General features: G+C 33.0%; 1 protein-coding gene across 1 annotated transcript; it reads left to right on the forward strand.

The window, feature by feature from the left end:
* The first annotated feature begins 22,089 nt into the window (after nucleotides 1–22,089).
* Nucleotides 22,090–50,942, forward strand: LOC134254305 (uncharacterized). The gene is made up of 8 exons (XM_062736831.1): nucleotides 22,090–22,947; nucleotides 25,153–25,323; nucleotides 26,078–26,536; nucleotides 26,761–27,009; nucleotides 32,328–32,858; nucleotides 45,676–45,773; nucleotides 46,111–47,268; nucleotides 48,119–50,942. Exons 1-8 carry the CDS (start codon nucleotides 22,104–22,106, stop codon nucleotides 48,806–48,808), a joined length of 4,200 nt encoding a protein of 1,399 aa, XP_062592815.1. The 5' UTR covers nucleotides 22,090–22,103; the 3' UTR covers nucleotides 48,809–50,942.
* The last annotated feature ends 820 nt before the right edge of the window (nucleotides 50,943–51,762 follow it).

Consider the following 51,762-nt stretch of genomic DNA (forward strand, 5'->3'; position numbering starts at 1 on the left):
TACTATGACGTCATAATGTAGCACTGATTTAGTCAAGGTAGAGTATTTTGTATGCTTCCTTATTACCCCTGCGTTGGTATGCACATTTACACTCTATTGGTTTGTAATTTGTACGCTAAAAAGTTACGGAGAAAGCAAGCAGCTATCGAGCTAAAAAGTTTACTAAATCAATGCGATTGTGGATCAGAGGATACACAGACCTCTAAAAAAAAGTCAGAGGTAGGATCAGGTGCCATAGAGGAATAAGATCAAATGATGACCTTGACACATGCTCTGTGTTCCTTGTCATGTCTGTACAAACGGAGAAATGAATTTCAATTAAGAGGAAATAACAACTTTATAAAACGTATGAAAGAAGCCAGAAAAACAAAGATTTACTAAAATTAATTATAGTTTACTATAGTTACATATAACAATAGTAAACACTTTAATAATTTGATTTAACCACTATGACATATTATTCTGATAGCTGCTTTGAGATTTTTAAAAAAGCATAAAACATATAAAACATCTTAAATTCGAAAAAAAACATGCGTGGATATTCAAGTACATGTTTTAGTTCTAAATACAAATGTGTGAACCATAAAAAGTAAGAAACTAGTTTAAGAAAATGAAATTAATAGTTATCAATTTTGATTTAATATAGAAAAAGAAATTTAATTTAGTAAGACGTTTCCTTAGTAACTTTATTTATTTATTTAGTAACTTTATTTAGTGCGCGAATTACTCTTTGGGTTCCTACAAATAGTTTCGAGTTTTATGTTTGAAAAGATGAAGTATGCGTTGAAATAAAAAGAATCTAATCAGAATGTCTTTATGCACATCATAGATGAGAAGCAATATGTCCATTATTGGATGTATCTATTATTTCCATGCTCACATTAAGAATCATTTAAAGACAATTTGTTTCTCTATTCCTTGCCAATATCAACTTGTGAGGTGAATATCATTTCCTTTCTTTTGAGAAATTGACCAGAACATTTTTCTTTTTTTCAAAGTTTTCGAACATGCCAACAACATATATACTTTTCTACCATTCATTTGCTGGTTGGAGAATTGTTTGTTGCAGGATCCCTTGTACAAAAAAATGAAATAGCCATACAAGGATATCAGATGAATAACATCTTTTCATTAAAGTAAACATGACATTTTTTTCTACTTACTTAATTGAGTGACTTTTAAAAAATCAGTCCCTTCTGAGCTTTAATCTTTGCCCTGAATTAAAAGTGATAATTATTAAATATCATACATTTTTTATTACCTCATCCTATTTTTTAAATATATCAATAAGGTTTGGGAACTTTTTTTATGTACATATATTTTTAGAAGTGTCCTGTTTCCACAAATTTTACACATAAAACTATGTCTACATGATAGCATTCAAATTGTCAACCTAGGGCACTTGACTTCAATTTAAATCAAGATAGATTTACAATCGGGTAATAAAGAAACACGAGGTAGAGAAAAACATTTCTATACAAGGAAAATACTCGTATGATGAATACTTGTACCATTTGTAATTTGTCCTTTGATCCTTTCCTGTCACTTGGATGGGAAAAATAGATGCTTTCATTATTAATTAATTAAGAACAAATACTCATGGTAATGAGGATTTTTTTAAAGAGTTCACTTTTTCAGCAAGTATTTCTTAGTTAAAACTAAAATACCATGATTTTAAATTTATGTCTTCATTTATGAAAACAATAAAATCCTTATTGTTAGATTTACTTTTCTAAAAAAAAAAATTTAAGATGGAAAGAGTAATACCTGTCAACAATAATCAGACACAATACATTAAAGTCAGTGCATTTTGATCATTGGTTGGGAAGGAAAGACAGAGAAAAACAGTTAATAATTACTCCCCAAGTTTTAAATGATCACTATTGTACAGTACATTACATTTTATTTTTTTTTTTTAAACAGTAAGGATCCCTCCGCCAACTTATAATAATTATAATTATAAGTATGATAGATATTAATTACAACGTTCTGTAACGTATCATTTGTTGAAAGTAGCTTAGAAGTCTTAAAGACACAAGGTATTATTGTGGGTTCTTTTCTTAAAAGGACAATTTAGAAAAAAAGCGAAGAGCAACCTTTTAAAAAATTAACAAAAGAGATTGGAATTTTGTACACTGTAACAGGTAACAGAAAAAAAAAGACCCCTTTTTTTCATTTTAAATTGATATTGTTGGGTAGGAACCATTGTTGCATATAATTTTCAGCTGAAACTGCTTCGGATCATATTATCATGTTTATGTGTTTTCGCCCGAATAAATAGTAGGTTAGATTACAAATTCCCACGGTGTATAATGCAAAGTTTGACACAGATGTTGAGCTTATCTATGACTTATGATCTAATTGAGTGCATTTGAACTAAACTGAATGACACTAGAAAATTTCATAAGATATCCCAACTGTTAATTAACATTTTTTTTCGTTATTTAACATTACTCTTAGAGAGAATGGGAGCTCAACTGTTTATTTTTTGCAGGTAGTTGTAGTGCTCTGACGATCACATTCTAAAATCGTGTCTAAATGTCACGTAAATGGCACAAAATTTAATCAGAGACACTGCCTTACCTTTTTAATACAGTATTCTCTGAATGAGAAAAAAATCAATTATACTATTCATATGTTGATTATTTCATATCAAACTAAAAGATACGTACATGTATTAGTATCATTGCTTCTAATTAAATTACTAGTCTGTTCTGCAAATTTTATACAAAAAATAGTTTTTAAGGTACATGTACAAAAGAGTAATAGTTTTTTAAGTATATATCGTATATAATAGAAGTGTTTGGAGTACACAGACTAATAATAGTCTATATCATAATTATTATTTTCACAAAAGAGTAGTCACTCCTAAGATCAAATATACACCACTTACATTGTAAATATATGTTCTAGAGAAAAAAATATGCTTTTACTATTATAGGCCTGTGTTAGACATTTGCCACTTATTTGGTTTTTCCAAACAGCCAGGGTTCTCCATGGGCTGTTTTACTATATTTTTCCAGACACAGTAAAAATTTCACCGACACAGTAACGATTCAAATTTTATGCGTGCAGCACAGTAAAATTTTGCCAACACTGTAAGATCTGTGATAATTAGAAAATCCAAAAATATAAATTCTCTCTCACAGAAGCTTTGATCGAACCATTTTATCGTCTTTCAATTCTCAACGGAAGACTTGATTACTAGGGCTTCACCATGCTTCACCATGCTCAATCAATTACGTCTCATACCCTTGTCAGATTTTACATATGAAGAATCAAAGACAAATAATTTATTTTCACACTTCTATGTAACGGTTAATAGAGTTGCTTAAGTTTCTGATTGACAAAATATATGTGGTGTTTGGAGACAATTGCAAGGTCTTTTAACAATCCATTGGAATTCCAAAGAGTACCAATTGCGTTCCGTTATTAACAAACCTCTTTATATACATATGCAGCAGAATTCGTGCAAAACCTTACGTGTGAAAAGAAGAAAACACTTGCTATGGCCTTCAACTCGACATTTAGATATAGCGTATGTATTGTCAATTAACAATGGTAGTTTCTATTCCTAGGTCGATAGGATACAACCTGTTGAGTTTGAAATAAAAGATACCACAGAGTCTGACACATCTGTGTCATACTTAAAAATTTTACGTAAAAAGACATTAAAAGTAATCTAACAACCAAGCTATCTTAACGACATATTTCCCCGTTATTTCCCGATCATTGCAAGGAGCTCACGGCAGTTGTGACCGGTCAGCAGAAGATGCTCACTCCTCTTTGGTACATGATTCCAACTCTGATGTTTCGAGGGTCTATGTTTACTCTGCTCCTAATTTGTATTGTTTTATAGACTTTGATATTGATTAATATTTGTTATCATTATATCCTTCTAATTTTAATCAATCGCTTAAAATTTTCAACATGTTCAAGGAACTCTTAAAAGTATTTTACTAACCTCAATTTACCTTTAATTTTTTTTTTGTATTTAAATCAAGAAAAAACAAATAATCAAGGCAAATTTACTTTCGAAAATGTAAAGTAGTTTGACTGTATCGACCAGAATTTCGTCTGCTTTTCAGAACATGTTTTTTTACTTTTATCAATATGACCGACCACAACAATTGTTTAACGAATAAGCGATATTTTTTTAGTGAGTACATGTCTTCTTTTGTAATTATGTTGAATAGTGATTCAGTTGCGAATTTGTTCACAAAAATACTGCAAAACATTGCACTCGCATAAACTCTGCAACACAGAAAAAATTTTAACGATGGAGAACCTCGCTGTCATGATTGTAACATTACTGAATTAACCTTGAGCGAAGATTCGTTTTATTAATATGGAAAATGCTGCTTAAGCTACTAAATCAAAACTGCATTTTAACACAAAATTTTCAAGACTGAGAGTTAATAAAGGTCAACATAACGCAATTCATCATCTTTAATAATTCCTCCCACTTTTCAAAAACCAGCCAGTATTACAAGTTTTAGACTGATTTATAAATCAGAATGATGTTTTGAAAAGGACAACAATTATATAAATCCATTATAAATATCCTTAACGCTTCAAGTAAAGGTAAAAAAGGTAAGGTTTTGGACAGATATTGTTATAGAAATCATATGGAAGGTTATGTTTTTTTTTTCATAATTTCATAATTTATATCCTTGTACATTGTTAATGTTCTTTGAGAAAAGGCAGTATGGATACATTTTTAAATATATGTAATCGTTTTATATACTCAGGGACTTTAAAAACGCCTATTGAGATTGCTTATATTGTCATTGGTACATTATGTTACATATTGTAGTAAATTTATTAAAAATCGTATATGTCTCCCTTTCCAATACAATCAACAAATTTGATTACCAAGTTTTTTCATGGCAAACAGTTAAAATCACACTGTCAACATTTTTTGTCGTTTTAAGTAGTAACGTGACTGACCACCATTTGCAACATCACATGCTCTCAAGCGGAGCCTCATGGATTGGCATACAGCTCAAATCCGTTTCATAGGAATGTTATTCAACTCTTCCAGAGACCATGAAATAGAATGTTACTCCATCTTCAAATGTACAACCCATGGTGACCTCAGATGACCTTTTTGTTTATCTAATGTGAAAGATCCTTCTTCAATTTATTCTTAACTGTGTATTATAACAACTCACAGTTCACTTTCATGTAAGGAATGCGTTTATTTAAGTCCCTGATCGAAAGCCTTTGATTTTACCATAAAAGATTATGCTTCGATAAAAGTGCATATATAACTTATTCTATCTTTACTAAATTCTTAACAGAAACAGCAATGAGAGAACATTGAAACATATATGTTAGCTAAAATTTTCATCGGTCGGACGGATAGACAATATGCACCCTTTCGACCACAGACTCTTGCAATCTGTTTAAAATTATTAATTATGTATATTTATGGTCTGTATGGCATGAAATTATTAATATAGATTTATTAAATCAATTCAAATTTGATAAAACTTAAATGGTAAAACATTCAGTATCTTTGGGCGTCATTGTAGATTCTTCTAGAAAGGAACACTAAATGAGAAAATTAAGGGTAATCTTATTTTAAAAATCTCCATAAAAGATAGGAATTCTATCGGGTACATGGAACAGACATAAATGTCGCCTTTTTATTCCAGGTTGACTTTATGAGGTAGAATTCATTGCAGCTTTTAAATTAAGACGCCAGCTGAAAGTAACCCGATTCATATTGTCATATCTTGTGCCTACTCAAGAATGAAAGGTCGATTATATTACAATTCCTGCGATGTAACATAAAAGGTGTCACGCATCTTTAGTAATGTATGCAAGAATAACTGATGAAGTCTGTATGGACAGACTACAAGGACACAATAAAAAATCTTTCAGACATCTCAAATGTAAATAATAATAATAATAATCTTTTTAATTTCCTTTCATCTGATGAAGGGGTAAATAAGGGAAAAAAGCTTACCTGTGGATAATTCTTTAATATGTTGTACACTAAAGACGACATTGTACTACTGTGTGTTCCAAAGACAAAAAAACACATTTTTCGAAAACAAATAAAAAAAAATTCAACAAAGTTAGAAGAAAAAAAACACTTTCTTGCCTCAAAAACAGGTATAAAATTAATTTTTAAAAAAATTACGTTAAAAGTAGAGATGAGAATAATAACACATTAGTTTCATTTAAAGGATAGAACTTCTTTGTTAGGTAACAAGGATTGTATGTCTCGTTTTTTGGTTACCGTCATGTAGATTTCACTGATCCGTACTAATTAAAGACGCAATCTGAATCTGCTTCAGATCATACTGGTCCTTTATGACTATAAAAGATATGGCACAGACATGTGAATTAAACTATTTTACCTTATTTATTAGGTAAGAGATAACGAATGAAAAATTTGGCGAATGCGACAATCTGTACCAGTTCTTACTGCAAACACATTGTTTTTCCATAGCTACATGTATGTTTTGTTCATAAGAACAGGTTTTTCATTGTAGATATATTACACATTTCTTTTTTTACCAGCGTATCGGTCGGTAGTGAGCTGTAATTTTTGCAGTAAAGTATGATAAGATGTATTTATTTTTATTAACCCCCTCTCCTTAAGCCACCCGTTTCTGTTGAAAATATGAAAGTCTTTCAGAAAGGTGTGGAAACACATTTTTAACAGGACATGTTTTCAGAAGAAACAGACTATAGCAATTTCTTGTTTACTGCCAATTTTATTTTTAATACCGGTTCTAGACTAAAACCTTTGAATAGGTAAACCTAAGCCATGTGTCTGGAATTTAAATCATAATAACATGAGTAGGGTGATATTGTATTTTCATAGCTACATATAGGAAGACTAAAGAATGTTTTTGCAGTTATTCTTTTATATAATTGGAAGGTTAATCGCGTAAAGATACGTGCTTAGATGTTATTTCAAGCAGTGCAGGCGTGACTGTACATATTGTTATCATGTTAATATTGTCCGGCGTCAAAGTGCACATGTCCTCCTTGCAAAATTTGTATGTGCGTCTGCACATAAAGTCACATACTGAGAAAAAGTACACTGTATACAGCTGCATACTGTCACTGGTAACATTATATACCCACACTTCCTGCACATTTTGTCTCTTCAATGTTCAGTATTCATTATTTGCCATTCGTTTTAACTCCAGAAAAGCAATAGCAAACGTAAGGTAGTTGAATTTAATATACCTTTGTTCAAGCAAATCAATCTGTTCAAAGATGAAAAGAGCAAAGTTCATGATAAAAAATAAATGTATAAGATTTATCTTCAAATATTTCTCTCTTTTACTTTCTCTTTTCAAACACCCATGTTTGTTAAAATGCACTTACAATATTTAAGAATTATGTAACAAAGGGTTTAATTAGACGAATTTAATCACTCCCAATATAATCGAGAAATGTATAGGAATCACAAGAAAATATTATCACGATAATTTTTACTGCTGCAATATAATTATTCTTATCTCCCCGTAAACATAGAACAATAAATCAGAAGTATTGATTATAGGCTCAGAGAGAACAAGAGGAAACGTACAAATAAAAAAATTATCATTGTATTCCCAAATGTAGAACGACAAAGAAGTTTGACAGTACATGGTATTACTTTTTAAAAAAAAACCCTCGGGCTACACGTTACAATTTATATATTAGGAATGTAAATTATTTGAGTGATGTAATTGTTTTTTCATATCAAAGCAGACAATTTCAGAAATCCTCTCTTTAAGTTTTTGTGGGCTTGATATTATTATCGTTTTGTCAAGGAGGTGGACACTGATTAAAATTAGACACTTTTTTTTAAACTCTAACCTTCTAAGAGCAAAAGATCACACGTTCACGTTACAGTGATGCAAGTGCAGATTATTAATGTCTATTGCTTCATAAGTTGACGATAAGAAGGTTAGTCATCATGTTAAGAGGCTGTCCACCGAAAAACCAGGCAATAGGTGGCACATGGCATGTCATGGATATTTATTATTTTTTGCATGTAGACTTCTTTAAGCAAGTGTTCACACATGACAACATCAAAAAAAATTTTAGTGATCCTCTAGTCCTATTTTTGGTAAATGTATAATTTTAAGTGCAAAAAGGTCAACATTAGGGTATAAAAAATACTTCGTTTTCATTTTGTATTATATGTAACAGATACTCAAAAGCCAGATGTGTCAATCAGTATTATTCATAGGAAAGACTCTTATCTTTTATTTTATAATGATTAAGACTCCAAATTTTATTTCTTTTGTAAAAAATAATGTGGTCCAAAATTGAGTTTAGCAAAAGACTTTTTGAATTCAGTATCCGATTTTTGATACGTTATAAAATCCAATACATTATTATGGCAGAATTCTTTCCTCATGTTATTATGAATACAAAGTATAAACTTTTGAGTCACTTCATAAAATTGGTGGGAACAGGAAAATTGAGGGAAATAAAAACACCTATTATCTACGATTTTTCCCTAATTAAACCGATCCCGATCGGAATTATATAAAGAAGAAAATACTGTAATTGTATTGTTAATTTGGCTCTTTTGTTGTTATATACTTCAAAATTTACTAAATCTGTTTTTATACATGTCTTATAGGTGGCAGTTGGCTTTAATTTGATAACTTTAAAAATTTGGAATTATTTTCGATCGGGATCGGTTTTATTTCAATCGGGTGTGGTTTTTAGGAATATTTCCTAAACATGGTTCTTCATTTTAATTTACCAGAGAAATAATATGCATATCTTTTGTTTCTTTTCAGTCAGTAAAATGTTTTAGAAGATTTTGTCATTATATTCAAATGTATACTTATATATTTAAATTCTTCATGTCTTTTACGTACAAGATTACAGTGTGCATGTAAAACATCTTTGATTTCTTGATACTCGCGCGGATCGGTATTTAAAAAAGACATAAGTGTTTGTACGTATGCATTACGCAGCAGCTGAGAAAGAACAGCTTAGCTTCATTAAATATCTTATTTCCAAGTAATTCCTTTTTCTATCATTAATGTTTTCTCCAGAATTAATAAGGAGTTAAATTCTATTAGTGGCGCACGTACCTACAGTGTAAATACAGAAAATATTTTTAAGTGCATAGTCTCGGGTTTATCCAAGTTTTTTCAACCCGTCATCTGTTAAGATTTTCCCCTACATATTCTTCTTTCACAAAATTTTATTTAATGTAAATAAACAAAGTTCTTTAATATACATCATTATTTAAGAGCCCATAAATCGCAAGTCTAAAGCACGGGGGGGGGGGGGGGCATCATGGCATCATATTTTTCCCAAAACTGGTTTCATGAATATAAAAACATTGTAGAATTGGCCAACATAGCCACATATTTTAACTCCATATTAAACGTGAGTATGTAATTATTTCGATCCCCTAATTAAAAAAAAACAGAAACGTTTCACTGAACCATCTTCCGTTTTAGTGTCAAATAAAAGTGGAGAGTTCAGCAGTAATCTTCCGTAATAAATATTATTGTAACTTAAATTATTTATCAGTTTTTTTTTTCTCATATTTTTCGTACCACTGCTTGTTTATTTATTTATTTTTTTTTTGTTGACTGCAAAGATAAATATATTAAAGATTTTACAAAAACATGTATCTTGAAGTAGACATCTCAACTTCGTTAAATTAATTTTGCGTAAATCTTAAATATTCACGATTCCTTGATAATCAGGAAAAAAAACACATCCCAATAACATAAGAAATATTCGGTATAAACACTATAAAAATTAACTAGTTTTGCGCAAATCCTAGTATTTGAACATGTATAAGAAGATATAAAAACATTATCTAACATTTTGGATAATGCACTGTGTAGAGAAATTGAACAGAAAAGGAGAAATTACTTTTTAAAAATTATTTTTCTTTGCACTTTTACGCAAAGAATTTACAAACTTTTCTGGAAGTCTTGTAACTATTTGATTGTGACGCAGTATTAGTCAGGTATATGACGTCACTGATACATCAATGGAAACGTGGATTCAACTTGAATAATACAGCACATTTTATCCAAATATTATTGTTGAAGGCGTAAATGAGTTCTATTTTGAAAATAAAGTAGTTATTTTTTGTTTAATAATTTTCATTAGTGTGTCGATTCTAAATATTTCTCTAGGATTCCGATAGTAAGTTGTGTTTCAGATTTACCGATTTCACGGGAGATAACTCTTGCACTGCAAAATCTCATAAAAACGTCTATATATTTTGCCAAAAAACTAATTCAAAAGTGTTTTTCCCAACGATTTTATTTTTGAAACAGAAAAATGAAATATTTCATGATTTAGTTCAGCATGAATTGTAGTCCTGTTAAAAATGTATTGGAAGTTACAGTTCTTTGTTTCTGACCCAATTCAATAGTTTATATAGGGGAACTCAATAACACGAAAGAAGCGGATATTTTACTAAATAAGTAATTTTCAAACAAATCTTTGATTACATTATTCCATTTGGACTTCATTGATATTGTTTTCAATAAAATATCAAATATTCCTCACATTCGATGTGCCGCCTATCAATACAATACTGCCTGGTTTTCCGGTGGACAGCCTCTTAAGGTAGGTCGCGGGTTTACTGCATAAAAATTCTTACGAGAAAACATATCCTGAAAATTTGATATAATGTTCCTGAGAATTTACTGCGTATTATCTGCAATTTTTATAAAATTTGCCTACGTAGTTTTAATGCTATATAACTATAAACGCGGTATTGTCATTAGTACATTTTTTACGCTTTACTATTGAAATATATGGAAAAATGACGTTTTTAAGCCAATTTTGTGAAAATGGTTTCTGTTAAAAAGGTTGGATAACTATTTAAAGACGTAGACGAATTAGTCAGGAATTTCAAAATGTGAAGATGAGGTAAAATCAAAACTATTGATATAAAAAAATCAATATGTCTTCTCGCTAGATTTTTCGCTAAAAAAATTCAAAGTTCCCTTTTATATTGCTGAAATGTTGCGTTTATGGCGTTATTTGTCTACAACGTCATTTGTTGAACGTTGTAACGTTTATCGTACGAATATAAATATTTTGATAAACGCAAAATTTAATTTTATTCCTCATTTAACTTATTGCAAAAATATATTAGGATGACCAGCAACTTATTTTCACTAGTATTGTGAAATTCATATTCTAATCACAGAGTCAAAATGAAGGGTATAAGCATTCCTCGTGCATGGGAATTAACATGCATCGACAACACCGCGAGTGATAAAATATATAAGTTCCTGTATTTTTAGGAAATTCATGGTGGAAAGGATTTCAGGCAAAACATATAAATTTGATCACTTTATTAAAAAAACGGTAAAGAAAAAACTTCCAGATACTGGGGAAATTAGCCGGGGGGGGGGGGGGCAATTTCCTTTCTATATATATATTAGACGCAAGCTAGTATATGGGCCTTACTCTTTAACATTTGTTAATTTCGAATTCTCTAAATCAAACTTCCATGCACAAAATGTAGAATACATATACTTGAAGTACTTGAATTGAGCTTTTACACTTAGACTACAGCTTTTGTTTAAAACTTTTAATAATAGAAAAAAATACTTGTAAATTGTTTACAGTGTCATATACAGGTCTTACAGTTCAGGTATTTGTATAAATTTGGATTTTGAAAGCATTTCACAATTTATTAGCCAGTAAAACAAGGCGACTAGATGAGATTTAGATACATAATAACCAAATAATACTTAATAATAATGATGATGATGATAAGAAAAAAAGAGAGGAAAATGCATGCATTAAATTTAATGCGTTTTTAGTGTTAAAGATTGACTCCATCCTGAAAATTATACGTATATTTTCGCCCCAGCTTTGAATAGCCGTCATGATGCTATACGCATGTTTCCCCGAGTTGCAAATAACGTGCGCAAATTTATACACCCCTCAAGTTTTCCACTTTACAATTTTATTTATGATAACTCTTTCTGCAACCATAACTTTCACGCTGACTTATTCTGATTGACTTTTAGCAGTTTAGTAATACTAGTACTTACATTATAAATTATTCCTTTCATTCAGTATTGTATTTGATTTTTCCTAGGGCATTACAAATACTAGTAATCACATGAAAGTTCAGACTGAAATTTAATTATAAAGTATGTACGAGGTTTACGTACAATAGAATGCACTTTGTATTAATCTACTTGATTCGTACAGACTTAAAGTCATTTGCAGAGCATTAAGCGGGAAACAACGCAACGTTGCCTTTGTGATGTAAATAACGTCATAATCAAATGTGCACAAAACAGCTGCTCGAATCGTCGAAATTGTGTACCAAAATTGATGACGAAAGCAAACCCGCGACCTACCTTAATTATAGAGCTTGACTGTTCGATTACTATTAACGTCTTTTTCATGTGAAATATTCAAATATGAAACAGAGGTGAAAGACTCTGTAGTATATCTTATCTAAAGCTCATCAGGATATAAAGTATCAACATAGGAATTGGATATATCATTCCCTATACGTCTATATATCTAAATGTCGAGTTAAAGGCCACAACAAGTGTTTCATTCTTTTCTGGCACCTGATCCCACCTCTGATGTTTCGGGGGTCCGTGTTTGCTCTGCTCTTAATTTGTATATTTGTTTAATGGACGTTGAGATTGAATACTGTTCGTTATTTCCTTTTTGCATCAGATTTTGCTCAAATTCTGCTCATATGAATACTTAAACATGTCTGTTATAAACGGAGCATAAATGGTATCCATGGGGATTCCAAAAGATTCCAATAGATTGTTGGAAGATCTAATCCCGAAAACTTACATAAATTTTTCAATCAGAATTTCATGCATCTTATTTTTTGATTAATTGTATGTGTGTGCAATCAGATTATATTTTAATACGATAATTTTGCAAATTTCTAATGACCAACAGTTGTCAATGATATCAAATAGCCTGGACTTTAATTCATCATTGGGAATGATTGTTAATACTGTATATTGTTACACAATATTCTTTATGTTTTTCCTTCGCCAGAGTCAATATCTTAGGGAGAAGTAAAGAAAGAGGCTTGGTTGAACATTTACTTGAGCCTGCAATGTATGTATGTTTTAAGGTTTTGATGAAATTTCGGAATCCGAATGTGGTAGTTTAAATTCATTTTGTTTCGTCAGGATATTAAAAATATTCAAAACTGACATATGGTGTTGAAGATTTTTTTTTCCTTAGAAAGGGAACTATGTGTATAAATTAACACTTTTAGAATTAAACACAAGCTCTTCTAAATTACAATATATATAAAGTGCCTTACAAACGTAGACAATGTTTTACCTGCTTTGTCGACAGAGACCAGTTTGCACTGATCATATAATCTATCTAACTGTGTTTTCGCCTTAAAAATATTAAATACCGAAGGATATATGGCCTTTATATTGCCCCCTCAGTCTTTTGATTCGTGATTCTAACATGGATCTGATACATTAAATCCATTGTGATAAAGTGACAACGTCTTCATTTTAATATCCAGCCAATTGCTTGGCGTAATCTTTATATAAGAATCCATCATATTTATGAAACTCCGACGCCAGTTAAAGGATCGGGGTTTCCTATATTTAAGACAATTCTGACATTCTATCCTTTTGATCGTGTGTTGGTTTGAAAAAAAAATATTCCTACCAAAAATACTGATAAGATTGATTAATTGATTGTATATTGTTTAACGTCCCTCTCGAGAATTTTTCACTCATATGGAGACGTCACCGTATGTCGGTGAAGGGCTTCAAATTTTGACCTTTACTCGGAACTAAGGGCCATTGAGCAGTGAGGGATCTTTATCTTGCCAGCGCCTGCCGCTGACATGGGGCCTCGGTTTTTAAGGTCTCATCCGAAGGACCCGCAACTTTCACTTCAAAGTGCCGAGCACATGGCGAAGGAACAGTTGCTACCCATTTTAACGACTAGGTCAGTCGCGGCAGAGATACGAACTCACGACCTCCTGATCATGGAGCGAGCTCTCAACGGACTGAGCTACCGTGAACGGTTACTAATAAGACATTTCACAAGTCATTTTGTAAAGTTTTAATTTGCATTTTTACGATATTTGGAGGAAATTCAACTTTCAGCAAGTTATCGTAGATTTGATTTAACGCCGTCTGAAATTGAAAGTGATAAAATTTAATAAACAAGACATTTGGCGATATACTTGAATAAGTGGATTTTGATTTCCGCCAAAATCGCTAAATAGAATACACCGCTAAATGTAATACGTTAACAGTATGGTGAAATGCTTCCAAGTTGAACTTCAGTAGGCGTTCATTGAGCAATTCAACATGTTCATCGAACTTATAGCGGTTGTTGCACAGGACCTCGATTTAAAGGTCTTACCTGAAAGACCAGTAACTTTAATTTCAGTCAAGAGTGCTTGACAAAGGAACACCTCCAATGTATTTTTCATCGTTAAGGTCAGCCGTGCCGGGGGATCAAATTCATGAATTCCGATAAAGGATCGTGCGTTCTACTGAATGAGCTTCACTGAAATAATTATTATATTTGGTAAGGTGAAATCATTGAATATGTCTTTGAACAAGTAGGAATATTTAAAAGAATATAAAAAGAAAGAAGGGCGAGATAAATATATAAAGAACACTAGTTTTTCTGAAACGCTAGGAATTCTGTGTTAGGTTACAAGGGTTGCCTGTATCATTTCAAAGTTACCTGTTGTTAGAATTTACTGATCCGCATAAATAAACAACACCATTTGAATCTGCTTCAGATTATTTTTCGGGTTATTTCGACTTGTTAGATAGAGCGATGATTTGTTGATAAATGAAATTGTATGCTATAAACTTGTAGCAGAGATATGAAGAAGTAAATGGATGATCGTTGACTCAAATATATTTTTGTCGAATGATTCGCTGAGGAGGACAATATTGCCATTTTATTTCATACAATTCTTAATGACTGACTAGGAACCCTTCCCATGGAGACATTACCTTGAAACCCCCAAAAGTTGGTGAGTATATTAAATTCAGGAAGTAATAAAAATTTGCCATGTCATATAAAACATTTTTTTTTAATTATATTCAAAGGAGCCTAATTAGATTGAAAACTTGTCCAGTAAAATCTCATATATAGCAAACAATGTTAGATAATTAACTTAACTAAATATAGTAAATTGATTCATATTTTGAATAATTTTTGTTAGTAAATGTGTTGTGATTTTTATGCATGTACTTCGATAACAGGATGTGCATTCACGTATTTATGTATACATTTTATGGAAATTATACCAAAAAGGAAGGGGCGTGGATGTTTTTATTTAATGTCAATTTGTTTCCATTCTTACAGCAGAAATATTATCTTCCGATAGTAAGGGTTGCTAAAGGGTCTATTTAATTTTTTAAGAATGTAAGAAGTCAAAAAATGCATCGAGTTTTAGAGTCGTTTTCATGTACAAAGAATACAAAGGTTAAATACGCAGCTCTCTTTCTATGTCAAGGCAAGACGAAATACTGTTTTCAACAAAACGAATTGAAAGACATTTTATGAGAAAACACATTAGTAACTGATATAGTATGTAAATCAAGAGGATGTCAAAACCATACAATTTTTTTGTGTGAATTATGTTTAAAGCTACAAAAAGAAAACCAAAATTCAGTAATCTCTTATAATTTTTTCCTGTTTTATTACAAAATTTCGTATTTCGAAAAATGCGTGGAGCACTCTTACTTATGCAGCAATGAACTTTCATCGCCTGCATACGGTCTTTATATATCTCAGTTGATTCGATACGCAAGAGCATGCTCCTCTTTGTATGAACAAAATCTAAAACAAGGTATATTATTGACAAACAAATTGATGAAAGAGAGATATCAGCAATCTCGTTTAAAGTCATCATTTCGTAAGTTCTGTGGCTGAAACAATGACCTTGTCAGCAAATACAATTTATCATTGAGTCAGGGCTGACTGACAATTTTTCATACTTCATGTAGTTGTTTATCCATTGTTAACACACTGAATTGACAACGGATTTTGTCGTTATTTCCCAATCATGACAAGGAGCACACGGCGGGTGGGACCGGTTAGCAGGGGATGCTCACGCCTCCATGCTACATGCTCCCACCTCTGATGTTAAAGAAATATGTGTTTGCTCTGCTCTCATTTTGTATTGTTTTATAGACTTTGATAGATGTTTTTTTTTTTAGTTATTTTTATAAATATCATACAGTACATTGTTTTCAAATAGTTTTTAACAGCAGACATAGTTTTAAATATTTAAAATCTCAAAATTGATAAAATTTTATACATAATAGCAGAGACGCAAACATCTGTGATCATTTTGTAAATTATATAAATATAATTTATTTGTATATCTAATTTTAGTACAATGAAATCAAACAATGACATCAAATTAAATCAAAGCATTTTACAGACTGACATTTCGTATGTTTCTCTTGATATTTGATGTACTTCCATTTAGATTTGTATTTTTGACTCTTGTTGCAGCAGAAAGTTATTTAAAAAAAATAACAAAGTCCATCAATCTTTGTAGGTTATTACTAAAGATCAACTGCTTGTTAGGAGAAAATAAGGCACAATCTTCTCTAAAATATCTTAAAAGTTTTGAATTCTGTCTCGGGTTACAGAAATATTGTTGCCTTTTCATCTTTATATGATCGTTTTTGGTAGAATGCACTGTAGAATATAATTTTAAGACGCCAACTGAAACTGCACCATTTCATCTTTTTCAAATTTTTGTGCCTAGCCCAAAATAAATAATCGGTTAGATTACAATAGTGTGACAATCTATGCCTGAATAGTTGAGGAAGTGCATATGTAATGTAATGTAATTGACACCACTAAGGTCTATAAAGAGGATAAAATGCAAATAAACGGTTTGTTACTAAAAATTAATTTGAGGGGTAAAAATGAGACATAAAAAGTTATTTCAATGTGGAAAGTTACTGAACACGCTGTGCAGAAAAGATGACATTGTGATATTGTGTAAGTGTCAAAAACAAGGCTCACTAGTATCCAATGACAGATTTTCAAAACTTTTTCCACTGACTAACAAACAAAAAATGATGCAAGTAGAACATTGAATTATTTCGACAGATATGAACTTCTTGACAATAAGGTACTTAAGACTAAATGTGGAGAGTTAAGATATGCTTTACCTAAAAATAATCTCCAGAAAAAAGAAACACTCTATACAAGGTAATTGGAGTTTGTTTTGACGTTACTCATTAAACAAACTGACCATGTTTTATTTTTTTAACTACTATTTGAATGAAAATACGTTTAAACTTATGCATACACTGTACAATGTTTGTTTAACGCAGATTACATTTTTAGGTGTTAATGGTTTTAGTTTTAATAGAGAGAAAAACATACAAATATACAAATTTCCCTTTTTTTAATACATAAATGATTCATCTACAGGTACTAACTTTATTGTGCATTTATTCTTTGAGGTAATCATTTCGTTTAAAGTAATGCTTATAAATTGTAAAAATTATAAAAATATGAGTCGTACTCATATGTTTTATGAATTTCTTGACTTCTAGTGGCAGAAAATTTTAAGGTATTTCCATCCTCACTTGTTCTGAAAAAAAAAAATTAATTTAAATCCATACCCATTCGATTGATGTTTTTTGGAAGAATAGGTGTAACGATAAACATTGTTAAGTAAAATAATTTAAAAGATGAATATTTTTTTTAAATTATTCAATCTTTAAACAAAGAGGTGACAATGACAATTACTCCTTCTCCTGTACCTGAATCTTCATTCAGTCACGTTCTTTATTGAGATTGTGGCAACAAATATTTTCCATGTTAGTTTTAATTTAAAAGTTAAGAAGGAAATATTCTAGAACTTTCAGAAGTTTTTGATAATATACATTTTTTGAAATAAATGGTAAATTTAAACTATATCACCTGAAAATTAATAAAGACTTTGTACTTTGAACTATAGAAATTGTGCTGGTGAATAGACTTTGCAATAAAAAAATTCAAGTTAGGAGATAATATTGTATCGGTTTTGATCAATTACCACTAGTTCACACGTACGTTTCTAACAAGATATGCATATGTTACTATTATGTGTATATGAATAACAAAAGTTCTGAATCGTGTTTAATATAAAAATAAAATAGACATTTTTTTTTATTGAGTTAAATGTTGACAGACGTTTTTCATACTTCGTTTTAGTCCATTATTTATACACTGAATTGACGACGATTTTTTTTCTATCATTTCCAAATCATGGCAATGAACACACGGCGGGTCAGCTGGGGATGCTCACTCCTTCATGACACCTGATCCCACCTCTGATATTTCATTATATTTGCTCTGTTCCTATTTTGTATTGTTTTATGGACTTTGATATTGAATGCTGTTCGTTATCTCCATATCCCTCTTCACAAAAATATCAATGACCTGTAAAGTAGTTTAACAAAATCACTTCTGAATATCCCTCCCTCAGATTCCAAGGGCTTCTTATCATGTACTTTTTATAAAAGAAATGTCGTCCTTGTCAAGGAGATCAACAATGGTTAAAACTGGGCAAAAAATAAGACAGTTTTGATAAATACAGGTAATTGTTCATAACATGTTCAGATCAGTACTGAAATTTAATATTAGAATAAACTTTCAGAAGAAACCGATGACTCATACATTCACCTGTTCATCTTAAGATGAATTTAAATTACTGAATTAATGTGACCGCTTTTCTGGTCCCACAGGATATAACAAATGCTTTGGGACAATTGTTTGAATGTTATTCTTTTACGCCAAGTCGGTGTTATATTTCATCTACATTCCGATGGTTACGCATTATTAAGAAGAACACTTCACTGCTTGTACATATTTTAATGACTTTTGACTACCATTTCGTTCTCGTCATTTTCCTGAAAATTATGCTGTTCTAAAAATATTATAACCATGTACATTTATTGATGTTTTTTTTTTTAAATCGTCTGATTTTTTGTATCAAATTTTATTATAGTGACTTTGATATGTTTTTAATTTTCGTACATTTATTTTATTTTCGTAAACAAACATATTTTTTTTTTATAAAAGTGGGGACAAAAACATTTTGTGTCTTAAATCATGTAGAAAATTTATTTTTAAAAGTTTACACTAAGAGTAGCGGCGAGAATAACATGAATGATAAAATACGAGTCTCATTTTTAAAGGATAGAACTTCTTTGTTAAAAAACGAGAATTGTCTGTCTCATTTTTAGGTTACCGTCAGGTAGAATTCACTGATCCGTTTAAATAGGAGGTGCAATTTGCCTTTATTTAGATCATAGTTGTGCTGTTGTAACTTTGGTAGACAGAACTTTAGTTTGTAATATAATATCCTGTGTGCGCTTAAACGACGTGGCTCAGATTTGAAGAAAGGAAACAAATGATCTTAAACTAAAAGTGAATTTTGTGAAAGATTTGCTGAGGACGATATTTATATCTCATGTCATGCAAATCTGACTGAAAATAAATAAGTAAATCCTCTTGTTGAAAGACAATTTCCTAAATCATTCATAAGATTGTTACTTTGATAAATCCAGGCGGTTAAAAATTCCAATGTAGCATAATCAGATATAAAATTATTTTTATATAGTTTTTTCATATAAACATTCATGCATGTAATCAACAAAATTAGATGATTGATTTTTATGGTTTAACGCTCAATTGGCAATATTACAGCCATTGATAACTGATTCATGTATTGAAAGTATCTTTTGTGCATGTACGTTAATTGGCGTGCATATACAAGGGTTGATCCAAAAGTAATGTCACAACTTTGATAAAATTACTATAAATCGACGTAAAGCAACAAAATTAAACATGATGAAAGCTTTACTTATTTCAAATTAGACCTGAAATATTAAAAGGAATATGGTGTATACTTGTCAAAATATCGGATTTTAAACAATGCGCGTTCATGGTAGTCGCTGCACCTAAATATAACGTCATATGACGGATACACACCGTCATACTTTTAAGCATTTCCCTTTCGTTTCATTCAAGAATATTTGTGATTCGTAAATACGTTCACTAATTCCACTTTCTTTAAGAATACTTGGTACCATTATTCACTCACTCTTTTCATAATTAAGGCATCTGTCAAAATGTTTTGAACAGAAGGATAAGACAAACTTAAAAATTCACATGTCACTCTATACGTCTGTCTTTTTTTTTTGACAACGTCAGATACCATTGAACGTTTTCGTCCGATCTCTATCTCTCAGTTTTCTTGTCCTCTGCTGATCATTCGGTGACCAATCATCCGCCCAAAATTGCTGAAACCATCCATTTAGATATATATCTTATTTACATTCTTTATTCTGTAAGTCTGATTGATGTCGCTAGTGATGATTCCCATATTTTGAAGCAAAACATGCATAACAACTCATCAAGCCTTTTTCCCCATTTCGACAATCCCTTTGTTTAAATCAAAAGAGTAAAAAACAAAGTTTATGATCACAAATACCAATGCCGTCAGTTACTTTTCAATTTTGGCGGGGCCAAAACGGCCGACCAAAGTTTAACATAGAAATATATAGGAAAATTCTTTAAAAATCTTTTTCTCAAGAATGACAAAGCCATAATTCATCATATTTATATGGAAGCATGCTCAGGTAGTGTAGATTCAAGTTAGTTTAAATCATGACCCCCGGGGGTAGGGCGGGCCAAAATGGCCGACCAAAGTTTTACATAGAAATATATAGGAAAATTCTTTAAAAAATCTTCTTCTCAAGAATGACGAAGCCATAATTCATCATATTTATATGGAAGCATGTTCAGGTAGTGTAGATTCAAGTTTATTCAAATCATGACCCCCGGGGGTAGGGCGGGGCCAAAATGGCTGACCAAGTTTTTCATAGAAATATATAGGAAAATTCTTTTAAAATCTTCTTCTCAAGAATGACAAAGCCATAATTCATCATACGTGTATATATATGGAAGCATGCTCAAGTAGTGTAGATTCAAGCTTGTTTAAATCATGACACCCAGGGGTAGGGCGGGGCCAAAAGGGCGGGGCCAAAATGGCCGACCAAAATTTTTTAAAGATATATATAGGAAAATTCTTCAAAAATCATTTTCTAAAAAATAGCAAATCCATGATTGGTCATGGGACTACTTTTGGATTTAAACTTTACAATAAAAAGCCATTTTCTACTTTTTCCTACCCTTAGTGCTCAGGTGAGCGATGTGGCCCATGGGCCTCTTGTTGTTTCTCAGGCCAAAATTTTCAAAATTCAATGTTAAGAAGGCATAAGGAAGGAATAATGTCCTTGGGCCTCTAAGAGATAATACAAGACTTGTGAAATATCAAAATGAAAATGAAATAAAGTAAATTAATTGAATACATGTTTCTTTAGAATGATAAATAAAAATGCTTTTTTTCTTTTTACCAAGACATAAAGACACAAACCAAGAGGAATAGAAACCTTGCCGTTGTTACAAGACACAAGACATCAGTGTGGTAAACATTTCTCTGTTACTTTGTATAACGGTGTACCAACACACTGTAGATTATACATATCTATACAGTGTGATACATCATCACAAATATCTACATTTAATGCTGCACATTGTTGTTACTTTATAAATGGATATTTGAATTAAAAGAAAAGTTTTTTAAAACTGTAATATATTTATTTAAAGTAAAGGTTATTAAGATTTTATGCAATTTGTAAATTTGGATATAAAGTTTATTTATAAAGAAGTGGAACTATTTGAAGTCAAGTTTACATTTAAAATATTTTGCATTTCATGCACTGTAGAAGAATTTTGAATGACTGCTCTATTTCTTTTTTGAAGTTTTAATTTTTAAATATTGATTTTAAAACAGACTTCACTGTGAGTACAATGACCCTGCTATACAAAGAAAAGAAAGAATTCAGCACTAAGTATCAAGGTATTTATTGTGTGCTTTAAGTTCTAAAAATCAAAACTTTAATATAAATACATGTTATTCACTGAGTACATTGTAAATAGAAAGATTTAACTGATGAAGATAATTCTGTTACAATGTTGTAATTTACATAGAGATCTCCCTGACTGAGGAAATCCACACGGAAGTCTGTTATAAAAAATCAGGATAAAGAAATAGACTTCTGCTGTCAATAATGTATAGAGGACTGTACCAGAAATCTGTCACCGTGTATGGTGTTAGGGAGGGTCATCACATTTCCCGTGTGTCTACAAACCGGGTCTGGATCAATGATAGTTATGGCAATCTTATACTGACAAACACAAAAGGTGAAGAACTAGATCGCGTGACAGTTATAGGTAGTGATGTATGGGGAGGACACACTGTGGACTCTAACGGTGATCTAATCTATATAGAAAGTGAATTAAACATCAGTAAACTGTCTACAGAGAACAAAGAAAAGACTACGATAATACAGTACAACACATCACCATGGAGACCAGAGAGTGTCTACAGCTCCCCCTCCACTGGAGACCTGCTGGTCGGGATGTCTTACTACACTAATAATACATATACAGGCAAGGTAGTGCGGTATAACTCCACAGGAGAAAACATCCAGACCATACAGCACGACAACAACACAGGTCAGGGACTGTATGGTGTACCTATGTACATCACAGAGAACCGCAATGGAGATGTTATTGTGTCTGACTGGGACCGTCATGCTGTAGTGGTGACAGATCATTACGGTAAATACCAATTCTCCTACAGAGGTCCTCCATCAGGATCAGAACTACGGCCACATGGAATCTGTACTGACGCGCTGTCACACATCCTGGTGTGTGATTTGGTCACGCGGTCAGTACAGATGTTAGATAGTGAGGGTCACTATCTGACAGAGATAAAGACATCACAGCACGGGATAGACAGTCCACGGGGCCTGAGTTATGATGATAAAACTCACCTACTGTGGGTAGGGGCACAGGGCAACAACAACACAGTCAACCTATACAGAGTGGTAGATACAGACTCTCTGACTGGTAAGTAATAATGTAGTCTGTTTTATTGTATTGTATAATTATAATACCAATACTAAATAACCGATTATAATAGAGAGGTCATTTAAAAATAACTTTACATGAATGTATTCAAGTGTTTATTTACAAATGTAATAGAAATGATTGCTTATTGTATAAACAACAAATATAAGCTGACTACAAATATAATAAATAGATTAAAAAGAAATAATAAATTTACATCAAGTCTGTAATGAATTGTAAGATGTTGTGTGTCACTCTTCAGTCACTGATTCATACATATATATACTGAATCTTATGTCTAACTTTTCTGTAATTTTTTATCAGAAACATCTTACTGTACATTCATTCATCTATATATTTGTTTGACAGATAGGTTTTGAATTATAGATATACATACCATATACTGTCTTTGGGGTAATAATCAACTTTTGAGTTTGTGTGAAGTTTTGTTCGATAAATACATTTGGTGTAGTATGATCTGTTTTGAAAAATAGCAAATAGAAAAAGAATTTTTTAAATTTTTTACAAAGTCCTTTATAATGTATTCAATTTAAGTTACTGTAATTCTACATTCAGAACACATGACAATTTGTACTAATGTTGACAGTTAGATATAGACATCATTGACATTAACACAGCTCTGTCTAGGAATGTTGTGTATTTCTGTAGCAGGTGTTCAGTAAATCTACACTGTGTACTTGGGTGACATTTTTTGTATGAGAGACTTCTATATGTCTAATGAAATATGGAGATCCGAGATAACCAACATTATTCAAGCTTCAAGTCCATACTGATGCTTAAGATTCATTTCATTTTAATGAAGAAAAAAAATTATTTCTTAGACACTATAGAATAAGCATGAATGCAACTGCATTGAATAACTTTAGTAACTTGCTAATGAAAGGGAGACAATTCAATTTTGTACTTGAAGGTAAAGAAAAAAATTAAGTTACCTCCCTTTTCATTATAAAAGTTTTAAAACAATTCCTGTTAAAAACAACTTAATCTCCTGCTTTGTTTCAAAAAAGTTGATCCATGAAACTAAAAGTATAATTTCATTATCACTACCTGTATCAAATGTAAGTACAAGATATGGTAAAGGAGGAAATACTTGTATATTTATCATTACATTTATTTTGTCAATTTGTAACCCTATGTATCCCAACCACATGAATTTTAGAGACTGGAAGCCCTTAGATGATAACGCACTGAAAATGTTTTCATTTTTACCCTGTTATAAGCATTGGAGGTCACTGACAGAAATATGTAGGGTTGATTTCTGTGGTTTACACTGTCACTGAACTAAGTGTAGATGCTTAGAGAAGGGGGGGGGGGGGTAATATATTATATGGCTGTACTATTTCAAGTTATGTCAGTATTTTCTCATTACTGCGAACTCATATGACCTATTTTAATTTATGAGAAAATTTTTGGATTGTTTTCATTTATAATTTACATTGGATCCATTGTCCAACCACATATATGTTTGTATTCAGTGAATTTTCAGTGGAGTTAAGCCTTTGGAAGGCATATTATAACTCTGCACAAAGGTCATGTGAGTATAGCTAAGGTCATCAGTACTTAGCAAAAGACATTTTGATGCAAATTGTGTTGATTATGAAAGTTTTATGGACAGGCAATTCAACATTGATTGGTCAACTATGTGATTATTTAAAATGTCATCATTTGATCTGAGGTGATTTGAGACCCAAGGAACATTACGTTAGCAAGTTAAAGAACATCATCTTGTAGTCATACTAAAAGCACCCCTATGAAAAAATACATATTTTGAAGTAGAAAATCAAATAATTGTGGAGGATGCATTTATCATTGATAGCAGTCATCAATGACATTTAATCCCTTATGATATTTTTGTATTGTTATAATGATGATAATATTGGAAACAAGAAATCCCCATACATAATCATTTGAGATCATAAATCAACAATGTTTTATCAGAACAAAATTTTCTCTATTAGTATTCATTGGCATAATGAAAATCACAAATGGTTTTTCTAATGAATGTATAAATATCAAGATTTGATTATAAAATTTTTTAGACTCAAAACATTTTAACTACTCCAATATCATAAATATTTGATTTAGGAGTACCAAAAATGACATTGTTTTGTGAAGATTAATCAGGATTTTTTAAAAGTATTTACAATATATATTATATAAGACTTCTTTTTTTATTTTCAACAGGAGTCCCGCTGGAGAAGATCAAATGTAGAAAACATCCCAGAATTCCCCTGGACCAGTTCTGTACCCTGTGTGGTGTTCCCTTGTGTGTGGAGTGTACCAGCTCTGAGGATCACAGCAGACATCAACTTACAGATATAGAGACATTGTTTGACAACATTCATAGGACAGAGGGTAATAGTTTAATTATTTTTTTAAACATTTTATGTTTCTAGCATGTGGAATATGTTTTAAATATTTGATCCAATTCTGCTTCAATTGTCAATAAATCATTTATAACAATGGCCTATATTTACCCAATCCAAACACACAAGAGATAATCTTCTGTACGAAGTTTGTAGACTATCTATTTACTTGTAATTGGATGTCTTGTTGTCTGTAGGTTTGTCTTTATCCAATTATTGGGAGTTATATAAAATCGCCTTGTCTTTTTATCTGTCAAGTTGTCGATTGGTTTGTCTGTCATGTCAAGCCCAAAACTACATAATCGGAAAACACGAAACTGAAAGCTAGCATATACTGGGTACATTGATGATGTGTGTCGACCTTTACGCAAGGTCACTTTAGCAAGTTCAAGGCCACAAATCACCTCAATCAAATTCTTGAATGAAGTGTATTAACCATAGTATACATTCATTTAATGTGATGAAGGGCTTTACTAATTTACACAATTTTTACATCTGAAGGAATTTTTGTACAAAGGCTTAACTATGTTATCTGGATATCCCTGACACACATACATGCCCTTTCAGAAACATTTGAATCAATGTAAGGAGACCTGTTCTTGGTATAAAGCTGATAACAATTTATGGGAAAATTACTCCATTCTGTATAACAATTTTAATAGCTGGTGATGTTAATACATTCAAGGTGTTTTCCGAGCTTGTTTATATATATATATATATGTATATATTTCTTTATTTTGTAGATGGAGATACACTATTGATGTGCCTTCTTATTTCCAATTCCTACAAAATAAACATGAAAGAAGGAAACTGGATGACTAAATATAATGCTGTTGCCAACATTTTTAATTCCAAGGAAGTCACAAAGCCTTTTGCTCCTACAGATTTAGAAAAATACAAACCAATTCTAAAACTCAATGAATCAGAGATCAGTTTTTCCACTGAGCTCTTCAAGTACAGTAGTTTTCTGAAATTCTCAAAGCGTTCTGCATTGATCTTTACTGATATTTTCTTGACTTGGGCAGACAAAGAAAACATTGCTGAGTACTGTAGATCATGGAATTATCAGAGAGGAGAGGATGAAGTTTGCTGTTGGTTACTGCCAGAAAAAAATGAAGAGTTTTTAAAAAGACTTGGACAAGATATTTTCATGCACCCAACAATGGTGGACCAGTCATTCCATGAAGCTGTATTTAGAAAATGTAGGTCTACATTCAAGGAATTTTCAGAATTGTTTACTTAATATTTAATGACAAATGTTTAGGGTTTTGGCAGATTTTTGTTTTATTAATGATATTTATTTAGTAATTATTAATTGAGACAAAGAATGTGAATATATTTCTTTTTAAGTTTGTACATGTATGTAATATATTTTGACTATTTTTCTTTAAGTTAGTATTATAATGCCTCAATGTTTGACTCTTAGTCGGTGTACCTATTCAGATAATAATGAGGGGAGACAAATCTGTAAAAAATTTCATCGAAAATCTGAAGAAAGGAAAGACCATGATGTACCACGCCTCTGGAATGATAATAGGATGTGCTGGTAGTGGTAAAACAACATTACTACAGAGACTGAAGGGCATCGATCTGAAAGAAATAATGGAAAATACCAACTCAACCAGAGGAGTTGATATCCACACAGATGTCTTTGAAGTTACAGATAGCCTCCATGGTATGGTTTATTGTTTGTTATGCCCCCCTTCGAAGAAGGGAGGGCATTATTATGCCCCCCTTCGAAGAAGGGAGGGCATATTGCTTTGCTGCTGTCTGTCGGTCGGTCTGTCGGTCCGTCTGTCCGTCGGTCCACTTAGTTTCCGTTCATTTTCTTCAAAACCGTTACACATACTTGAATAAAATTTGGTATACAGATATATCACATGAATATCTAGGTCGAGTTCTGTTTAGGGTATGATCGCACCTTTTTTGACAGAGTTATGCCCCTTGGACTTAGAAAAAAATCAATTATTTGCCGTTTCCTTTCATTTTCTTTGCAACCGTTGTACATATTGAAATGAAATCTGGTATACAGATATATCAAATAAATATCAAGGTCGAGTTCTGTTTTGGGTACGATCGCACCATCTTTGACAGTTATGCCCCTTGGACTTAGAAAAAATTCAATTATTTGCCATTTCCATTTATTTTCTTTGCAACCGTTATACATATTGAAATGAAATTTGGTATACAGATATATCAAATAAATATCTAGGTCGAGTTCTGTTTTGGGTACAATCGCATAATTTTTGACAGAGTTATACCCCTTGGACTTGGAAAAATTCCAATTTGGGGGAAGGGGGGCATAAGTGTTTTACAAACATCTCTTGTTTTCATTGATCCTGTGTTAAATTGATACTTATATAATAGCATTGTGCTTAGCATTCAGATTGCCTTAATTGTAGTCAGTGTTTGACACATAGTGCACGAGCCAGAGGCAAGTGCACTATGTGTTAAAAGCTGACTACAGTTTAAGCAAAGTACATGCTAAACTTAACATGAGCCCAAGGCTCAATTTATTTTTTAGCTCACCTGAGCCGGAGGCTCAAGTGTGCTTTTCTGATCAAAATTTTATCCGTTGTCTGTCGTCGTTGTCATCTTTGTCGTAAACTTTTCACATTTTCATCTTCTTCTCAAGAACCACAGGGCCAATTTCAACCAAACTTTGCACAAAGTATCCTTGGGCTTGGGTGAAGGGGAATCAAGTTTGTTCAAATGAAGGGCCACGCCCTTTTCCAAGGGGAGATAATAATGAATTAGGGAAAAATTAATGACATTTTCAGCTCACCTGAGTCAAAGGCTCAAGTGAGCTTTTCTGATCAAAATTTTTCCGTTGTATGTCGTTGTCGTCATTGTCGTTGTCATCGTCGTTGTTGTTACAGTCAGGGGCATGATGGAATCAAGTTATTTTCTAAAATAACTTGTTTATATTACTTCATTTGTCAGTTACTAAATAAAAAAGTAACTCATTTGAGTTAATGCTTAAAAAGAAGAACACCTATTAGTTTAGCAAAAAACATTAATATTTTGGGATTGCTGCTGATTTAAAATAATTTAAGGCTAAAGAAAATTGTAAATATATGTACTTCTTTTAATAGACTCAACAAACTTAATATCTTATGAGCAGATATGATGAAATTAGGAAAATAACATGATAGTTTTCAAGGAAAAATAATTCCATTTCATTAACATTTCAGAGGTCAATTACACATCTTCCGCCAATTTTGCCAATATTGAGACTAATTTTCCTATAATCTTTGGATATTACTGTGCAATCTCTATGTCTTGCATTTTTTGTGCAAAGCTGTAGATTTTTGTGCAAGAGTTTTAAAGTGAGGTGGGTTAAGGATGAAATAATTGAAATAAGTTATAATTTGTTGGATTTCAATGTGTTAAATGTTAAAGATAGATTACTTTTACCGTCAGAAACCATCTACCAGTACTTAATAACCCAAGCACAGCATGACTAAATCCTTTCAGATGCCAGTAGGTTTACAATAATGAGTAGTAAAGTATCAATAACAGGATTAAGTTACTGAAGAAAAGCATAATCCTGGGAAGATAACCCAAAATGTTGACATTTAATAACTGAAACAAATTATTTCAAAAATAACTTGTTTCCATGATGCCCTTGATTGTTAACTTTTCACATTTTCAACTTCTTCTCAAGAACCACTGGGCCAATTTCAACCAAACTTGGCACAAAGTATTCTTAGGTAAAGGGGATTCAAGTTTGTTCAAGTGAAGGGCCACGCCCTTATTCAAGAGGAGATAATTAAGAAATAATGAAAATTTGATGGTATGTTTTAAGAATCTTCTTCTCAAGAACTACTGGGCCAAGAAAGATGAAACACTTTTTTCGACATATCCGATGTCGAGATACCGAAGTTTACCTGTATTTATATGGAATCATCCTAAGGTAGTGTAGATTCTAGTTCAAATCATAAACCCCTCGGGGGTTAAAATTCAAGCCCCCCCCCCCCACCCCCAACCATCACCTCAGTAAACTTTCAGTTCTGATCTGATATGTGCTTTTTCCTAGCCGATGTGCTCAGGTGAGCGCTGTGGCCCCTGGGCCTCTTGTTAAGTCACCTGAGTAAGGTCAGGAAAGACGAAACTCATGTGGAATCATCCTCAGGTAGTGTAGATTCAAGTATGTTCAAATCATGACCCCAAGGGCTAGGGCGAGACCAAAATGGCCGACCAAAGTTTTACATAGGAATATATACCGGGTAGGAAAAATTTTAAAAAATCCTCTTCTCAAGAACCACTGGGTAAGGAAAGATGAAACTCACGTGGAATCATTGTCAGGTAGTGTAGATTCAAGTTTGTTCAAATCATGACCCCCCCCCCCCCCCCCCCATCGGCTAGGGTGGGGCCACAATGGCCGACCCAAGTTTTACATAGGAATATATTAGAAAAATCTTTAAAAATCTTCTTCTCAAGAACCATTAAGACAGAAAAGATGAAACTCATGTTGAATTATCTTCAGGTAGTGTAGATTCAAGTTTGTTCAAATCATGACCCCTGGGGCTAGGGTGGGGCCAAAATGGCCGACCGAAGTTTTACATAGGGATATATTGGGAAACCTTTTAGAATCATCTTTTCAAGTACTTCAAAGCCATGATTAGTGGTATTTATATGGAATCATCCTAAGGTAGAGTAGATTCTACTTCAAATCATGAACCCTTGGGGGGTTAAAATTCAAGCCCCCCCTCCCCCCAGCATCACCTCAGTAAACTTTCAGTTCTGATCTGATATGTGCTTTTTCCTAGCCGATGTGCTCAGGTGAGCGCTGTGGTCCCTGGGCCTCTTGTTAAAAAATTTTCTCAAGAACCACTAGGCCAGGAAAGGTGAAACTCATGTGGAATCATCCTCAGGTAGTGTAGATTCAAGTGTGTTCAAATCATGATCCCCGGGGTAGGGTAGGGCAACAATGGCTGATCAAAGTTTTACATAGGAATATATATAAAGGAAATCTTTTAAAATCTTCTTCTCAAGTACTTTAAAGCCATGATTTGTGATAATTATATGGAATCATCCTCTTTAGTGTACACATGTAGGTTTTAGTTTGTTCAAATCATAACCCCCAGGGATAGGGTTGGACCACAATGGGGTATCAAAGTTTTACATAGAAAAGTAAAGGAAAAAAATCCCAAGAATAGAAAAACTATGTTTAGTCATATTGAAATGTAAGCATCCACATGTATTGAAGATTTAAATTTGTTCAAATCATGACCCTTTGGAGGGTAGGACCCCCCCCCCCCACACACATACACCTCTCTTTAGGTCACCTGAGTAACTGAGGTGACCTATTGCTATACGTTTTAGTCCGTCGTCGTGAGTCGGGCGTCGTGTGTTGTGCGTCGTGTGTCGTGTGTTAACATTTGAACATTTTCATCTTCTTCTCTGAAACCACTGAACCAATTTCAACCAAATTTAGTATACAGCATCTATGGGTGGAGAGGAACAAAAATTGTGAATTTCATGGTCCCCGCTCCCCAGGGGCCTGAGGGGTGGGGCCAAAACCACTAAAATGATTGCAATCTTTAAAAATCTTCTTCTTTACTCCTGGACATCAAGCAGGCAATCTGTTGGCATGAATGTAATGTGCATTGAGTCCTCTACCAAAATTGTGAAATTCATGGCCCCAGGGTCTGGGGTTCTAGTGCTAGGGCGGGGCTCCATAGATTATATAGTGAAAATGCAATATTTCTTTGAAAATCTTCTTCTCTGCTCCTGGGTATTAAATAAACTAACTAAGCACATAGTTATTATGAGCAAGAGTGCCTCTTCCAAAATTGTGAATTTTATGGCCCCAGGGTCAGGGGTTCTGGTGTTAGGGCGGGGCTCTATTGATTATATAGTGAAAATGCATTTATTCTTTGAAAATCTTCTTCACTGCTTCTGGGTATTAAATAAACTTACTAAGTACATAGTAATGATGAGCAAGAGCACCTCTTCCAGATTTGTGAATTTTATGGCCCCAGGGTCAGGGGTTCTGGTGTTAGGGCGGGGCTCTATTGATTATATAGTGAAAATGCATTAATTCTTTGAAAATCTTCTTCTCTGCTTCTGGGTATTAAATAAACTAACTAAGCACATAGTTATGATGAGCAAGAGTGCCTCTTCCAAAATTGTGAATTTTATGGCCCCAGGATTAGGGGTTCTGGTGTTAGGGCGTGGCTCTATTGATTATATACTCAGTAGTAAAAATAAATTCTTTGAAAATATTTTCCTTTGCTTCTGGGTTTTATGCCAATATATTTATGATGAAAAAAGGTGCATCTAGCAAAGTGTTTTTTTTTATGCCCCCAGGGTCAGAGGGGGGGGGGTACATAGTCTGAAAATAAATTAATGCTTTGAAATCTGCTCTTCAGTTTTAATCAACCATTTTATGATAAATTTGTAAAATTTTGAATATGTGGCCCATTGGTCACTGGTTCCTTTAGGGTGAGGTGCACAACTGGGTATAAAGTGGAAGTGCATTTTCTCTTTGTTACTCTGATATACCTCTGGGTATTAAGTAAATGGAGTAAACATGCTAAGTTAATAATTATGATAAGCAATGGTGCCTCTTTAAAAATTGTAAATTGTGAATTTCATGGCCTCTGGTTTAAAACACGAATCAAATTTGAAAGTTTGAAAGTTGTTACACAATACTCAGGTGACCTATAAGGCCCGTGGGCCTCTTGTTTCAGTTCTGATCTGATTTTCCTAGCCAGGTTATTCTCAACAGCTCAGGTGAGCGATGTGGCCCCTGGGCCTCTTGTTCTTATTTTGATGAATGATTTTGCCATGGTAACTAAAATTGAAAATACTGTGAAATTTTATTAAAAGCTAATTCTACAGTTGCAGTCTTATTGCAATGTATTGCCACAAAGAGACTTAATCAAAGATCATCAAGTCCCAACTGCTACTTTTTTCCCTTCATTATATTAAGTACAAACAGTAGACCTTCAGTCTCAACAGATACTTCTGTATTTTTTTTCGCAGTTAATTTTTCAAGTCAACAAAAACACTTCAAACTTAGACTTGATAAAAAAGATCTGAAACAGAGCGTTTCTGAACATAAATCAGAGAATGCAGCTGATTATGGGATAACGCAGGAAAAGGTGGAACGAGTTGATGAAGAGGGCAATACGATTGAAGCATCAAACAGAAGCCAGATATCACATGTAGATACCAATGTTAGCATGACTCAAACTGCCTCATCTAATGAACAACGCGGGGCAAAGTCATCAAATGTAGCAGAAGTTGTGAGGGAAAGCAAAGATATTCCTCATAGTTCAGAAATTTCTGGAAATTTGCAAATTGGTGCAGAAGACATTTCAGAAGATCGAGATAAAAAAATAACCATGACTGACTTTGCAGGACAGTGTTCATATTATGCCTCACACCAGATTTTTCTGAGTCCCCGGGCATTCTTCATTCTGGTGCTGAATATGGAGAAGAAGTTTGATGATAAGGTTGGAGAAGAAGTGTGTTGTCAGGAAGGCTCCATTTACGGGGGATGGACAAACAGAGGTTGTATACTATGAAATATGTATTTTTAGCTCTTCTGAGCCAAAGACTCAAAGAACTAATGCTATGGCCATTTGTGCGGTGTGGGTAAACTTTTTAGAATATGGGCCATAACTCAAGAACCCCTTGGCCAATCAGTACCAACTTTGTCCCAGAGTATCCTTGGCCCAAGGGCTACCATTTGTACTAAAATAAAGGTTGGGACCCTTAAACAAGGGGAGATAATCAGGAAAATAGAACCAAAAGTACTGGTTGCTAAAAAATCTTCTTCTCCATAACCACTGGGCAGATTTTCACCAAACTTACATACAAAGATCAGAATATGTCATAGATTAATATTTGCACGGGGAATTACCCTGGGGCAAAGAGCGTGGTCTCAAGTTCACTTCAAAGTTGACCTAAATTTACAATTAATACAAACGTGTATAATTTGCTTACTATAAGGACCAGGATCATCAAATCTTGTAAGTTGATGCATCTTGCGACTTCACATCATGTAACAGACCCTAAACCGTGCTACTACACCTCAGAAACAAACGTACCGTTCCGTACAGAAAGCGTACCGTACCGTGCACAAAGCGTACTGTACAAGATCGTTTTTGCCGTAAGTATGCATTCATATCTACAGTACATATCAGATGCGTGAATTTAATAATGAATTATTTTGTAAGAATTTTAAAATATATATAAACTGTCAAATTTAAAAAAAAAGATCCGTATTAGACTCTCACATTAATTCTTTTGAGATTCTTACATGTACTATAGGCGAATTATTGGTGCAGTTATACTTGCACTGAAAATCTGTAGTCATGTAAAATATGGATTAAAATATTACATGCGGTAAACATGAAGATTTCTACTGAACAGACAAAGATGATAATCTTACTTATAAAACTGTGATCAACTTTCACGCTGCATACAAAAATCGCCAGCCGAATTTCTTGCAAATAAAATGTGCAAACTGCAGTATAAATATTACTTCATTCTGAAATACATCTTATGAAAAATGAAAAAAAAATTGCGAAAAATGAAAATGTTATAAGGTTTGTTACACGGTACCCCCCATTCCCTTTCTAGAAAGCAATACAAATTATCTGGTTAAAAGTTCTTTAGAAGTCTGCAAAATGGTACGTTGTTAATTTAAAAAAAAATCATAATCAACAGGAAACATTTTTATTAGTGTCTGAAAAAAGATAATTTACTAAATAAAATGAAATTTAATATATTATATTTAATATATATATATATTTGTAAAAAAAATCTTCAGAAAAGGGTTGCTTATGCATAAGATGTAATGAATAAAACTATGGGAGAAGTTAAAACCATTTGAGAAAGAATTTTAGGCATCAAGTAAATTTTTGAACAATGTCTACACATTCACCTAACACAGATTTAAAAAATGAGGACATATTGAAAGACTTTTAAAGAATTGATTTATTAAAATATATTTTGACCAACATCACAAAATTTATATAACTGGCCCAAACTGGCAGATGATGAAATAAGCAATTGAATGTTCTACTTTCCTATTTGTAAGCATTATTTGTAAGCATTATGTGTCCAGTGGTAAGGAGCCTATTAGAATAGCATAAAAAAAGAATGTACAAATGTTAATAATTGATTTATCAAAAAAAAGTTTTAATTTCCTTCTCCTTCAGGACATTTTTATTCTCATGTTCATAACTAAACCTAAAAATAAAAAATGCTGGACTCACAATGAAGAAAGGGGCCTCTTTCAAAATAGATAATTTCAGGGCCGCTGGGTCAGGGGTACCAGGGGGTACTTTAACTAAAAATAAATTAATGCTTTAAAATCTGCCCTTTGATAAGCAATGGTGCCTCTTCAATATTTGTGAATTTCATGGCTTTTGGATTAAAAAACGAACCAAATACAATCACTGGAAAGTTGTTACATGATACTCAGTTGACCTATAAGGCCCGTGGGCCTCTTGTTTTTAGACGAGTGTGAACTATGAACTGAACTGACCATAAGAATGTTTCAAATCACAGAAGAAATTCTTCCTGCGTAAACAGACTTTCAGGGTCACCTAGCGTCATGCCATTTTGATTGACAGGTGATGCACGAGGATTTCATGCTTGCAGCATGCATGTACAAAGAACGGATTATTCATTGCACAATAGTTGTAAATACATGTAGGTTATGGTAGACTGATTAATTGTGACTTTGGCGATGTAAATAAAACGAAGAATGAGAATAAATACAGTTATTTTTTTTTACAGATAATGTTTGCATCTCTCTCTCTCTCTCACGACATTGTTTTTACAGACTTTACAAGAACAGAATAACTTAATAAAATAAAGAAAAACTTCTAAAAATAATTACTTAATACACTGAAAGAATTATTGAAAACATAAATACTTGTCTGTGAAAAGAATGTTTTTGTTACGAGAAAGCGCTCGGAAGTTATTCTATTAATTTCGTGTGTCTGCTGCTGATTTTTGTATTTATTCTGTTTACTGATATTTCTCTTCTGAAGCAAACGTTTTAGCGATTGATCTACAATTAAAAAAAATTACATATCTGATTACAAGGAATAAAAATGAAGCAGGAATGGTCATATTTATTTCTATAGATCAATGAATTACAAATAATTTATATACATGTATGTGCATATAGCGTTATATGTATAAAATAAGTATATACCCGGTATATATTAATTCCTTTTAATTATGTTACAACTTTATTTTAAAGTGAAAAATATTTCCTTGATTTTTTTTTTCATTTTTAAAATGAAGGTTCAGCATACGTAAAAAAGAAGCACGGAAATACTTACGAGTTCTATATATATTAATACATATCTAAACATATGCCAAAGACATCGGTGGGATGATGTTTTTTCTTCCTTTCATTTTTTTTTTCATTTTTCCTCCATCACCGCTGTAGTGTTAATTGTTTAAACTGAAACCGAGAAATTAATTTGTTAATAGCTGAAATATAATTATATACGTGCATTGAGTACTTCAAAAGTCATTAAAAAAAATAAATTTTTAGCAACCAATCAAGAATTAAAGCTAATAGGCTCCGCCCACGTCATTTGCATACTGTTTCTCAAAGCGTACCGTTCACAAAACGAACCGTTCCGTGCAAGAAACGAAACGTACCGTCAACAAAGCGAACCGTTACGTGCACAAAGCGTACCGTTCCGTGCACAAAGCGAACCGTTCCGTGCACAAACGTACCGTACCGTTCTCAAAACGAACCGTTCCATTCACAAAGCGTACCGTTCCGTGCACCAAGCATACCGAACCGTACCGTTCTAGTGGTGTAGTAGCACAGTTTAGGGTCTGTAGCTCAAAAGTAGGTCACCGTGACCTACTTTTTAAATTTTGCGGGGATTTGTTTTCTAATTGATTTGAAGGCATATTTTGGACACTTTAAGGCTTATGATCATCAAACTTTGTCAGTTGATGCACCTTGGGTCCTCTAACAATGTCAACTTAAAAGTAGGTCACCATGATCTACTTTTTGAACTCTATGACTGATCCTTTTAAAAACATTAAATCCCATTATTTCAGACAATGGGAGGTTTAGAATCATCAAATCTTGTAATTTGATGCATCTTGGGACCTTAAAACATATTTTTGAAAAAGTAGGTCACTGTGACCTACTTTTTGAATTTTACTGACATTTGTTTTTAAATTGTTTAAAATGCATATTTTGATTACTTTCAGACCTGCGATCATCAAACTTGGTCAGTAGATGCATCTTGGGTCTTTGGAAAATGTCGACCAAAATTTAGGTCACGATGACCTACTTTCGACATTTCATGGCTATATTTAAGTATCTTAGATAGTTCATCAAAATTTGTGAGTGGATGTATATTTAGTTTTCGGAGAGTGACAACCAAAAAGTAGGTCAAGGTGACCTACTTTTGACATTTTATGGCTTTATCTTCGGTACTTATTGGCTTAGAATCATCAAATTTTGTGAGTTGATGCATCTTTGGTTTTCGGGGTGTGACGACCAAAAATTAGGTCATGGTGACCTACTTTTGACATTTTATGGCTTTATTTAAATATCTCTGTTACTTATTGGCCTAGAATCATCAAACTTTGTGTGTTAATGCATCTTTGGTTTTCGGAGTGCGAGGAACAAAAATTAGGTCATGGTGACCTACTTTTGACATTTTGTTGCTATAATTATGTATCTCCGGTACTTATTGACCTAAAATCACATACTTTGTCAGTTGATGCATCTTGGGTTTTTCGGAGATTGTCGACCAAAAAGTAGGTCACAGTGACCTACTTCTGACATTTTATGGCTTTATTTAAGTATCTCAGGCACTTATCGGCTAAGAATCATCAAACTTTGTCAGTTGAGGCATCTTGTGTTTTCGGAGAATGTCGACCAAAAAGTAGGTTACAGTGACCTACTTTTGAATATCTCAGGTACATATTAGCTTAGAATCATCAAACTTTGTCAGTTTAGGCACCTTGGGTTTTCGGAGAATGTCGACCTAAAAGTAGGTCACTGTGACATACTTTTGACAATTTATGGCTATATTTAATTATATCTGGTACTTATTGGCTCAAAATCATCAAACTTTGTAAGTTGAGGCATCTTTCAGTTTCATTGAATGTCCAACAAGAAGTAGGTCATAGTGACCTACTTTTGAATATCGCAGGTACTTATTGGCTTAGAATCATCAAATTTTGTCAGTTTAGGCATCTTGGGTTTTTGGATAACGTTGACCAAAAAGTAGGTCACTGTGACCTACTTTTGACATTTGATGGTTATATGTAATTATCTCTGATACTAATTGGCTTAGAATCGTCAAACATTGTCAGATGATGCATCTTGGGTTTTCAGAGAATGTTGACCAAAAGGAGGTCATGGTGACCTACTTCTGAATATCTCAGGTACTTCTTTAATAAGAATCATAAGTTTTTGTCAATTAATGTATCTTGAGTCCTCAAAAAAATTCAATAAAAAGGTAGGTCACTGTGACCTACTTATGGTATTTTATATTATAATATCTTCAGTCTTAACTGGCTAAATATTATTAAACTTTGTAATTTGATGCATTTTGGGTCTTATGATACTAATAGAGTTGGAGTCTTCTAATAGAAGTGATAGATTGTACAATTTATCAGAGGAGCGATTCAAGGCCCTCGGGCCTCTTGTAGTTCATCTAAGCTGAAAGCTCAAAATAACTTTTCTGATCACATTGGGTCTTGAATCCCTCTCTATGACCATTTGAAAAACAAAATTCTAAAAAAAAAAAAATTATTTTTCTCCAGAGACACTGATATTTTTTCAACCAAACATGCCACAAAGCATTTTTTGGTGAACGGCGAGTCAGGTTCATTCAATTGAAATTTCACACAGCTTTTTAATGTGAGATAATCGAGAATAAGCTCCAATTTGGTGGAATCTGGATTCACATTTGTTCAAATCATGAACCCAGGTGGGCCATAATGAGTAATCAAATTGTTACAAAGAAGTATTAGAAAAAAATATTTAATATATTTTTTCAAGCATAATTGCATGGACCCTGAGGTCCAAGCAGTAAATATATAGGGGAGGTTAAACCGGATGCCATAGGCATACGACAGGCTAGCATTTGTGAGAATGCTAGAGATTTTGCTCCTAAGACAACTTGCTCGTAGAATAATTCGCCCTAGTCGAATTATAATATGCCATTCATTAGCAAAGCTTTCTTTTAAATCTGCATATCGTATCTATATATCTATTGGCGGATCTGAATTTAACATTGATTCTATGGCACAACCATTTTAAAAAGTAGGAAGAACTTGCAGCATATTCTAGTAGATAACTTTACAACTTGAGATTGAAAACTTTATTCAACAACTAGTTCTAGCTTTTAAAGGTACTTGGACACAGATTTGAAGTCAATATTTTCTCCATAATATTACCACTTACATATTTTAATAGCATTTCACACAAAAATTAATAAAAAATCTTATTTCATTTAAAAGTTATTAAAACTTTAATTTTTTTGGCGGGTTTGATTGATACATCCTTGCACTTTCACAAATTTTAACCTTATTCTTAATCCATTGGAAAAGTTGCAATCATTTTGTGTATTAATGAGAAATATTAAAACTTTTATCCAGAAAAAGAATTTTATTCAGAGTAGAAATGTTAGAAAGAAAAACTCCTTCACAAGTATCATCATTCCGAACTACTACAAGTTGCGTACAGAGTTTAGCAAATCGAGCACACTCGTGTTATGTACACAGTTTTTGTAAACAGGGCTCGAGTTCTGTTATTGTTAGCTCACCTGAGCCAAAGGCTCAAGTGAGCTTTTCTGATCACATTTTGTCCGTCGTCCGTCTAGCTGTCTGTCCGCTGTCTGTCTGTCCGTCCACTTTTCACATTTTTCTTCTCAAGAACCACTGGGCCAATTTTGACAAAAGTTGGTACAAAGCACAATTGGGTGAAGGGGAATTTAAATTGTCAAAATTAAAGACCAAGTCCCCTCACAAGGGGAGATGATTAAGAAAAGACAAAAATAGAGTGGGATCATTAGAATATCTTCTTCTCAAGAACCACTGGGCCAAAAAAAGCTGAATCTTATCTGGAAGCACCCAGGGGTAGTGTAGATTCTAAATTGTTCAAATCATGACCCCCAGGGGTTGGGCGGAGCCAGAATGGGGAATCAAAGTTTTACATAGAAGTATAGAGGAAAAATCTTTGAAAATCTTATTCTCAGGCACAACTGGGCCAGAAAAGCTGAAACTTATGTGGAAGAATACTTCGGTGGTGTAGATTCTAAAGTATGCAAATCATGACCCCCGGTGGTAGGGCGGGGCCACAATGGGGAATGAAAGTTTTACATAGAAATATATAGAAAAAATCTTTGAAAATCTTCTTCTCAAGAACCACTGGGCCAGAAAAGCTGAAACTTATGCGGAAGCACCCTGGGGTAGTTTAAATTCTAAATTGTTCAAATCATGACCCCTGATGGTAGGACGGGGCCACAATGGGGAATCAAAGTTTTACAAAGAAATATATAGGAAAAATCTTTGAAAATCTTCTTCTCAAGAACCACTGGGCCAGAAAAGCTGAAACTTATACCCTGGGGTAGTTTAAATTCTAAATTGTTCAAATCATGACCCCTGATGGTAGGACGGGGCCACAATGGGGAATCAAAGTTTTACAAAGAAATATATAGGAAAAATCTTTGAAAATCTTCTTCTCAAGAACCACTGGGCCAGAAAAGCTGAAACTTATACCCTGGGGTAGTTTAAATTCTAAATTGTTCAAATCATGACCCCTGATGGTAGGACGGGGCCACAATGGGGAATCAAAGTTTTACAAAGAAATATATAGGAAAAATCTTTGAAAATCTTCTTCTCAAGAACCACTGGGCCAGAAAAGCTGAAACTTATACCCTGGGGTAGTGTTGATTCTAAATTGCTAAAATCATGACCCCTGGTTGTTGGGCGGGGCCACAATGGGGTATCATCGTTTTACATAGAAATATAAAGGAAAAAATCTTTGAAATCTTCTTCTCAAGAACCACTGGGCCAGAAAACTTATGTGGAAGCATTCTGGGGTAGTGTAGATTTCAAATTTTCTAAATTATGATCATTGGGATAGGGTGGGGTCACAATATGTATTACAAGGGGGAAATCTGGTAAAGAACAGAATGTTCAAAGATTCTCAGGTGAACGATGTGGCCCTTGCGCCTCTTATTTTTTGTTCACCAGGTGCGTTCAATCGTCACAGTTTGCTTACCACAACTGCACGGTCTGACAATGTACTGTGTGTTTGTTTTGCTTTCGAACATATCTACTCTGAATTTTCTGGATTTTAGTATTAATAATTTTCATTAATACACAACGAGATTGCCACTTTTCACAAGGACTAAGAATAGAATTAATTTGTGAAAGAGCAAGGATGTGTCAATCAAACCCACCAAAAAATTTGAAATTTTAATATCTTTCATATGAAATAAGATTCATAATTAATTTTTGTGTTAAATGCTATCAAAATATATAAGTCGTAATATTATAGAGAAAATAACTTCATAACTGTGTCTAAGTACCTTTAAAAGATATAACAAGTCTTTATCGGTATATGTTTTGTGCATCAAGGTTCACAAAATACTTTGATATACAGCAATCCAAATACAGCTTGATAGATGCCTGTAGCAACTGTTTTCCATTTGGAGGAGGAGGGGGCTCCAAAAATTTGAAAATATGCGTACTACAGAGCTATCCTACCATCAGATATATTTTCCAATGATAGATTTCTTCCGTATATAAATCAAGAACAGATGTTAAGTTCCAACTGATGTAGGTTACATGTAGCAAATTAGCCAGATTTTTTTTTTGAAATTAGAAAAGTGTACTGGCTAATCGGCGATGAAAGAACTACGTACTCTAACTCTTGATTCTCGCCTACATTTTGCATTCATTGAATTCAATTTTAATGGCAATTTGGCCGTTAAATCTTTGTTTAATACAAAGAACAGTTCTATGGTAATTGATTAATCATTTTAATTCCAGCGCTAGATAGTAAATTATCATTAATTTCAGCTCTCTAAAAAGGGGGGTAAACGCTATTTTCTAGCGAAATCGAACTTTCAAGAATCACCATATTTTGAAATAGTCTTAAATATGATAAAATGTATCTCATATCTTCTCTAATGTCTTACGCAAATAAATGAAACATATATAAATTAATAAAATACAATTATTTAGTTGTAAATAGCTTTAGAATTGGTGAAAAATCCGCATTTTTTCATTTATTGTCTATAAACATATGTCCCCCCCCGTGAAACACAAAAAGCTTTGGCATAAATTTGTAAAATGACAGTCCATATTACCTGTAAAAAGGATTTTTTGTTTCACGGGGGGGGGGAGATGTTTTAAAAATATTTTCCGTTTTCCATTGATTTTTATAGTGAAAAACTCAAGTTTTACCAAAATTATAGAGTTATCTCTCTTTGGTATCCCAAAAAAGTAATGTTTTATTAAAATTCATATAAATATCTATAAAAATTTTGAAAATCATTCGAATATGTTTACTTTTGAGAATTGACTTAGAGGTAGGCGGGAGAACAATACTATCGTTCGTGGTTCTTAAATAATTTTGCTATGAATGTACTATCAGTCAAAGTAGGCAGATCATTGTCCAAATGTGATGAATATTCACTAAATGAAATGGTATATGTGTTAAAATGGGAGACTGCGGGGAAGGGGATTAAAAGAACAAATAAAGGGAAATATTTCATATCTTCTTCTCAGGAGCTACATGTAGTTATACTGATATAGAAGTAACCTAACTTATTGTACATAGATTCAGGTTTATGAAACGTGGGGGTAAGGTGGGATCATACTGGGAAATCAAATCTTTACTAAGAAATTTATGGGAAAATATCTTAAAGATGTTCTCTGAATAATAGCAAATGCCTTATTGATCATATTGATGTAGAGAGAATATTTAGGTAGTGTAGTTTCAAGTTTTCCCAAATCAGGACATTTGTGAGTAAGATGGGACCACAGAGGAATCAAAGTTTTATATATAGGGATATATAGGAAATGAAATGTGGAAATTGCGAAGAATATTTAAGCTCAAACTCAATTTGAACATAACAAATGGACCACACAAAACATTAGAGTTGGGATCATATGCCATGAGTAAGCAAAAAAGTATTTGAAAATTTTCATAAGAACATGAAAGCAATGATTATTTATATTGTTATGGAAGTATCTCTAGGTATTGCAGATTCAAATATGATCAAATCATGACCCCTAGGGATAAAGGTTTGGTCACAACAGGAAACCAAGGTCATCCATAGAATTTTTTTTCTCATTATAAACAAACAGATAACTGAACACATTTACTTTATGCCATACACACACACTCACCCTTTCGCACTATCCACTATCCATCTATGGATAATATTAATAGAGAGAAAAAAGGATAATACATGTAAATTCAATTTGTCACTTTTTCCTCCAACACCTTATAATATTATGTATAAATTATCCGAACTGTTAAATACATATTCATTTATCCACAATATGATCATGTATTGAGGATAAAATAGAGATAAAAAAGAATAAAAGACATTAACAATAGTAAATGAAATTTGAACTGTCACTCATCAAAAACAGGTTTCCATGTACACCATATGGAATTAAAATATACAATTTTATTCTTTTGGATTGAAAATTTTTTTCAACGTTATATTTGATTCTTAGATGACATAAGAGTGCACTAAAATTTTGCATTTTCTTCTGCATCAAACAAGTAAAGATATATTGTTTAGTGTATATTATAATAAAATTTACAATTCTATTATTTTTTGACAAAGGAATCTCTTAATATTACATTATTAATGTTAAATCCGATCCTTTTTGAAGTAGTTCTATATATATATGTCGGCTAAGACTACTCCACAATGGCAAAATATTATTACAAAATAAAAATACATGTTGAATTGTTTCTCTTTCATTCTTGCAAAAGGTGCAAAAATCAGTAGTTTTAATATCAATCTTTTTAAGATAGCAACCTACGGGAAGAATCCTATGCAGTATCCTAAACTGCAGCCATTGAACAGCTGTATCACTTGTTAATTTAAAACAAACTTTAAAAACATCATGTATTTCAAAATTACACTGCCCATAGATACTCAAAATGGAAATCCATTTTGATGTAGATGTAGGTTTAACATTATTTGTGTTTGAAATAGAGTAAATTGGCTTAGTGCATTTTTCTGACTGTAACAACAATTCATAATAAAAGGGCATAAGTGTATTGTAAGATTTTGTGGATAAGGATTTGTCAATAGACATACATTTCAAATATTTTGATATTGCAGTAAGAACACTATTATATTGCATAATCTGCTTATTTATATCTGTTTGTGAGAGGCAAAATCTTTTTTGTAAAGAATCAAAGCATAAAAAATATCCTTCACTATCTAAAAAATCTCCTTTCTCATACCAATTTTTGATAAATACAGACGGTTTACCAACCAGGATATTAGAATTGTACCACACCGGGATATTTGAAAAATTAATTTTTACACTTTTACACTTATTTAGACACTTCATGACTTCCAGCCATGATTTTAATACATCTTGCCAGAAAGCATTGTTTTAGGAATTAAATGCTCTAAAATAAACAGATCCCCAAAATGAAATAACTTCTCAATAACATCTTTTCCATTCAACGCAAAAAAAAAATCCATCCATGGCTTTTGTTTTTGAGTTAACCTTTTCATCCAAGAAGATTTTAAAGCAATTATAAAATTATCTACATCGACCATTTTTAAACCCCCAGAAAGATAGTCTTGTGTGACAAGGGATCGCTTTATCTTTAACCGATTTGGACTTCCATATAAATTCAAAAATATCTTTTTGCAGATCAACAAGAAACTGTTTTCTAGGAGATGGCAAAGAAATAAATAAATGATTAAGCTTAGGTAGGATAAGAGTCTTAACAACAATTATGCGTCCAATTGGAGTTAGAATTCTTTGTTTCCATTGTTTAATCAAATCTCTTATTTTAGGTAGTTGTGAATCATAATTAATATCAACAATTTCTTTCAGTCAAAGATTGATAACGTTTCAAATTTTCTTTTAGGGTCCTGAGTTCTTTTGCTTGCTCGTGAAACTTTTCTCTGATTGTTTCAAACTCTAAATTAAACCCCTCTGAGATATCTTTGGTCTGATCTTGAAACTCCTTTGTTTTTCTATCTTTTCCCCGAATTCTTTCTTTACCTGCTCCGTCACGCTCTGCTTAACTTCAGGTATGAGTGTCTCTTTGACTTCATCGAGGATTTCTTTTTTTAGTTCACCCTTTTATTTGGTCACGATTGAAGTGACTATTTCTTTTACATTGTCTTTACTGACCATTATTCGCCTTATATCCGATGTGCCTTCTTGTAAAAGACTGAGCTCATTCAATGCACTATTGGCACCACCGGTTGACTCGTATTCAGATCTGCTACTTCTTTGTTTTTTTTTGTGGCATTTTTTCCCGACACTACCGTATTTTTAATTGAAGCAGGAATTGACTGGAGGTTCAATTGCATCACTTCGTGATCGGGAGGCCCGGGTTCGATTCTCGATCGCGGCGCCGTGTCATACCTGAGACGTAAACATAGGTAGTGACTGTTCCTTCGCCAAGCGCTCGGCACTAGAAGTGAAAGTCACGGGTCTTTCGGATATGACCTTAAAAACGTAGGTCCCGTGTCACGGTAGGCGTTGGCACGATAAAGAACCCTCACTGCTCAATGGCCCTGAGTGCCGAGTATAGGTCTAAATTTGAAGCCCTTCACCGGCATCGGTGACGTCTCCATATGAGTGAAAAATTCTCAAGAGGGACGTTAAACAATATACAATCAATCAATCAATTGCATCAATTTTCTGTCTGGTGTATTCTTCTCACCCATTTTAATCGGCTCCAACACTCTCTGATTTTTTACCATCTTTCTGCGTTGTGAGCGGCATTGTGAGTAGCTACTCACGGTACATATGGTGCAGGGAGAAAACCACCGTGTCTTCACAAAAAAAGTTTACAAATCACAATTATAGTTACTTGTAGTTGTTTTTAACAAGATGGACAGTTTTTAACTGTTTGAAAGATCTCATACGAAGATTGAAATGACGAATTTAAGAGACTAACAGCGGAGCTGGAAAAAGACACTTACGCTCGGCTCATCACGTGGCCGGAAGAAAAATTAATGAAAAGAAATCTGGTCAAGACATTAGGGTCTATTGTGATTCATGAGCATTTATATAATTTTTAAATCTTAAATTAGAACGAAATATCTTGTCTACTTTAAATTAATTGTTGTTTATATTTGTTTTTCAGATTATCTTGAATTCTGGATGAAGTCAGTTCATCAGTACAGCAGTGAGAAAGCCCCCGTTATCCTGGTTGGTACCCACAGTGAGGGGAAAACAGAAAAAGTACTCATACATTTTTTCCTTCAGTTAATAAAAGATATATATTTCTTTAATTAAAATATTAGCCACCTTACATGTATTAGATAATCTGATCTGAAGAAAGTAAAGGAAATAAAAGTACTCAGAAGTACAGAGAGCCAGGCTCATTTACAGAGTAGAATGACTTTCTTTCATGAAATATAAAGGAACAAATGTTTCAAAGTGTTCTTTACAGGATAAGAAGGGCCATGATCTGTTTCATCAATATGCAAATATTTTGACTCAATGCAGAAATAAGATCATAAATTTCTAAAGATAAGTGCAGTGAAAACACATGTCTTAAATATATACTTTCTTCCAGGAAAAAACATTGTTTTTCCGTGAGGTATGGAAAACTTTAGAAATGAAGAAATCTTTGCAGAAACATCTCAGTGTAAAGCGGCAATTTGTGATTGGATTCAACGACAACGAAGGCATCGAGAGTATCAAGCTGTCAATCCTTGATGTTGTAGGTAAACTTGATCACTGGGGTGAAGAGCTTCCTCGCTCATGGGCTATGTTTGAAACATTCTTTCAGGAAAAGAAAAAACTCAAGATTTTAAAGATAGATGCACTCATTGCTTTCAATGAAGCATTGCCAGAGGGGATAAAGCTCCAAAAAATAGATGATATCAATGTTATGCTGCAGTTCTTCCATGACATCAGAGAAATTTTATTCTTTGTTCAAGAATATCTCCAAGATGTAATTATTCTTGATGTTCAGTGGTTTGCTGATGCATTTAAAAATATTATAACAGATAAAAACCATGCAGAGGAAGATTTACTTGAGTTTACTGCAGAGTGGGACAAATTCAACGAAACGGGGGAGTTACCTGATAATCTGTTGTCTGCTATATGGGAAATGTACAACAATGGTTACATTGAACATAAAAAGGAGATCATGCTGTACATGGAGAAGTTAGGACTCTTAGCTAAAATGAGTGACAATAAGTGGTATGTTCCCTGTATGAACAAAATACCATTTCCTGTGAAATACTCACCATACCCTGCCTCCTCCATCCTATGCTACATGTTTGATGTTCTTCCTGCTGGAATTTTCCATCGCCTTGTAGCTACATGCATGCAGATTAACTGGAAGATCCTTACAGAGAGAAAAAGACCATGCATTTACCAGACCGCAGCTATTTTCACAGTTCAGGGTCACAACGTTCTTCTTGGAATGACTCCAAATGAAATTCAGCTGCAAGTGTTTGTTATTGAAGGAGAAGTTGAGCTATCAACATGCCACGAAGTGAAGAAAAAGATTGACAGTTTACTAAGTATTCTATCCACAACATTCCAAACAGACTTTAAGTTCATGTTCGGATTCAAATGCAAAGCTGTGGGATTTTGCGACAACCAAGAAAGCTCTGTAATTGATGAAGCAGAATTTAGTCAACCATCTTTTCTGTGTCCTTCCTGTCCAATAGAAAGCAAGCATATCATCAAAGCAAACGATATCACAATGTTTTGGATAGAGGTATGATACTCAGTATTTAAATTATTTTAAGTAAAAAAGACTGATTTTGCTTCTGAAAAGTACACATATGTGTATTTTTAAATGTGAACTTCCTTTTTCTGTTAAAGGTGCTGCAGTTCTTTTCCGGGTCAAAGTCTTATGTTTTGTGTTTGAAAATCTGTCCTTTTGTTTAACTTGTACCAGCCAAAATAATCTTATTTCAGTCAAATACAAAATTCACTAATGGGTAGGGAAATTTTTAATTTTAGATGCAGCATAAGCATCTTAGATGGAGTCATTTGAGATTATTTTTAAAAGAATATAGCTCATTTTGACCATGTTTATATGCTATGTTTCTTAGTAGCTATGATTAAATTTAAACTCCTTTGAGTCTTTGACAAACAGACAGTTTTACACCCATTTGGAATAGTTGTGCATCATGAAGGTTTAGTTTAAAGTATAATGATCTCTTAAAGTTCATTTTATTTCCATTAAAATACAGTTGACAAGATTTAAGCCAAGTAAATAACCCATAGTATGAACATGATAGATTCCATATAATTAACAAGTCTTTAATGCGAAGAAGTTTTTTTTTGGAGGGGGGGGGGCTATCTGATATTTTTTACTACCTAAATTAATACAATCATGGTTTACATTTCTAGCAGGTAGTTGAAGAAGACCATTTATCATTTAGAAAGTATTTCCAAATTTTATTAAAACAGCTGATGTTTCATACTTTTAATATATTAAAAATTTCTTAATAAAATTACTCTTGTGTCAATTTCTTATCTTTTAAGTTGTACCCTTAGTCTCATCTTTTTATTATTTCTACTTGATCAAATTAACTAAATGAAGTCGAATATTGTTTCAGCCGAAAACAAAGACTTCAGTCTCTGCAGTGGCTTCTGGACAAGATCTCGGAGGCCGATCTAGATTTGCCAAACTTGGAATGGCATCAAACGATGTGTTAAATCAGGCATATAGAGATATACTAGAGATGGATGTCCCCCCTTCCGTTATTTACAACAAGGTGAAAGCATCATCAATTTATAAAAGATTACGCCCCGAGCAAGAACATCTTTTACAAAATGCTCAACTATTAGGGTATAAGAATTTTGATATCTCATTAACATACACAATGATAAGAAACATTTGTAAAAAGATTCCCAAACCAACAAAAGGAAAATGGGGAGAAGAACCTGCAGCAGGAGAAGTGACCGTGGGTGATGATATCGAGAGAATTAGATCAATCCGAAACGGTTTGACTGCACACGTTAGCTCAGCTTCAACCCCTCAGACAGAATTCGATGACACCTGGTTAATGATGTCAGATATCTGCAAAAGGCTTGAAACCTTCACTGGAAAAAAGTACTTGGATAAATTTAAATTCATCCAAAAACTGACACTGAAAGAGGAAGATGAAGATGATATTATAGAAAAGGTTAAAATGGAAAGTCAGCATGAAATGATGAAGACAATCATGAAGGATGTTCAGAAACTTACAGCAGCAGTATTGAGGTCTGAGGCTAAGCATGCTTCGGACTACGGTTATTATTCATAGCATGTTTCGTTCACCTGAGTATTAATTTAAAGTATTTTAAGTTTTTTTTAACTTAGGGAATACATTTTTTATGGCTTTGCAAGCGTTTGATATCTGTAAAAGATATGAAATGTACACTGGTAAGAAGTATTTCGATAATGCTTTGACATTGAAAAACTGACTTTAAAAAAGAGAGAAATGAAAACAATATAATACGCAAAACGCAAAAACAAAGTATGAAAAGTCACAAAAGGAGATGTTACAGTCACTTGAATTAGATCTCCCTGAAAGAATTAGATATCCTATACAAAAAAATGAATCATATAGTTCATAAGATTTCTTAATGCATTTCATTTGAATTTATCATTCCAGCATATCTACCAAATTTGGATACGATATGCCTTGCACTAAAAATAAGTTATGACAGTAGTCCATGATTTTATTTCCACAACCCAAGTATCTGGTGAATTACTTTAAAAATGACATGTTTAACTAACATTTTTTTTAAAGTTCAAAACATTATTTCAACATTATTTGTTTATAAGAATTAGATAATTTGGCCCGAGATTCCTCAAGAACTGAAAATCTAGTTTTTAGAGCCATTTATTACAATTCATGAAATTCGAAAAGTTAATATATTCATCAACATAAAATACCAACCAAGGTTTAAAGAAATACCAAACGTTTAGGGAGACAACTGCGAACAAAAACTGTGTAAAATCTATTAGCATTTTCTAGGTAAAAGTGGATTTTAAAAAATCATCAAAGAATCTTGATCTCTACAGATTGTATAATGCAGTAAAGAGGTGCTGATTGTGCAATTGCCTAGCTTCAGTAAGGATATGTTAATAGGCAGGTTTTCTGTGAAAAAAGAACAAGTGTTATCTGCATAATAATTTGTGTATTGATCAACAGTCTCACCTGAAGTAATCATTAGGTCACCTGAGTAAACTCATGTGACCTATTGCTATCCGTTTTCGTCCGTCGTCGTTCGTAAATATTTGAACATTCAGGTTCTTCTCTGCAACCACTGAACTAATTTCAACCAAATTTGGCACAAATCATCTATGGGTAAAGGGGAACAAAAATTATGAATTTCATGATCCCTGCCCCCCTGGGGCCTAAGGGGTGGGGCCAAAACCACTTAAATTTATGCAATCTTTAAAAATCTTCTTATTCACTCCTGAAGATCAAGCAGTTAAACTGTTGGCATGATTGTAATCAGCATTGAGTCCTCTACCAAAATTGTGAAACTCATGGCCCTGGGGTCAGGGGTTCTACTGCTAGGGCAGGGCTAATTAAGTATATGGTGAAAATGCATTATTTCTTTGAAAATCTTCTTCTCTGCTCCTGGGTATTAAATAAACTAACTAGGTGCATAGTTATCATGAGTTAGAGTGTTTCTACCAGAATTGTGAATTTTAAGGCCCCAGGGTCAGGGGTTCTGGTGTTAGGATGGGGCTCTATTGATTGTATAGTGAAAATACATGATTTCTTTGAAAATCTTCTTCTCTGTTCCTGGGATTTAATTTAACTATTTAAGTGCAAAGTTATGATGAGCAAGAGTGGCTCTACCAGAATTGTGAATTTTATGGCCCCAGGGTCAGGGGTTCTGGTGTTAGTGTGGGGCTCTATTGATTATATAATAAAAATACATGAATTCTTTGAAAATTTTTTTCTCTGCTCCAGGGTATTAAGCAGATGAACAAGCTATTTTGTTATGATGAGCAAGGACCCTAATCTTCTCGAGTTGTGAATTTCAATGCCCCAGGGTCAGGGGTACCATGGAAGGGGGAGGGGGGCTGTACTTATATACAATGTACTGAAAATGAATTAATTGTTTGAAATCTGCTCCTTGGTTTTAATCAGGCCAGTAATAGAATTAGCTTTGTTTGATGTGACTTTTGACTCAAGTAAATCCATGCAGTCCAAAGAATATTTATCAACTGATACGGATTGTAGTTTCTTTTCATTATATTCATCCGGATCTAGGTGTCTGTACGTTTTAATAATAATACACAAAATTGGAAAGAGTCATTTAAACGCTTGATATATAGAACAGTTTTCATTTAAAAGCGTCTTTGTGATGTTGAATGTGCGCATCACTAATCCAAGCATGGCTGTCGAAATGTTGAAAGCGGTAATGTAAACTCGTTATAAGGCGTTTTTTTTATTAGTTGTTTTACGGATTTTTTTTTTTGGAAAGTGTCCATTGGGTGGCTACAAAAAAAAGAAAAGAAAAGAAAAAGAAGAAGTGTTCAATGTTCAAAACTTTTAATATGCAGCATATCAAAGCAGTTGGGGAAATCAACCTCACAACATTGCACAGAAATGTCTTTCTTGGCATTCCTCACTACAACAGAACGATTCTTCGAGCAGAGAGACATATTATGTGAACAATGCTAAACTTTTCTGTGTATGTCTATGACTGGATACGGGTGTCCTCTCACTGCTACGTGGACATTGCCACAGAAAAAGACACTTCAGCAAATTTTACAAAACCCCCTGTAAAATAATAAAAGTTTAATCAAATTCAGATAATACCTTTTCTTAAACAGTATAAAACTAAAATTCAGTGCACAATCACTGGACACAAATAAACTTACTAGAATGATAAGTCATACCCATAGGGTTTCACATTCCTATGACTCTCATACAAACATTTTTTGTCTTGGAACATCCTGATGAGTCAGTTCCTTTTCCAAATCTAAAATTTAAAACTTTAAGAAACATTTCTTTCACATCATTTGATAGATTCATACCTGTACAATGACAAAAAAGTCTTGTGTTTCTCTGACGCTTTAACAGTTGACAACACGTCTTGCAGATTTTTAAAATACAGTCAAACATCTGCTTTTAAAAATGTCATAAATAATGTATGAACTGTTAACTAACCATTAGATATAACTGTTTAAAACTTCACCAAACCCTCAAAGAAAAGTTATGGGTGTCGGATGGAGTGCAAGTGACGACAT

This window comes from Saccostrea cucullata, unplaced genomic scaffold (assembly GCF_032062105.1).
Source record: "Saccostrea cucullata isolate Sc308-1 unplaced genomic scaffold, CSIRO_AGI_Scuc_v1 ctg2316, whole genome shotgun sequence".
NCBI classification, from domain to species: Eukaryota; Metazoa; Mollusca; class Bivalvia; order Ostreida; family Ostreidae; genus Saccostrea; species Saccostrea cuccullata.

What these genes read in the sequence shown, in the direction of transcription:
- LOC134254305 (XM_062736831.1), top strand. Translation starts at nt 22,104, where the DNA reads ATGTATAGAGGACTGTACCAGAAATCTGTCACCGTGTATGGTGTTAGG. An exon ending in AGATACAGACTCTCTGACTG is followed by an intron (nt 22,948 to 25,152) that starts GTAAGTAATAAT and finishes TATTTTCAACAG; the next exon opens with GAGTCCCGCTGGAGAAGATC. An exon ending in AGTTACAGATAGCCTCCATG is followed by an intron (nt 27,010 to 32,327) that starts GTATGGTTTATT and finishes TTTTTTTCGCAG; the next exon opens with TTAATTTTTCAAGTCAACAA.